This window comes from Coffea arabica, chromosome 10c (assembly GCF_036785885.1).
Source record: "Coffea arabica cultivar ET-39 chromosome 10c, Coffea Arabica ET-39 HiFi, whole genome shotgun sequence".
NCBI classification, from domain to species: domain Eukaryota; kingdom Viridiplantae; phylum Streptophyta; class Magnoliopsida; order Gentianales; family Rubiaceae; genus Coffea; species Coffea arabica.
In genome coordinates this window covers 43,772,746-43,844,834 of record NC_092329.1, presented here as the reverse complement: position 1 = coordinate 43,844,834, position 72,089 = coordinate 43,772,746, and the positions used below count along the sequence as shown (strand labels likewise).

The window sequence follows — 72,089 nt, the reverse complement described above, 5'->3', positions numbered from 1 at the left end:
ATTAAGAGCTATAAATCCAATCTCACGGTTACTAGCAATCAAAGCACTTATCTTAGAAAAGACTCATCTTAGAATCTCCTAATAAAGAGGAGCCATGGCCAGCACTAGAGCCATGATGTGGAGGTTATAGGGATGACAAAAGAACTATGGTTGAAAACCAAGGTGTCCCTAGATGTCAGAATACCAATCCGATACCTCCCCAAGGAAATAACCAGCCAAATAACCTATATGCCAAACATCAGGGTGACCATTGTTGGAGGTGTAGGTAGTCTAGGTATACGTCAAATAATTGTCATAAGCCTTAGAGATAAATTAACTTGGCTAAGCGCACTTGAGATTTATAGGAGCCGTATGATGAAGAGGAATATATTTGTGATCCAGATGGCGAAGATGATGACTATGTTTAGCCTGCCTATGTGGTGCATAAAATGAAGCATGCTAAGGAGATGACAACTCAATGTGATCACTCTTTAGAACCGAATGCACAATTTTCGACTATATTGTTGATTTAATTATTGATAGTAGGAGTTGTCAGAATATTATTTCTAACTCTTTAGTAAAATTGTTGAAACTACATATGGAGATACATCTAGAGCCATATATGGTGGGTTGGATAAAACGTGTAGATCCCATGAAAGTGATTGACAGGTGTGAAGTACCTTTGTCAATAGGCAAATTCTATAAAGATCAGATAGTTTGTGATGTGATTGACATGGAGGCATGCCATGTATTACTTAGGAGGCCTTGGCAGTATTACATGGATGTGAGTCTGAGTGGGAGGGATAATATTAACAGTTTTGTCAAGGATGGTCGAAGATCACATTATTGCCTTTGAAATTTGGATTCCAGCTTAAATCTAACTATTCTATTACTAATAAATTGTTGACTATTGTGTTAGTAGAGCGTGAGTCATTTGCTGATACAAAGAAACATAAAGACATGAAATTTGATGCCATATATATTGACAAAGATGTGGGGATGATATCACCAGTATTGCAGTTAAGTCCCAACAGTGTAGAAATTCGTGTTGTCTGAGAGGTCCACTGCAAGCTCATTTTGACCTTGGTGAATGACACAATTTCTACAATGCTCGGAATCATCCAAACTAAGTTGCAATTGCCTACAAAACTTCAGTTTGTGATGGTGTGGCAACCTTACAAGTTTAATGAGAGGATTGTTGGGGCATTTGTTTCTTATATGTTGCAATTTTTCTTGGAACTCGAGGTCAAGTTCTTCTCATGTGGGAGGGACTCATATGGTATGGGTTCACTGAATCTAGCCAAGTCGGGCACCCAACATAAGATTCATCACAAGGCCTATCATATTCTAGCTTTTGTTAGGTTTGCAAAGGCTTTGCTAATTGGGGTGCCAATCCTTGAGTCCGACATATGACTCGATGTTACATTTTATTTCCACATTTTCTTTTATTTCCTTTCTTTTGTTCATCAATATTGTAGCCTATAAATAACCCAACCCTAGGTCATTCTTAATAGTCATTTATCAGCATTTTATCAAAACTTTTGTTGGATTTTCCAATAAAATTAAGAGATTCCTCGTTCTTTTGAATATTAGAATCAGATTTAGGAAATTGTTCGTGTGGCTTTTCTTTTGGGATTATGCTTCTGTATCATTTGGTTTTGTTAGATTTGAATAACACTTTTACCTCAAATTTGTCTACCAACGCTACAAAAACTAGATTTGCCCAAATTTTTGACACATGCAGCACATCATTATGGGCAAAAGTTTTTCCTAAAGTGAGTTTCAAGAGCACTTTACTCTTACCCAAAACTTTAGCAGTTTGTGAATATCCAAAATAGGCCACATTTTTATCATCCCCTGCTGGAGTATAGGAGGTAAATGTTTCTCACTTTGCATATATGTGTGAGTAGCCTCGGAGTCTACCATTCATTCTTTCATATTAGCTACAATGCTCACTTAAGAGATGACTGCAGTAATTTTTTCATCTCTTTCGGTTAAATTAATCTTAGGATGATTAACATTTGCTTTTTGCTTTGTTACCTTTCTTTATGTACCTACATTGGGTAACATGGTGTCCTGATTTTCCACAAATGAAACAATTGCCTCTTTTTTCTTAAAGTTGGGATTATTGGACTTGTGACTTTGGAACTTGTTATCGTACCTCTAATTGTTGCTTTGGACTAGGTTAGTTTTGAGAGTCATCTCCTTGGTTTTGGCAACTCTTAACTTCTTCCTATTGAAATTTTCAATGAGGATGTGTTTCATCAGTTCCTTAATGGTGTAATTCTTTTGCTCGTACTTTAGGTTATTTTTATAGTCAATCCATGATTTGGGTAGCTTTTCAATTAGCATGCCTGTAGCAAATTTTTCAAACAAACTAATGTCTTCACTTTTCAAATTCTTGAGTAACATTTGGTACTCCATGATTTGAATTTTCATTTCCTTGTCGTCAGTCATTTGCCACTGGTAATACTTTCCTACGACAAATTTTTGTTTGGTTGTGTTTCCAATACTAAACTTTTTTATCAGAGCTTTCCAAATAGTTTTGGTTTCCTTGTAGCTAGAGGATAGATCAAATAACTTATTAGAAAGTGTTTGTAAAATAGTATATCGATATACCTTATTGGCATATTGCCGTGACTCTTGTGTCTTGACATCCGCAGTTGCAGCAAATTGAGCATTAGTTGGTGCATAGGCGATTCCATGGATGTAGCAGAGAGTGTACATGTTCTCGTCACCTTTTGAAGTTTTAGTAGCAAAAACTTCAAATTTGGAGACGTTTAGATAAGGCTTAGCAAATGGCAACTTGACTGCTACTGACGTAGATGATGGCTGTGATGCATTAACATCATCGGATGACATAGTTTCCTAGATTGAATAGAATGAAATGGATAGAATTTAAGTCGTATTCAATAGCACTGACCTAAAAAGCTATTTCAGGTTATTGAAATATTTCCCTAATATTAAACAAACCTTTCTCTTGTTAATAAGAGGGAACAAGAATGACAAATATATTAAACTAGTAGAGGATAGGAAAAGAAAAAGTGGAGAAAAGCAAAAAGAGAGAATTGGGAGAGAGATGAAGGTAGTATGTTTGCCACTAGTGAAGTAGGAAAACTTGCTATTCATAGGCCACAGGAAAGAAAAGTTAGAAAGAAAAGATAAGATGTTAGTAACCAAAAAGAAATGTTGCTTTAGAAAAATCGCTGTTGCAATCTTGATTTTTTGCTAGTTGTTGGTCTAATTTTTTGCTAATGTTCATTGTAGACGAAATTTTATCCATAGGAATAAGAACACTTAGGAAAAATTTGTTGCAGATAATGTTACTTTATCCTTTGTAATAGGTCAAAACCCTATCCATTCAGGTAAGATAAATTTTTAACAAAATGAATTAAGACAAAACTGAACTGCGCTTACCCACACGCAGGGGGGCAAATCCACTAATTTGCACTGAATTGGTCCAACTCACCTTTGTTCTTGTGCACGTAAACCCACATTAGTTCTTAACGCACCACAAGCCCAATAAGAAGTTAAATATTATAAAATGATTGGAAGTCTTTTTGATTTTCTATTGCTGGACAAAAATCTTTTGAAATACATAACTATTTACAACATCATGGTGTTCAAGAAAGAGGGAATCTAGAGAGCTAGTTGAAGCATTATCTAGTCCTCTTGGTAATTTAAGAATTTGTGATTTAAAGTTTTGAACTAGATGTACTATTGAGTAGTATGATCTATTCCTCAAAAATTCATTTAAAGCATTTTATAAACACCAAATAAGAAGAATCTATGAAGTTTTGATCAAGAAACTAAAATTAAGGTTTCACTATTTGCCATAAAAACGGAGAACAGGGAATTGTAACATAAATTGAGAATGGTGGAAAAAGAGATGGAATATTGGAAAAAATCTTGTTGCGAGGCTATCAAGCAACTCGACCAATCCTTGGAAAAAGAGATCAAGGAGTTGAAGGATGAACTAGAAATTGATTTTGCTCAAGACAATTGACTTTGAGCTATTAAGGAAATGTTGCATGTGATCTTGCAATGCATCTTGTGATGCCCCACTTCTCCCTAAGGCGAACCAGAGGGTATCCGCGGGACGCCTGCTCAACTCTCGCCAGGACTCAAGCAGTTTCTGTTCAAGCTTAATGCAAAACTATTCGACAGCACTGGATAAATAAGAAAGTGCGGAAAACTTCCAAACTTAACAATATATATAACGTTTATCCACCCTTACATGAAATTCCCAAAAGTTACATCAATACCCAAAATATACCACATCTGGGTACATCAATTATCCAAATCATACATAAAATTTCCAAGAGTACAACCAATAAGAGATCTAGCGCAAATCACATTAGAGACCCTAAGCCAGAAGTGCATCAAAGGGGTTTCTCCAAGTTCATTCCATGTCCATTCCTGTTAAGGAAAACAAATCTACAGGATGAGCAAAACGCTCGTGAGGCCAAGAACACACATGCAAGCACGTAGATCAGATAACAGTCCCAAATAACAGTTTAAGAGATAATTACAAGTAATTAATAAAGCCAATGAAATTAAACAGAAACAATTCAAGGATATAGTAGCTCTCAGGAGCTAAGTTCCACTTGCTGTGTCGATGACATTCGTATACCTCCTCGCGGTGACACTCCGTCAACCGAGTCAATATTTTCAATCCGTAGAACTCCACTAACTTCCCATCCGTCCACCGTACACCGCTCCGGGTCCGCACGACATTTATAAGGCGATACTCCACGAGTATGCCAAGCAAAATCTCTCAATAGATCAAGCATATCATGTGAATCTCATGGCTCACCGAGGTTCCCGACCAAGCCCATGCCGGCTCGAGTTCCAAGGTCGGCCTATGAGTTTGGGCGTCCCCCATGTACATGTAAATGTCGAGAAAATTCACTCCAACGACGTATGCACTCATAGCATACCAAGTCATGTATACAAGTATTTGACAGGTCCAAGCATGTAATTCAGGATATGTAAGTCTAGCAAGCCAGGCTAAGCATGAATCAATTATTTCAAATGAGTACGAGTGTGATAAAGTACATACTCGACTCCATTTTATCAAAACCAGGTAGATTAAGCAAGACAAGCATGTATCAAGTTCACAGGAGTTCAAGTAAACATGCACTTGACACTCACCAAGTAGTAAGTGGTCTCGACCGAAATTTAAGCGTTCACCGTGGGATCCTCTTGAGGGTCCTCGTGTGCGCCTGAGCAAATAATAGTGAAGTATCACTCATATATCCCAATTATTAAGGAAAATTGTACACTAGTACAATCTAAGGAAATTTCATGAAAATGAACCTTAATTACTCGTAAATCGAGATTTAAATGGAGTTTCTTAAAGTACACGGGTAATCGAGTTTTCATTTTGGGAAATCAGGTATAAAACGTTCAAGAAATATTGAAGGAATAAGGAGTACTTGAAAACTCCCTTCCCTTGGAATTTGGAAAAACATCAGTTTTGATACGATACTTTGAAAAATCGTATCTCACATTCTACATGTCAAAAATTGGAAAACTTGGTGCCATTGGAAACCTCTTTGAAAGTACTAAAAGTTCTTAGAATATACTTTTCTAAGATTCCAATTAGAAAACTTTCAAAAATGAGTTCAAAGTCGCTGTTTTGGTTCATAAGGCAAATTTAAGTTGGTTCTTGGCCAACTTTGAAAATTTGGCAAAATTCACTTGATTGAAACTAGCCTTTGAAATTTGTAACTCTAATAGTGTTGTAATCTAAGTTTACAAAAAAACAAGTGGAACAAGAAATGGAGTTTCGAGCACCGAGATACGACAGCTCAAAATTTGGGAAAATTCGAAACTGCTGAACAAATTTCTGGATTTGAGTTTCCGACTTTGGGACTTTAGTTAGGTATCGAAATGGACTTGGATTGGTACAAAATTTGGCAGTATAATACTCCTATATAAAGGGTATCACTCTATCAAAATTCATGGAAAAATACCTTCGAGAAGGTAGTCAACCAAACAATCAAAGTTTTGAAAAATCCTAAGGCAGAACTGCCTTGAGCTTTTTCGTTCTTCATTTCCAACATTTGGCCCAGAAAATCCTTCAAACTTGGTTTGTTTGTGTAGACAAAGCCTAAGGAATATTCATGGTACATTTGGTAAGTTTTTTAACTCCAAGAAAATCAATTGGCAAGTCTACACCAAATCTAACATCTATTTTGCCCAAATTTTAGGGTTTTCAAGAACAGGGCAAGTTTCGTATTTTGATCACAAATCACTCAATTCAACTCAGAATTAAGCATGGTTGGTGGAGTTGGAAACTACATTCATAAAAATAAAATTTTACAGAAGAAATAATTTTGAAATTCGGCACACAACTAGCTCAAATTCGAGCCTCGAGTTGCAGTCTCTGTACTTCGTTTCAGGAAAACAGAGAAACAAGACAGTCATCTTAAAATGGTTGGTATGGGCTATTCGGGTGGAACTAGGGGTTGAATTGCATACCGTTGGAAAGATGGAAATATCTAGTTTCAAATGCCACTGACGGCACTTGATTTCGACATCGGAGTACAGAGTTATGGATGAAACAAGTAGACTGTCTGAGCATTACGGGAACAGTTTTCCAGATTTACTAGCTTCACGAAATTAATCCATTTGACCAACCAAACCTCAATATTTTTCAATGAAACTTTATACACCATCTATACAACATATAAACATCATATACAAGCCATCAAAACCTCAGAATTTCGCAAAAAGGTGCACGATCAAGCAGGGGCAGAATTGGAAATTTTTCAGCCATGCATTCCTTGAAGTTTATACTAATAATACACCATTAATCTACCATTTTGACCACTAAACCAACGTTAAATCCATCATCAATCATTACATCAGCCATCAACCTAAGAGTGGAAATTCATAGAGCCCACCTTCACAATTTTCCAACAATAACAAGCCACCCACATGAATACAAGAGCTTAAAGGTGTACTTGAACTTCCATAAATCAAAACTAGAAGGTTTGATCATTACTTACTTTGGTTGATGAACCAAACAGAATTTTTGGTCCTCTATCAGCCCAAGAAAACCATGGAAAGCTCCTTGTTTTTGTAGCTAGATGAACTCTCCAAGTGTTAAACTAAGTGTGGGTGAAATTTGAAGTGAATTGGAGGAAGTTTGATGAAGATTTGATGAAGGAATTTGAAGAACTCTTGAGCTGCTTTTCTTCTTCTTGTTCGGCTGTTAGGAGAGAGAAGAGAGAGGGCAAAATCTGATGGAACTTGCTTCTTGAAGGTAGCTTAATGGTTAAGTATTAGGTGCACAAAGTCAACCGCAAATAGTGCGCGTACGCGCGCTTTTAGTGCTCGATTCCTCTCGAGTTTATTTCACTAGTGCACCAAATCTCTAATGCACTTATATTTATATAAATATTATTCACTCTTACTTACCCCTCCAAGAAATTCTTATAACGATGATACTAATAACTATCACTTGAATACTCAAACATAAAATACCTATTTTGAGACTAATGTATAAGTTTCCAATTTTCCAAGCTTATTGTATTCTCGATTCAATTATTTACTCCAATCGCGTATTCACTATTTTCACTTAACGAGCCTTCAGAAATTAAATTTTGAAGCTAGCCACTCTAAAAATATAAGTAAGTCATAGATCAATGTAATTAGGTCTCAAGAGATTAGAAAATAATATTCGGAGTAAATGACCAAATAAATAATTAAATGAGCTAGAATTTGGAGTTAAAATAGATAAATTTGTGAGTCTTTACATGAGTCGAGTATTAATTCCTCAATTAACCTTTCTTAATCTACCATTGATCATTCTTAACTTTCCAATATTAATACACTCCCGATTCAAGTATAGCCTCGAAAGACGTGCACTCATTGTTCCAAATTAAATGAATTTCGAAAAGTGAATTTTCCATCAAAACGCTTTAGAAAATATAAAAGGGGCGTTGTTCCATATAAATGGATTTCAAATGGTCGAAATAAATAATTCGACGAAAATGAGTAAATAAATATTTAAGTAAACTTGTAATATTCAATAAATAAGAAAATTTTCGAGTCCTCACATCCTCCCCTCCTTAAAAGGAATTTCGTCCTCGAAATTCATACTTAGAAAAAAATATCACACCTCTCAATAGTCAGGCTTAGCAGATTAATCACTAACTTACACTTTCCAATTCGTATCTCATACTTTCTATCCACCCAATTAACAATCAAATTTTGATCTCCAATATGCGTTTTAATCTTCCAAGTCATATGGCAGCTTAATTGTTTTCATGTCTACCTTATATAGGAAATGTCTCTACTTCTTTAATGCGAATTTTATAGCCACTAACTCAAAATCATAAGTTGGCTACTTTCTCTCGTGATATTTAACTCTCTAGAGGCATATATAATCACCTTCTCATGTATTATTAATATACATTCTAAATCATACTTTGAAGCATCTATATAAATCATAAAACTACTTCCTCCACTCGGTAAGACTAACACAGGTGCATCGGCTAAACACTTTTCACTTTTTAAAATTCTTTCTCATATTTACAATCCCAAATAACTTGCCAAGTCTTGCACTCTTAAAAAATTCCTTGTTCAAACCAAAGGAAAGGTTCGACTACCTCCAAGGACTCCAAATTTCGGTAGGATCTTCTAGTCGTTTCCTCTTAAACAACTTCCACTGTAGTTGAATCAACAACAATTCCTTCCTTAGATATTGTATAACCTAGAAAGGCTATTTCCTTCCAATAGAACTCATATTTGTCGAACTTAACGAAAGTTGGTGCATTCTTGAATTTTGTAAAACATCACCAAATATCTTTCATGACCTTCTCAAACTTTAAAGTATACCGATATATCATCAATAAATGCCACCACAGATTAATCCAATTACGATTTAAAACTCCAATGCATTTAGGTCATAATTGCTACAAGTGCATTGGTCAACCCAATGACGTAATTGAAAGTTCAAAGTGTCCCTATCTTGAATTAGAAGGGATTTTAAACACATCAGTTTCTAGGATCCTCAACTGATACTAGCTCTACTTTAAATTCAACTTAAATAATATCACGACTCCTTGTCATTGATCAAAATTCTCGCTTATGTGAGGCTACGAAGTATTTGTGCTCAGTAGTCACATCGTTCAAGTCTCGATAAGCTATATATATATAGCCTCCAGTTTCCATTCCAAGTATGATATCCAATTCTTATTTGTTGGGCTTATTGAACCTATCAAATATTTCCCTTCACCAACTCAATCTCCCAATTTTAATATCTCGAATTGGTGCTCAAACATTGGATCCCACTTCAAAATTAAGTTCTCAATTCGGTCCCGATCCCTGGTTATCTCCATGACCTCAAGTTTGCCTATGCTCTCAAGTATAATCTCGACCATGTCTATTATCGTTCATGTCTTATTATCAATCTAGAGGTGTAGGACAAAGTACAACCGCACATATAAGCTATGCAATCGATTAAAAGCAAGATAACTTTTCACATTTTATACAAGATCATAGTAATTACATCAAGTTGGAATATGTTTATCAAATCTTCCCAAGAGGAAAAAGGGAAATAACAAGATTATAACAAAACGTGTCAAATTGTCAAGATACAAACAACAAAAGACTTTCCCCTCCCTTTTTTTTTAAAAGATTAAATTTCCAAAAGTGCTAATCTAGTCCAGGGTAAACTACAATCCCTATCCCTCGAGTGTAGTCAAAAACATCCTCACTCGTAAAACTTTCACTACTAGAACCCCCTTCATAACCATTAGTACTAAATACTTCCATCTAGCACTTGATTGCTTAGTAGCGGACCTAGCTGGCTGCTGAGTATTTCCTCTTTTTGTTAGGGATACCAGGGCAATTTGAAAGCTTATGCTCGGCACTACCGCACTTAAAACATTTTCCTTGCTTTCTCCAGCACCCGGCTTCAGTGTGGTTAATCTTGCCACAGTATCCACAAGTTACATGAGAAGTGACAGCCTGACTAGATTGAGAATTCCCTTGTGTTTCTTCTCCAGTTCTACGTTCTGACATAGCAACTCAGTTTTCTCTGTATATTCTTGTTCCCACCGTCCTTTCCAGTAGTCAGCCAATTTTCTTTGAAATTCTACCTCATTTCGAAGAATATCCATTTCCTTACGCATTTCTTCCAAGGTTGTCATCTTACCAGTTGACTTAAGTCAAATGCTAGTTTGTCAAGTAGATCAAAGGATCAGAATAAGTAGCTATTCATAATGGAAGCCCGAGCCATAGTACTCTTTCATTCTTTTGCTTATAGGTTATATCAAAATACAAACCTTAACCATTCTCTACTTAACACGGGCGAGCTCTTAAGTCTCCATGAGATTACTATCAGTAATTACAATCTCAACAAGGTAAGGGGACTTTATTCCTTAATTTAAAGATTCCATGTGTTAGTTCACTCTTCAATACTTATCTACAAGATCATTCGAGAAGAGATCCTAACCTCTTATTCTCACTAGTGCCTTATTGTATCCTCTCAAATCAATCTCACTATTTCGAGATTAGGTTTTCCATGAGTTTAGATGGATGAACTTCAAGAATTGTTCAATTCCTCACACATTTCTTGGTTCTTAGGTTGGTTGATTGGTTTGGGCCTTTAGTGCTCCACTAATCGTGCTAGGGCATCAATCATCTGGTTAATAGTAATAACTACGCGATTATTTTCCTTCATTTCTAGGGTTTTGGTTCAATCCAGCAGTCGCTCTATAATCGTCCTCTTGAGTTTGGGGTTGCTTAACCCCTCGCCCTCGATCCTTTTTCACTCTTTTGACCACCCATAAATTTAACATGTCTAAAGGCATGACATAAAGTGAGTGCACATAAACGGAGTTTGAAAAGTGATACCTTTATCACGCCAAACAAATACAAGAACAAAAGGGAAGACACCAAAATAATCGTAAATGGGTACAACCCAATCATGAAGCAGTCATGAAGCAGTAAAGCCAAGCATGCCATGAATAACGTTTAATTGTCTCAAAAGATAGAAAACATAGTAAAACAAGATACAAAATGTAATGGCCTTTAAGCGAGCACCACCCCGTCTATTTTTGGCAAAAACTTTTAAAATAGTTTAAATCACTAGCTTAGTGATTGGCGGAATCAAAAGTCTTAATTACCTCCGTAGGATCATTTTCATTTCCAGCACTAGGAGTTTTAATCTAATGTCCCTTATCGAATATCTTGTCATTCTCTACTTGTTCAATCAAGGCAATACACCCAACCATCGACTTATCCATCCTGTCTTTAATTTCAGACACTACCCTAACAAGTCGATTCTTAACTGTTTAAAGCTTCTCACAAGGAGCCATTGTCTTCCTTGCTCCTTAAGCATCTCAATCTCCACTTCAGGAATTTCTAGTAGTCTAGACATCCGCAATTGCCCTCAAATCTCGATTATCCCCTCGAATCACCATATTTTCCTCGAATAGCCACTTCCGATGATCGGCTACTATAAACACTCCATTATTTGGGCACGAGTAAGTCTTTTGGAAATCAAATAAAGTCCTAGTTCGGCGAGTTGGATTATACCTCCAACGAGCCCTCCCTAGACCTTCACGACCATGGTCACCATAATGCGTCCCTAAGACGGTTCAATGCTACCGTTACCTTCCGTAACTTACAATTAAAATTAAAAGTTTAAATGGGACCAAATGTACTAAATATAGTGAATTTGATCATCTCATACTATCTCACATGTCCCTTACAAGATCGAGAACCACAATCGTCCATTAATTCAAACTAGGTTCTAATTTTCATTCCCACTAGTGGTTACTTAACTTTTCAATCAGTTCCACAGTCCAGCATCCTAAACTTCAAGCCTAAGATACACTACAGAAATCTAAAGCCTAAACTCTGATACCAACTGTGACGCCCCACTTCTCCCTAAGGCGAACCAAAGGGTATCCGCCGAATGCCTGCCCAGCCCTCGCCAGGACTCAAGCAGTTTCCATTCAAACTTAATGCAAAAACTATTTGACAGCACTGGATAAATAGGAAAGTGCGGAAAACTTCCAAATTTAACAATATATATAATGTTTATCCACCCTTACATGAAATTCCCAAAAGTTACATCAATACCCAAAATATACCACATCTGGGTACATCAAATATCCAAATCATACATAAAGTTTCCAAGAGTACAACCAATAAGAGATCTAACCCAAATTACATTAGAAACCCTAAGCCAGAAGTGCATCAAAGGGGTTTCTCCAAGTTCATTCCATGTCTATTCCTGTTAAGGAAAATAAATCTATAGGGTGAGCAAAACGCTCGTGAGGTCAAGAATACACATGCAAGCACATAGATCAGATAACAGTCCCAAATAATAGTTTAAGAGATAATTACAAGTAATTAATAAAGCCAGTGAAATTAAACAGAAACAATTCAAGGATATAGTAGCTCTCAGGAGTTAAGTTCCACTTGCTGTGTTGATGACATTCGTATACCTCCCCACGGTGACACTCCGTCAACCGGGTCGGTATTTCCAATCCGTAGAACTCCACTTACTTTCTATCCGTCCACCGTACACCGCTCCGGGCCCGCACGACATTTATAAGGCGATACTCCACGAGTACGCCAAGCAAGATCTTTCAATAGATCAAGGTTATCATGTGAATCTCATGACTCACCGAAGCTCCCGACCAAACCCATGCTGATTTGAGTTCCAAGGTCGGCCTATGAGTTTGGGCGTCCCCCATGTACATGTAAATGTCGAGGAGATTCACTCCAACGACGTATGCATTCATAGCATACCAAGTCATGTATACAAGTATTTGATAGGTCCAAGCATGTAATTCAGGATATGTAAGTCTAGCAAGTCAAGCCAAGCATGAATCAATTATTTCAAATGAGTACGAGTGCGATAAAGTACACACTCGACTCCATTTTATCAAAATCAGGTAGATTAAGCAAGACAAGTATGTATCAAGTTCATAAGAGTTCAAGTAAACATGCACTTGACACTCACCAAGTAGTAAGTAGTTTCAACCGAAATTTAAGCGTTCACCGTGGGATCCTCTTGAGGGTCCTCGTGTGCGCCTGAGCAAATAATAGTGAAGTATCACTCATATATCCCAATTATCAAGGAAGATTGTACACTAGTACAATCTAAGAAAATTTCATGAAAACGAACCTCAATTACTAGTAAATCGAGATTTAAATGGAGTTTCTTAAAGTACACGGGTAATCGAGTTTTCATTTTGGGAAATCAGGTATAAAACGTTCAAGAAATATTGAAGGAATAAGGAGTACTTGAAAACTCCCTTCCCTTGGAATTTGGAAAAACTTCAGGTTTGATACGATACTTTGAAAAATCGTATCTCACATTCTACATGTCAAAAATTGGAAAACTTTGTGCCGTTGAAAACCTCTTTGAAAGTACTAAAAGTTCTTAGAATATACTTTTCTAAGATTCCAAATGGAAAACATTCAAAAATGAGCTCAAAGTCGCTGTTTTGGTTCATAAGGCAGATTTAAGTTGATTCTTAGCCAACTTTGAAAATTCGGCAAAATTTACTTGATTGAAACTAACCTTTGAAATTTGCAACTCTAATAGTGTTGTAATCCAAGTTTACAACAAAACAAGCAGAACAAGAAAAGGAGTTTCGAGCACCGAGATATGACAGCTCAAAATTTGGAAAAATTCGAAACTGCTGAACAAATTTCCAGATTTGAGTTTCCGACTTTGGGACTTTAGTTAGGTATCGAAATGGACTTAGATTGGTACAAAATTTCGCAGCATAATACTCCTATATAAAGGGTATCCCTCTATCAGTATAATACTCCAAATGAAGGAATTTGAAGAACTCTTGAGCTGTTTTTCTTCTTCTTGTTCGGCTGTTAGGAGAGAGAAGAGAGAGGGCAAAATCTGATGGAACTTGCTTCTTGAAGGTAGCTTAATGGTTAAGTATTAGGTGCACAAAATCAACCGTAAATAGTGCGCGTACGCGCGCTTTTTGTGCTCGATTCCTCTCGAGTTTATTTCACTAGTGCACTAAATCTCTAATGCACTTATATTCATATAAATATTATTCACTCTTACTTGCCCCAAAATAAGGGTCTAAAGTCCCTCAATTAAATCACGCGTGTGAGAACGCGTATTTCCAATTTAAGCGCGATAAAGTAAAATCTCCAAGAAATTCTTATAACGATGATTCTAATAACTATCACTTGAATACTCAAACATAAAATACCTATTTTGAGACTAATATATAAGTCTCCAATTTTCCAAACTTATTCTATCCTCGATTCAATTATTTACTCCAATCGCGTATTCACTATTTTCACTTAACGAGTCTTCAGAAATTAAATTTCGAAGCGAACCACTCTAAAAATATAAGTAAGTCATAGATCAATGTAATTAGATCTCAAGAGGTTAGAAAATAATATTCGGAGTAAATGACCAAGTAAATAATTAAATGAGCTAGAATTTAGAGTTAAAATAGATAAATTTGTGAGTCTTTACATGAGTCGAGTATTAATTCCTCAATTAACCTTTCTTAATCTACCATTGATCATTTTTAACTCTCCAATATTAATACACTCCTGATTCAAGTATAGCCTCAAAAGACGTGCACTCATTGTTTCAAATTAAATAAATTTCGAAAAGTGAATTTTCCAACAAAATGCTTTAGAAAATATAAAAGAGGCGTTGTTCCATATAAATGGATTTTAAATGGTTGAAATAAATAATTCAAAGAAAATGAGTAAATAAATATTTAAGTAAACTTGTAATATTCAATAAATAAAAAAATTTTTGAGTCCTCACACATCCTACTTGCTGAAGAAGTTGGGAATCAAGGACATGAGGTTGATAGTAATGACAATGAGTTAGATGAGGACATAAAAGATGAGCCGAACGAATATGTTAAGGAAGTCATAGTAGCGAAAGTCAATGATTATGTCGACTTTGAGTCCAAGTTGTGAGACCCCGAAATTTTACCTGTCTTTGTAGTTCTTATTTGAACTTACTTGCCATAGACTGTTGGTTGTTTTAGTGGTTGAATTTGAGTCAAATGAGTGAATTTTGTTAAGAAAAGTTTCATAATTTCAAGTTGCTAGAAAATCTAGAAATTTTCACAGGAGGCTCTGCGCAGCTTTGGGAAATTGGCTATAACTTCGTATAGGAAAGTCAGAATTGAGTTCGTTTATTGCGTTTGAAACTAGACTCATAGAGCTTCCTACAGTGGAAAATTCAGAGTTTGATTCAATCTCTATAAATTCCAGAAAATTGGCAAAGTTGACTGAAAATTCTGCCCTGCACAAGTAAACATAGGAATGTTGTAGTAGCTTATGGCTCAATTTGGACTAACTTATGAGCTAAATTTCTTTGAGGTGTCTTCTAAAGATCATTAGTGTTTGAAGTCTAGGTTTTAACAGGCCAAGTTGTATGAATGTTTGACATTTATAACTCAAGTTATGATTTTTCTAAAGGAATGACATAAGTTAGGGTTTTTTGTGCATACTAAGGTTTTTGGTGTGTTTTTGGTGCAGTTTGATAGTGTGATCACTTGGTGAGGTATGTGTACTAAATTTGGTGGTTAAGAGTGAGTTTTAGATAAGAGAAAGTGTGTGATTAGGAGTTCTAATAATAAATTAGTGAATCATAAGTAAAAACACTAGTACGCGCGAGTTAAGGAAAATAGGTTTGAACTGACGTGCACCGTTTGGTACCGATTGATTGCACCACTTGAACACCACCTTATTACCTTAATCTCCTTGTTATTAATTGAGCAAAATCAGCCCTAAATATCTCCTTTTACCAGCCAAATTTTTGGACTAAAATATAAGAGAGAAAAGAAAAAAATTGACCTTAAATCAAAGTGTGACACTTGTTGGAAATTTAATAAAATTTGACTAAACAAATTTCATACCTTTTTATCTTTCTTTTTGGCTCAATTCCTTCATTTTTGCTTCATGTTGGCCGAAACTAAGAGAGGGAAAAAGAGAGAAAAACAACTTCAACTCCAACCTTGATTCTTCCTTGTTGAGTTGAAATCTCAAAAACTAAACCGATTAAACTTACCTTTTGATGTTTGGAAAGCTTGGTGTGGTGAAATTTTTGGAAGAGAGCGGTTTGATTTTCACTTGCAAGTAGCTTTTGGAAGGTATAAGGCTTGACTTTCCCTTTCTCTTGCTTAATCTTGTTAAATTTGGGATAAAAGCTTGATATTCTTGGTTTGCTATGGTTACTTGTTTAGTTTTGATGGAGTAGTGGCATGTTTAGCAAGGGTTTGCATCTTTTCAATTTTGATTAGTATTGTTTAACTAGTAAATGATGTTATTTAGGTTGGAAATGAAACTTGTGAAGTGATTTTGGGCTTGAGTATAACTTTGTTAGAGTAAAAGTTGAATTCCAGCATTTGGTAGAGATTCTACCCTGTTTTTGGAACCAATCTGACCTGCATATTCGCCCATGACAAAGGCCAAATCAGTTCTTGCTCAAAACATGAAAGTTGTAGGGAATTGAGTTAACTATCTAGCTACGAAATTGTAGCTCAATCGGAGTACTATATCTTATGAAATGACTAAAATACTCCTGACTGCCCAAAAGCCCTGTTTCACAGGCAGCTTTCTATTTTCTCTAAGATTTCAATTTTTAACCCTAGAAATGCAAGAAATGGATGTTGATGTCTTCATAGGAAATGTAGGTCTATGTCTTAGCTTCGAAACGCCATAAATTTTGCCCCAATCCGATAAGTGTAGCTTTAGTTATAACCAAAATTCCGAAATATGACAAATTTGCCACTTAGACATTCTTCTTTAATACTAGTTTCCAGTTTTGGTCTTGGTGGTTTCATTGCTAGAATTGACTTGTATTTGGATGATATGCCCATTTTTGGTCCCCTTTAAAAACAAACTGTTCTGAACCAAGAAGGGACTTTTGCACACTTTGTTTACAAGATCTCAAGAGATATTTTAGCTAAAAAATAGTCTCCAAAGCTAGATTTGTTCTCCAAGTGGTGTGAATTTCTTGTGAGCATTTCTCTTGTGGTTGAAAGTTTCATTAGTGTAGCTTTGTTGAGGGTTATCTGAGTGATTGTAAAACTTCTTAACTTGACTAAGTGGGGCTTAGGGCAAGGAGGAAGTGCTCTCTCCATTGTACATCTAGTTGATCATCTTTCATCAAAGAGAAGTTGCTCAACCTAGTGATTGGTCTTCAAGTTTGAGGAAAGCTTGGTAGACAATCGGTTTGATATTCTATCTTATTCTTTTTGTTTAATAAAATTCTCATTACTTATCTATACTTATTTTTCTAATCAACATTGCTCTCTTCTTCTAATCTACTTGGTTGATCATTACTAGAAAAGAAGGTAAATGTTTATTAAAGAAAAAGTGCATAAATTTGATTAAGATTTTAATCAACCTAATTCACCCCCCTCTTAGGTTGTCTTTGGGCCTTACAATTGGTATCAGAGCTTGGTCTCCTAGAGATTAAGCTCAAGCGGCTTGGAGTAAAGATGACAACCAGTCATGCTATGTTTGTTGAGGGGCAATCTGTTACTAGGCCTCCCATATTTAGTGGCTCCAATTATGTTAGTTGGAAAGAAAGGATGATTATCTTTTTGCAATCTATTGATATTGAGCTATGGTTTATTGTGAGTGAAGGACCGCATGAAGCTAACTTTCTTGATGCAGATACAGGTTTGCATCGGCCAAAAACGAGAGTTGAAATGAATGCTCAAGATAGGACTAATCTCACATTGAATGCCAAAGCCATGAATGTTCTTTATAGTGTCTTAGATTCAAATGAATCAATTAGAGTAAAAGGCTGTAAATCAGCTAAAGAAATGTGGGATAAGTTAAGAGAAATCCATGAGGGTGGTGACAACGTGAGAGAACAGAAAAAGGCTATCTTGGTCACAAAGTATGAATCATTTAAAATTGAACCTCTTGAGAATATTGACAAAATGTATTGCAGGTTCAATGACTTGATCAAAGATCTCGAGGTGTTGGGCAAAAAGTACACCTTGGGAGAGAAGAACAGGAAAATTCTCAATGCATTGGATAAAGAATGGGAAAATAAAGTGACTGCAATATAGGAGACTAAGGATTTAAATTCTGTGCCTATTGAATCTCTCATTAACTCACTAACCTCTTATGAGTTGAAATTGAAATCTAAAGTGCAGGAGGAAGAGGATGTTAGAGCAAAGAGAAACATTGCTCTAAAGACTACTCAAGGTGAAGATGATCCAGCTCACTTGGATGATGAAGACTCGGATGGTGATGATAATGATCTTGCTCTCATCACAAGAGGTTTCAAGAGAATCTTGAATAAAAGGAAGTTTAGAAGGGGAGGACCTAGCAATCAATTTCAGAATTATTCATCAAATGCAAGGAACAAAGGAAAACAAGAATTCAACAAGAAGCAAGTGGACAAATGCTATGAATGTGGACAGCCTGGACACTATGCAAACGAATGCCCCATGAAGAAAATGAAAGATGGGAAAACTGATCGAAAGTCAAGATTCAACAACTTCCAAATTACTTGGAATGAATGCAACTCCGAAAGGGAAGTTGAAGAAGAGGAAGAATCAGCTCAAATGGCCTTCATGGCTATTGGAGATAATGAGGTAACTTCCATACACTCTCAATCTGAAAGTGATGATGAAGAAGATGATGATCTTGAATCCTTTGTTGAAAAACTGCATAATACCTTGAAGGAATCTTATGATAAAAACAAGCAGCTAAAACAGAAAATTACTTTTCTCATTCATGAAAATGCAAGTTTTCTTCAACAAAATAAACAACTAAAAACTGACAATGAATGTCTTATAAGAGCCGGATTTGATGTTCAAAATGAGCTTGATAGAAAGACAAGTATTTGTGAAATGCTGAAGGAAAGACATGGTGATTTGAAGAAAAGAATGGACAACTTGGATGAGACTTTGAAAGCAAGAAAGCAAGATTTTCTCAAAAAGAACATGTCATCTACCTTTCTTACTGCTCATCAAAGAACATTAGCACACAACAAAAATGCACATGGTTTCACAACATATAGAAGAAGTGGATTGAGATATGTCAAACCATTACATGTTAAGGACTCTTCCATTATGTGTGACTTTTGTTGTCAAAAAGGGCATTTGAAAGGAGATTGCTATGTGAAAAAAAATCTGAACAAATGGATGAGATGCATGTGGTTAGTTAGACACAATGCTAACTATTGTGGACCCAAAAATTAAAAAGGGTACCAAACACTTTCTCTTTTCAGGAAAAAGGCTCAAACAAATCCAAATGGTTTATTGATAGTGGCTGCTCAAGGCATATGACCGGTGATCCCTCTTTGTTCATAAAGCTAAAATCAAAATCAAGTGGAAAGGTGACATTTGGTGATGATGTGAAAGCTAAGACAATTGGAATAGGTGATGTTGGTAAGGATAGTGAAACTTTTGTTCATAATGTGCTCTTAGTTGATAACTTAGGTTATAACTTGTTTAGTATTAGTCAATTGTGTGATAAAGACTTGAATGTGTTATTTAAAAAGCATGAATGCATTATGCTTGATTCCAAATATAATGTTGTGTTCAAAGGTAAGAGGTTTAACGACATATATATTGTGGTTCTTGATAAAATTGATTCATCTACCTTCAAATGTCTTAAAGCTTCAAATGAAGATCCTTGGTTGTGGCATAGGAGACTTTGTCATTTTAACATGGATTTACTAAAGGAAATTTTGAAAAAGGAGCTGGTTAGAGGCTTGCCAAAAATCAGTTTTGAAAAGGATAAAATTTGTGATGCATGTCAATTTGGAAAGCAAACAAAAGTTTCTTTTAAACCAAAGAAGTGTGTATCAACTTCTAAACCTTTAGAACTCTTGCATCTTGACTTATTTTGTCCTACTCAAATCACTAGCTTGGGAGGTAAGAAATACTGCTTTGTGATTGTGGATGATTATTCTAGATATACTTGGGTGATATTTCTTGCTCATAAGGATGATGCCTTCAAGAATTTCACTTCATTGTTTGCTAAAGTGCAAAATCTACTTGGTTTAAAAATTGTTAGGATTAGAAGTGATAATGGAACGGAATTCAAGTATTGTGGTTTTTCAGAATTTTGTGATCATAATGGCATAACACATGAGTTTTCTATTGCAAGAACTCCACAACAAAATGGTGTTGTAGAAAGGAAAAATAGGACACTACAAGAGACTGCTAGAACTATGTTAAGTGAATGTAGTTTGCCAAAATACCTTTGGGTTGAAGCGGTAAACACTGCATGTTATGTGATGAATAGAATCCTTTTGAAACCCATTTTGAATAAAACATCTTATGAACTGATTTTTGATAAGAAACATACGGTTGGATATTTCAAAGTCTTTGGTTGTAAATGTTTTATTTTAAATTTAAAGGAACATTTTGGTAAGTTTGAGAAAAAATCTGATGAAGGAATATTTTTGAGATATTGTGAGAACAAAAGAGGATATAGAGTCTTTAATAGAAGGACTCTTGTGATAGAAGAAGCCATACACATAACATTTGATGAAACTAATGATGATAATTCCAAAAGTTCGTGTGAGGATGATGATGTAGGTGTTCGTGAAGGAATGGAAAAGCTAAAAATTGGAGATGGAGGAAACTCTAAACCGGAAGCAAAGGAAATGGAGAATTAAGCTCATGAAGATCAAGAAAGGGAAGATGAGGACAAAAATGATGATTCATTCAAAGATCTTCCCAAGGCTTAGAAATTTAGTCAAAATCATCCAAAAGAACTTATAATTGGTAATCCATCCGAGAAGGTAAATACTCGTTCCTCATCTAAGAAATTGATAGACAATTTTGCTTTAATTTCTCTTTTTGAACCTAAAAATATCAATGATGCCTTAAAGGATGAAAACTGGATTTTGGCAATGCAAGAGGAACTCAATCAATTTGAAAGAAATGAGGTTTGGACACTAGTTGATAGACCTCAAAATCACCCTATCATTGGCACTAAGTGGGTATTTAGAAATAAGTTGGATGATAAAGGTGTAGTTGTAAGAAATAAATCTAGATTAGTTGCAAAAGGGTATGCTCAAGAAGAGGAATTGATTTTGATGAAACATTTGCTCCCGTAGCTAGATTAGAATCAATTAGAATGCTTCTCGCTTTTGCTTGCTTCAAGGGTTTTAAACTGTTTCAAATGAATGTTAAAAGTGCCTTCTTAAATGGTTTTATTGATCAAGAAGTATATGTGGATCAACCCCCCGATTTTGAAAATTCAAAATTTCCAAATCATGTGTTTAAACTCTCAAAAGCATTGTATGGGCTAAAACAAGCTCCAAGAGCTTGGTATGAAAGATTGAGTGGTTTCTTGATTGAAAATAATTTCAAAAGAGAAGTTGTGGACACCACACTGTTTACTAAACAAGTGCTAAATGAACTCCTTATTGTGCAAATATATGTAGACGATATTATTTTTGGTGCTACTAATAAGCATCTATGCAAGGATTTTTCCACCATTATGCAAAGTGAATTTGAAATGAGTATGATGGGAGAATTAAATTTCTTCCTTGGACTTCAAATACATCAAGCCATAGAGGGCATTTTCATAAATCAAGCAAAATACACTAAGAAATTGCTGAAAAGATTTGGCATGGAGGACTCAAAGCAAGTTGGAACTCCAATGTGCACTTCAACAAAACTTGACAAAGATGAAGAAGGTAAACATGTGGATGAAAAGCACTATAGAGGTATGATTGGAAGCTTACTTTATTTAGCCGCAAGTAGACCCGATATTATGTTTGCTGTTTGCTTGTGTGCTAGATTTCAATCTTGTCCAAAAGAATCACATTTGAATGCTGTTAAAAGGATTTTTAGGTATTTGAAAGGTACATTAGACTATGGTCTTTGGTATGCTAGATCTAGTGAGTTTGCACTATATGGATATTCGGATGCTGATTTTGGAGGTTGTCGTGTGGATAGAAAGAGTACTAGTGGAACTTGTCACTTTCTTGGTAATTGCTTAGTCTCTTGGTTTAGCAAGAAACAAAATGCAATCTTTTTGTCTACAACCGAAGTGGAATATATTGCCGCTAGTGCATGTTGTGCTCAACTTTTATAGATGAAGCATACCTTGAATGATTTTGGATTGTCATATGACTGCATGCCTATATTCTGTGATAATACTAGTGTTATCAATTTGACCAAAAATCCAATTCAACATTCTAGAACAAAGCATATAGATATAAAGTACCACTTTATTCGCGATCTTGTTCAAAAAGGTGAAGTATGTGTAAATTATGTTTGTTCTAAAGATCAATTTGCTGATATTTTTACAAAAGCTTTGCCATTAGATCAGTTCACTCATCTAAGATCAAAATTAGGGATAATCGAAAAATCATCTTAAAATTTTTCAAAGCCTTCGGACGTCCGAAAGAAGATGAACGGACGTTCGATAATGTTCTTCAGCTATTTTCCCAGAAAACATCTGTTCGGACGAAACCGTCGGACGCACGACTGCGTTCGACCGTCCGACAGTGCAACGGTTCACTTTTTAAAGTAATTTTCTTCCTCATTTGCTTCAAACTCTTCTTCTTCTATTTCCTCTCGGACGAAAACTCTCTCGTTTCTCACTCTCAAATTCGTACCGTTCTGAAGCTCTCATTCCCAAATTGACTCAATCAAAACTTTTTCTGATCGATTGCGATTCATTTCTCCTGATCATTTCATCGAATCGCATAACATTTCACAAATTCTCAAATTTCACTCAAAACCCTATTTTCTCATAACCGCTCTGTCCAATCTTCTTCAAGGCCTTTTTGTCCCAAAATTTCTGTGTGATTCACTTCCATACTACTGTGTGCATCATTTGCATCCTTCATTCCACATATTTCACACAATGGTGAATCTAAGAGGAGGGAAGGTCACTGCCGGACACAAGCATCCACTCAGGGATGAGGATGATGATGTTCCTACGGTCAAACGATCATCCAAACACGTCAAGAGGGGAGCTGTAAAGGGTCAAATGTCACAGCCTACATCACAACCCACCCCTCAGCCTGAATCTGGACAGGGAACCTCATCTCAACCGCCTCCAAAATCAACCACAGTCCCTACATTCTTTGATGATGCTGCAAAAGACAAACACTCTTGGATATCCCAGAAAGGTGTCATCCCTCAACGCACCGTAAATTCTTCTAAATTTCGCCAAATAGGTTTAGAATCCATTCTGAGTCTGTTTGCTTTCCAGAAATGGTCACATCTCATTTCTATGCCTAATGTCTATTATCCTGAAATGCTGTTTCAATTCTTTGCCAATCTTAGGAAAGGCACTGACCAAACTGAGATTATGTCCAGGGTTAATGGGATAAACTTAGTCTTTGATTCTGAAATTGTGAATGATATTTTAAAAACTACTATTGAACCTGGATGTAAGAGTAAAATTGTAAATTTCTTTTCCTATGAAGAGCATCCTACTGCTGATAATCATTTTGATGGGGCTAAGATGTTGACTTATTTTAAAAGAAGTTTTTCTGCCCCTGCTGATGCTAAACTGAATGATCTTGCCCCTGTGAATCTAATTGCGTTTTCAATCATTTCAAACCTGCTTGTGCCTACTGATGGCCATAGAACATATGCAAACAAAATGGAGTTGTATCTCTTTTACTGTTTTCGAGAAAAGATTCGTATTGATTTTGGTTTTGTCATGTGCAAGTTTTTACTTCGCTATGTCACTGATTCTCGCAGAAAATTATCTTATGGAAAATTTCTTCGAAAGATTTTTGAGTTTTACAAAGTACCAATTCTAGGTGTTTGTCCCAAAGAAACATCTTCTTATGCCTTTACCAAAGGATATTTTGAAAGGAAAAATCTTGTTTTTAAGGATAATCTATGGGCTTATAAGGGGGCATCATCTAGTGAACCTAGGTCTAAGGCTGCACATGATCCACTACACACTCCTTCATCTGTTGCACTCACTCCCATTCATCCCAGGAAGTCTGCCACTAAGGCATCTTCCTCCTCCAATGATGAAGTGATTGAGCTCCTTCGTGAATTCAAACAACATGTTCTTCTTCTGGAACATGGTCTAATGCTCACCATGTTCTCTGAGCAACAAACAGCCTACCTAGACAAAAAGAACCTTCTTTTTCCCCCACCTGTGGTTGAGGAAGTTTCCCATGGCAAAGAGCCACGCCCCACTGATCCAAGTTCATCAATTCCAGACCCGAGCTCATCAACTCCCGTGACTCCTCATGGCCCTTCCACATCAGATAAAGGCAAGGCACCAGTTGAAGATGTGACAGCCCCGCCTTACCCTAAGGCGAACCAAAGGGTTGGGCGGACCGCCTGTCCAACTCTCGCCAGGACTAACGGAACAGATTAGAGCTATCTGTTTCATTCCAGAACTTATAGACACGCGTAAACAAATCAAAATAGTAAAATAATCCAAAATAAAATAAAATGAAATCCGGAGTCGGCCATGAATAGTAACCGACCCGTCAGAACCCAACCAAATACCATGCAAACATTCACATCTTGAAACTTAGCATTTACAAGCCCAAAGTGGCATACAAAAGTATTCAAAAGTGGATACATGTCTAGTTTGCCAAATCAAAAGGAAACAGTCCCCAAAAGTACATTTAGGATTTTAATACATGAGCTATACAAAAAATATGTTCAACTAGCTCAATTTGGCAGCCATTTGTCAAATCCAGACCAAAAGTGTTTATTTTCCTGTAAGGAAAACAAAAGGAACAGAAAGGGGTGAGCTTGCGCTCAATGAGGTACCAAACAGATAGCAATAAAATCATGGCATTTCACGTTTAGCAACTCAAGTACACATGCCAGATGTAAAGCAAAGGAATCAATGATTCAAATCAGAAGGATATGGGTGGCTCTCAGGAGCCAAATTTCCAGCGCAGTACTTGATCCAAACCGGTTGACTCTCCGTCAACGTATATAGAACCAACGCGTCCGTAGACCCCTCTTTACACCGAATTCCGTCCACCAAACACCCCCTTACCGGGCCCGCTCACTATAACCGAACAGAAATGGTAATACTCGAGTATACCGGAATCAAGGGTCTCAATACCCAGAGATCCCAAAACAGACTACCGTGGTTCGTTATCTACTCGTCCAGACCCTTGCCGGCCCGACTCGAATAACTTAGCCACAGGATTTGAGCTCATAAGTCACAGAAAGGTCGTTGGTTACAAGTTTCCAAACGACGTCCGAACAGATACAGATACAGATACAGATACAGATATCAGATACAGATACAGATTCAGATTGACACCAAAATTGGCATATGAACAGACAAGAGAACGAGTGTGATAAAGTACACCCTCGTCTCAAACAAATTAAACAGATTGCAGAGCAGAAATCAAGTTAAACAGCAATGGAGGGGAGTGGTACACTCACCGGCTCAACTTCAAAAGTTTTTACTTCAGATTGGCCTTAATCGCCAAGAAATCCTAAAATAACCAAAATAAACCAATTGAAGGTTTCACATCCATAATCGAGTAAACAAAATGCACATGAGCCTCGACTACTAGTCGTATGCCTCGCCAAATAATCACTAATGCAAGGGTACAAAACATGATTTTTGGGAACAAAAAGATAGCATAAAGACCTAGGTTCAACAACCCAAAAGCCCTTTTTATTTCTACCAAAAGGCAAATCCAACTTAAAAGAACCAAACGGCCTAGAAAATCGGGCAGCAGTTCCCCTAAATTTCTTACTTTTCCAGCCATTAAGGCCTCATTACTTTCTCGAATCAGTCCCAACATCTCACACAAAATTCACCTCATTTCCAAAAGCCATTCACTAGGCTCAAAGTAAAAGTTAACTAGGAAATGACCGGAATAAAAGTAAGCCTTAAAACATACAAACAAATACAATGAGACTCGATAACTAATCATAAATCAATGCCAAATATGACCCTAATAGGGTTCCATAAGCATATACAATCATTAGAGAAAACCAGAAAATTCGAAAATGCAATTAGTTTTGGCCCTGAAAAAACAGTTTTTGACTTCTTTTTGCGATAATGGCACCAAATGCCCTATGATTATCGGATGAAGGTGTAAGACTCACAATTTCGAAGCTAAAAGACAGGGCTACAACATCACAGAAGGTCACTCAACCCAGTTTTGAGTGTAAACAGGTCAAAAATGCAAGATACTACATCAAAACGTAAAACAGATTCACCAAAACGTATTCTAGCGGAAATATAATAACTCAGGCTCTACAAGTCCAAATCCAGAAATTCTAAAACCAGTTGAAAGCTAAGAAATAGGGCTAAATTTCATCAGAAGGCCTCAACAACTTATTCAGAAGCAATCCAGACCAAAACAACCAATTACAGAAGCAAATCCCAATTTCGGGTAAAACCAGAACAGCAATAGTAACTTCGACTTATCTCATTCTACACTACTCCGATTGACCTGAAATTTTGTAGACACCTATAAAATATCATTCCCTACAACTTTCATGTTTTGAGTTAAGGCCAATTTAGCCTCTATCTATGACCTAAAATTTCGGACAGAATGAAGAACCAAGGAACCCTAATTTTCCAGATTTCTTCCAAAACAGAAATTACTTGCAATCTTCCACTTTTTCCACCTTCTAGAATCATTATATACCATTTTCAATCATCATATATAGCCACACAATCATGTTCATATTAAAACAGAAAAAACCCCAAAAATTACAAAAGTTCATCAATTCAACCAAAAATCACAATATAATCCATAAAGTGGCACCTTATACCACCACTAAGCATCAATTAAGCATCATTAGAGGGAGGAGAGTGGTACTTCATGACTTACCTTTAAAACAAGAGAGAGAGAGCTATGGGTCATCTTAACCTTCCAAATAACTTCACCAATCACCTCAAAATCACTAAGTGGAGAGGTTTTATGGAGTGATTTGAAATTGTATCGGTTTAATTTGAAGATTGGAGCAAGATTATGAGGTAGGAAGTTGAAGGATTTTGTTCTTCTCTTGAGCAAGAGGTTCGGCCACAAGCTTGTAAGAAATGAAAGATATTTGGTCAATTTTTCGTTTTATTTAATAATTGGTAAAAGGTTGAATAATAAGTCAAAACAAGATTTAATCATATGGTGACACATGTCACCTTCATTAATTGTATACCTAACTTTTTGTCTCTCTCACACCTATCCACTTGGCAACCTCTAAATATCTCATAACACCCGATAAATTAAATCCAGTATCCAAAACTCAACCGAACTGGCCGAATTTTTCCGAACTTTTCGTACTAGTGGGTCCCTCGTCCGGTATACGTTCTTAATTTCTCAAAAACTATTCGATACTAGAAAAATCATCTAAAAACTCTATTTACTCATAAAAATTATTTTCACAATTTTTCAAATCAATAAAATGTGGAAAAACGTGTAATTAAAAGAAAAATAAAACTTAGTACTTTAAACAAAATTACGGGCTCTCACAGAAGAAACTGCTGAAGATGCTGAAGAAACTGAAGAGGAGGACCTCTCCCAATATCAGCTTTCTCGAAAGACACCTGGATCCACCTAGTTCACCATTTAGGATCACATAGGGTCATTTGCATTTTGTTTGACTATTTCATGTGTTTCTAGTGTTTGTGGTGTTTAACAATGGATATGTAGATGTAATGCTTATGTTTATGTTGTGTTCGTTTAGTACTTTTTGATGGATGATTATGGCTGTAATGGTTATGGATATGTGGATGGATGTTTACGTATTTTGAATGATGAATGTGTGGATGTGATAAATATTTTTGTTATTAGTTCTCCGTGATATATGTGATTGATTGGCCTTTTGTGATGACAAAAAGGGGGAGAGGACTGGATTGGATTGATTGGTGATTTAATTGAAATTGAATTGGCCTGATGGATTGAATTGGTAAAATATTGGATGTTGGCTGCTTAATTGTTATGTTTTTGGATAATTGATTAATTCGGTAGGGTAGCCAAGTTAGGAGAAGTTTTTCAAATTTTTGCTCTATGATCCACTAAGTAAGGGGGAGTTTTTGTCAATTGAGAAAGGGGGAGCTTATATTGCAATCATCAAATCTCATTTCAAACCATTGTTTTGTTATCATCAAAAAGGGGGAGAATGTTATTCTTGGTTTCGATGATCACAAAGTACTTTGAAATGTTTATCTAACTCTCTTCAAATATAAGTGTTTTTTGCCTATCAAAGAATCATGTACGAATATGTCAAGAAATGAAAATCAATCAAAAGAAAAAGCAAAAATAGGACACTCATGTCAGACGTCCGAAGGAATCTATCGGACGTCCGAAAGGATAAAGAACATCAAGAAAGAAGCTCTGTCGAACGCTCATAAGGAAGCGTCGGATGTCTAGAAGGATCGGACGCACGCCTCGGACGCACATCAACCGCGTCGGACGTCCGAAAAATTCCAAGAAGACTTGCCAACTCTCTGACGACGATCGAACGCTGATGCTGTTGGACGATAAAAACGCATCGGACGTCCGAACTACAACTTGGCTATTTTCGGACGATAGGTTCGGACGATGATTTGGCCGTCGGACATCCGACAGTCCCAACGGCTAGCTGACTCTTCATCTGCCTTCTATCCGTTGGAAGCATTAATGAAGCCCATTTTTTGGTCCCCTTTAAAAACAAACTGTTCTGAACCAAGAAGGGACTTTTGCACACTTTGTTTACAAGATCTCAAGAGATATTTTAGCTAAAAAATAGTCTCCAAAGCTAGATTTGTTCTCCAAGTGGTGTGAATTTCTTGTGAGCATTTCTCTTGTGGTTGAAAGTTTCATTAGTGTAGCTTTGTTGAGGGTTATCTGAGTGATTGTAAAACTTCTTAACTTGACTAAGTGGGGCTTAGGGCAAGGAGGAAGTGCTCCCTCCATTGTACATCTAGTTGATCATCTTTCATCAAAGAGAAGTTGCTCAACCTAGTGATTGGTCTTCAAGTTTGAGGAAAGCTTGGTAGACAATCGGTTTGATATTCTATCTTATTCTTTTTGTTTAATAAAATTCTCATTACTTATCTATACTTATTTTTCTAATCAACATTGCTCTCTTCTTCTAATCTACTTGGTTGATCATTACTAGAAAAGAAGCTAAATTTTTATTAAAAAAAAGTGTGTAAATTTGATTAAAATTTTAATCAACCTAATTTACCCCCCTCTTAGATTGTCTTTGGGCCTTACAGATATTAAGCCTAATTGAAAAACTATTGTGTTAAGATTGTTTATGTGTTGAATTTGGACTGAGTTGAGGAAAATAATGAAGCCATAAATGGCTGAAAAATAACTAAATACAAAGGGCGTGCTGCCCAAAATTTCACTCGAGAGTTAGGCGTATGTACTCGTAGAGCTGTTAATCGAACCGGGTAGCTCGCGAGCCGAGCTCGACCCGGCTCGATAAGGGCTCGACTCGGCTCGTTTATTGAAAGAAACGAGCCGAGCTCGAGTTCAACTTGATGCTCGTTTAATAGACGAGCCGAGCATAACTCGACTCGTTTAAGCTCGACAGGCTCGAATAGTAGGGGTATTAATGTAATTTCATTGTATATTTGATATTCTACAGGCTCGATAGGCTCGAGTTCGAACTTGAAACTGCTCGAATAGTAGGGGTATTAGCGTCATTTTTATTGTGTATTTGATATTCTACAGGCTCGACAAGCTCGAGCTCGAGCTCGATAAGCTCGACTCAATTTTAAACTCGAGTTCGAGCTCGAGCTCGAGTTTTCTAGCGAACATATCGAGTCGATCTCGAATAGTTTGTGAAGCTCGAATTACTAATCGAGCGAGCTCGAGCTGGCTCGATTAGGGGTTCGAGTCGAGCTCGATTATCACATGCTCGAGCTCGACTCGGCTCGTTAACAGCTCTATGTACTCGCGACTTGAGCAATGATTTGAGGTCGAATTGGACTTGGATTGCCTAGGGTATTCGAGTTTTCTTTCATAAAGGTATATAAGCTGAAATTTTGCTGAAACTCGTACCCTTTAACAAGTGAAAGTAGTGACCCTTAAACATACGATTTTCTCGATTTTTCATATCAAGTGTGACTTCCAAAGTATGAATCACTTCTTTATCGAAACTAAAAGAGTGAGCATGAATTTTTGAGAGTTTGAGAGGTCGTATGACTACTACTTAAACAAGTTTCATTTATTTGATTTTCTTGAAGCGAAACTTCTATGTTTCGAACCCTATTGGATTTTAAACTCTTAAATGATATTTTATCGCAGATTTGGACTCCAATCAAGGAGTTGTACCTGAGCGTGTGTTTGACAAGTACTAAAGCTTTGGTGAGTGTTTCCAAGTACATGATTGAACATGATACTTGATTTAAATACTTGATATTTGATTGGTTTGGTCGGACAAGGGTGTACTTTATCGCACTTGCTCTAATGTGATATATACTTGTTTATTGTTGCAATTGACTTGATACACTTGTGTATGATGTGCGCACTCTTTGGAATTCTAGAAACCCTGTGGCTAGTTACTCGAGTCGAGCTAGCAAGGGTTTGGTCGATTGGATAATGAACCCTGAGTCTCTTGTTTTGTCGAGTGGAATGATACCTCCTCGACTAATCTGTATACTCGAGTGTTACCACCCATGTTTATTGAGGATTTTGGGCCGGTAGGGAGTTTGGATGGTGGACGGAGATTATAGCTAAGTGGTGCTCTACTGGACTAGTTACTTTACTTGAAAGTTGACGGAGTGTCAACTACTACTTGATCAAGCTCTGGTGAAGCAACGGGAACTTGACTCTTGAGAGCCATCCGTATCCTTATACTTTGAAATAATTATTACTTATCGGGTTATTGTTTCTTTAAAAAAAAACTTTACACTCGCTCATTTTGATATTTGCTACTTGAAGTGTTATTGCTCACTTTTATGAACTCTTATACTCACTACTTTACTACTTTGATACTTGCACTCTGAAATAATTGTCAACTTGCTATTTGGAACCTCACTGGGATTTTAGCTCATTCCACGCCATTTGTTTTCCTTACAACGATGAGAACATGAGAGGTTGAATTGAGGAAAGGTTCGAATTCTTCTAAGTTTGTGAGTTGCTCGTGTGAGCACTGTATAGGTGTTTAGTTGACTTGTTTGGTTTGATTTTGGCAAGTTCGACTCTTTGACTGTATTATAGACTGGGTGGACATTGGAGGTCCATGGGTGTAATTATAATGATGGTTGTAATTAGTATCAATTTATTTTGAGGTTCTATTTGTAAGTTTTCTTGAATTGTGACTGAGTCCTGATGAGAGTTGGGCAGGCGGTCTGCCAAAACTTGGGGTACGCCCTAGGGGGAGGTAGGGTCGTCACACAAGTGGTCAAGTTTACTAGTATTAGTTGGATAGGGAAAAGTTGCAAGCTTAAACATTTAATAGTTAGTATTATGAATATCATTAATATGTGAACAAGAATATCATTGCTTCCTTTCTTGATTAATTAGTAAGTTGTGTTTGATTTACTAAATGATGAATTAATATTTGTAGTACTAGGCCATCTAAGTTAGTTCAAACCATAACCAATTAGTTACATTGTACAAAATTAAGACAACTTGGAAGCTAACTTGCAAGGAAACCTTAATCAGCAAAGTAATGCCAATGCTTAAGGTTTGATTGTTACTCATGTTTACCAAATGAAAAAGTTTCATACACTAACTTTTGTTGAAGCATAACAAGGTTGAGAAATGGATAGAAGAAGTTGAAAGTAACTTTACTTTGTTGAATGATTAAGCCGTTCTTAGTTAGAGATGTTAGTAAGTGGTGGACTGTAGTGTGGCCAACCGTTACTCTTCCTGTTTCTTGGATACACTTTAAGGATCAATTTATAGCACATTTCTTCCCATCTAGTATTAAGATGCAGTGTATTGGTATGTCTGTTGTGAATTGTACTTATAAGTTCACTATGTTAGGTATAATTTCCCCTACTATTATAGCTAATAAATCATTAAAGATGCTGAGATACAAGAATGGTTGGCAAAGTAAAGTGTAAGCAGAGATAGTGAATATAGCTACACCTAACTATAGTGCTATGTATGAAACTAGTTTAAAGTCTAAGGCTGCAATAGCTCGAGTTAAGAAAGCAGAGAAGGCTAAACATCCTAGACCTTTTGAATTTGGTGGAAGCTCAAGTAACCAAAGCATGAAAGGAATGTTTAGGTTGGTTAATAAACCAGAGTGAATGCTACCAGTATATCTGGTTTGAGTAGGGTTAAAAGGAGCATTGCTAGGGCAAATAACCCTACAATTCTTGAGTGTGCTAATGCTATCATTGACATCTTAGTGAATGTCATTGATGGACTAGGGTTTGTTTTAATTGTGAACAAGTTAGTCATCATGTTAAAGATTTCCCAAAGCCACCTAGAAATGTGCCTAAGAAAGCAAAGGTTGGTGAAGTTAGGCCTAGAACTAATGCAAAGATTCACGCTATGACTAATGTGGACATGGAAGGGATTGAGGATGTGGTTACATGTATGCTCTCTATTAATTTTGTACCCGCCTCTGTGTTATTTGATTGTGATGCATCCTATTTCTTTATTTATAAGAAATTTACCAAGTTATTTGATATGATACTTGAGTGGTTAGATAGCCCTTATTATGTTTTTGCACCTAGTGATTGAATTTTAATCTCTCATTCAAGGTGTAATGGTTACAAGATTGCTATTAATGGCAAGAAATTTAGTACTAATCTAGTACAATTTAGTATGAGTTACTTTGATATGATTTTTGCTATGATTGGTTAGCTAAAAATTTTGCCTAAGATGATTGTAAATACAAAAGAGTGAAATTTGTGAAGCATAGAGAAGAGGAATTTGTAAACCAAGGAAATGTTGAAAGAGATAAGAGTAAGCCAAGAAAGTATGACTTATCTACTATGAAAGCTATTAGAGCTTTAAGGAAAGGAGCTAGTGGATACTTTTGTTAGGTGATTTGATAGTACAAAGGAAGTACCATCATTGGATAAGATTTTCATAATAAAAGAACTTTCCAACATATTTCCTGATGATTTTCCTAGATTACCTCCTGATGGGGGGATTGATTTCAAAATTAATTTAGTGCCTGATGCAATGCAAATTTTGAAGGCCGCTTATAGAATGGCCCTAGTTGAATTAAAGGAACTAAAAGACCAATTACAAGAGTTGTTGGATAAAAAATTTATTCAGACAAGTGTATCACCTTGGATAGCACCTTTATTGTTTATAAAGAAGAAGGATGGCTCACTAAGATTGTGCATTGATCATATGGAATTGAATAAAATCACTATTAAGAATAAGTATCTGCTTCCTAAAATTGATGATCTATTCGATCAGTTAAGAGGTATGAAGGTCTTTTCAAAGATTGACATAAAGTTTAGTTAATATCAGCGTAAGATCAAGGCTGAAAATATACCTAAAGGTGCTTTTAGAATGAGATATGGGCATTATAAGATTTTAATCATGCCTTTTGGATTAATTAATACACCTACTATTTTTTAATCTAATCAATAGAGTTTTTAGACCTCAATTAAATATGTTTATAATAGTATTCATTGATGACATATTAGTTTATTCTCCAAGTAAAAAGGCTGTCAAAGAGCACTTGAAAGAAGCTTTACACATTCTAGGGAAAAAGAAATTGTATGTTAAGTTTGGCAAATATGAATTTTGATTGAAAATTGTGATTTTCTTAGAACATGTAATATCGAAACAAGATATATCCATGGATCCTAAGAAGGTTGAAACTATTATGATATGGCTGAGACCTATAGGTGTGATTGAAGTAAGAAGTTCTTAGGTCTTGTTGGTTACTATAGAAAATTTGTGAAAGGATTTGCTACCATAGCTATTCTGTGACGACCCCACTTCTCCCAAGGGCGAACCCAAGGGTATTGGCGGCCGCCTGCCTAACTCGCGCCAGGACTCAAAATTTAAAACAATAAAAGCCAAAAAATTCAAAAGAGTTCTAGATACAATCCCAAAAGAGTTATAATTATATTCTCCAAAAGTACCTGCTCACACTATTACATCCTTATAATTACCACCAAAACCAAAATGTAGACCCTAAGGAGGGTCCTTATACAAACCACCAAAACTAAAACAAAAACAAACATACTATAAGTCCAACTATTACAATCAAATCTAACTATGCTAGTGTGTGTGCCAAAAGTCCCCGCGTCGGCCCCTGCTAAGGAAAACAAAAGGAATGGGGTAAACTATATGCTTAGTAAGTAAACAGGGGCAAAAGCGTAAATTTCACGTAACAACAGTGACATAGTAAGAGTAAAGCAAAAGCAGAAAAGTAACATCACATAATAAGGATACAGGTGGCTCCAAAGCCAATTCATATGCCATGCGTGATTTCCTGCCGACACTCCGTCGATACACTTAATGGTCCGTAGAACTTCACTTGTACACCCACCGACACCTTATCACCCTCACTGGCCAGTCATCTCACAAACTTGCCCGGGCGAACGAAATCACAAACTTGAGCTTGAGTCACAAGCTCGGGTCACAAACTTGGTCCACATACTCGGTGAACCGGATTCACAAACTTGGTGACCTCTAACCAGGTTGGACTGACTTCGACCAAACCCTAACTGGCTCGAATAGTCCATCTAGGTCAAGAGCTCGCCCCAAACTCACAAACTTCACAAAATTATTCAAAATCACCCCGAGCCACAAGCTCAAGGGGTTTAGTTCAAAAATAATTCACATACATATGTCATGTACAAATATGTGCGTAAATTCGGGTTTAGAGCGAGTGCGATAAAGTACACCCTCGCCTAAATACCCTCTTCATACATGTCGAAACACATAAGCAACTAACACATAAGAGCGGCCTGAATACTTACTCAAAATACAAAAGTGGTACAAGAGCAAAATCACTTCGCGCGTGTTCGCTAGTAGTGGGCCCCACCGGCGCCGCCTAGCTTACCACTGTCTGAAATAGAAGATTGCGTCACATAATATCATAAACGGCTACTAATATATCTAAAACAAGCAAAACGGCAAAAGCCGACACACGCAAGTACGGAAACGGCAAAATTGGCACATGCAAGTGCGCGGAACGGCAAAAGGAAACGGCCAAATCTGCCATCTCAAACCGTTTTGATCAAAGATTAGGCTAGGAAAGTCGGATCAAAGTCACCGAGATACTGTTTTGAAGCTATGAGAAAGAGCTACAAATCTCCTGAAGAAACTTTAATCTAGATCTGAATGGAAGCAGGTCAAAATTGTAGAAAACAATACCAGAAATTTACGTCTTAGGGTGACGAACAGGGTTGTTTGCTGGACCATAACTCCCAGCTCACAAATCCAAATCAGGAAATTCCAAAGGCATTAGAAAGCTGAGACCTAAAACTAAAACTTTGATGTTTTGGCCAAGACCTGAATCCACTCAGAACAGAACAAAAATTGAGTGTCAAAATACCCGTCAGAACTGTCCAGATACAAGGCAGTTCTGACGATCGATCTTGTTTGGGTCATAACAGAAGCTACGGAACTTGGATTTCGACGCACTTTACACCGTTTCGAAGCCAAAACCAAGATCTACATTTCGTATGAAGGATTCACCACCCATATCGTACGGTATCAAAACCGAAAAGTCACGGGCAGAAGCTAAACTAAAAACGCACAGAACCTGATGTTCAAAACAGGCTTGAGTATTTCATCTATAACTCATGATACCCTAATCCGTTTGACCTGAAATTTTACAGGCATATTCAGGACTTAAGGGTCTACAATGTTGAAGAAGGCCACTCAGTCCAATTTCGAGTGTAACTGCGTCAACAATGTCACATACTACACCAGAATCGCAAAACAGGTTCACAAACCGTATTCTAGTACAAACATCATAAAACAGTCTACATAAGTCCAAATCCAGAAATTCCAAAGCCATATGAAAGCTTAGAAACAGGGCTACATTTCATTAGAAGACCAGAACACCCAATTCTGAAGCATTCCAAACCAAAATAACCAATTACAATCGCAGTTCTCAGGTTCGGGTAGAAACAGGACAGCAAGGATAAATCCATCTTTTATCATTCTACGCTACTCCGATTGACCTGAAATTTTGTAGGCACCTCTAAAATGTCATTCCCTACAACTTTCATGTTTTAAGCCAAGACCAATTCGGCCTCTAACTAGGAGATACAAAACCGGACAGAATTGAAGAACAATGAAACCCTAATTCCCAATTTCTCTTCCAAAACAGAAATTTCTTGCAATTAACTACCATTCACACCAACTAGCTTCATTCTCAATCATTTCCAATCATCATACATAGCCACATAATATTAATCATATGCAACCAGTAAAAATCCCAAATAAATAGAATACTTCATCAATCTTAACTAAAATCAAGAAATAGTCCACCAAATCACACTTATAACAACCACAAGTCATTAATTAAGCATCTTTAGATAGAAGAGAGGGGTTCCATAGTCACTCACCTTAGAACCAAAGAAGAGAGACCACTTAGCACCTTAAGCTTCCAAACAACTTCACCACACAACTCACTATCACTCACTTAATGATTTCTTTGGAACAAAAACAAGGTTAAGTGGTTGTATTCTTGGATTTGAGCAAGAGAGAATCAAGAAGTTGAAGAGGTTTTCTTTCTCCTTTCTTGAGAGAGAGGTTTGGCCAAGCTTAGAGAAGAAATGAGGAATTTTTGGTGATTTTTATGATTTATTTAGTCAATGGTAAGACAATGAATAGCAGTCTTACTTAAGGACTAATCCAAGGGTGACACTTGTCACCTCCATTAATGCAAGTTTATCACTTTGTTCCCTCTCACTCTAATCCATAAAGTATCCTCTAATTATCTCTTAGCACCCGATAAATTAAACCCAGTATCCGAAACTTAACCTAATCGGCCGAATTTTTCCGAACTTATCGCACTAGTGGGTCCCACGTCCGATATACGTTCTTAATTTCTCAAAAACTAACCGATACTAGAAAAATCATCTAAAACCCATATTTACTCATAAAAATTATCCTGGGAATTTTTCTAATAAAGAAAATGTGGAAAAAGGCGGGCGATAAATAAAACTCCACTTAAGCTTTCTAATATTGTAACTGTGACGGCCCCACCTTCCCCTAAGGCGAACCAGAGGGTTCGGCGGACCGCCTGCCCAACTCTCGCCGGGACTCAGTCGCACACTACAGTCCTCAACCCAATTACAATATAAATCTCAAAATTACATCAAATTCTCCAATGATTACATATCACAAATGCAGCGGAAACTGATTCCAATCGTGGAACGTATACTTACATCCATATCAATTTCAAATATTTATACAAGACCAACTCGTACATAAAATAGATCCAAACTTAAACTGTACACGATATAAGCCATCCAGTCACGTGAATAAGCACTCCAAGCTTTTCTTCGCCTTGAGCCCTGGGGGGGGAAATAAAATATTTTTTGGGGTGAGTTAGAAGGTCAACGAGTAACCATTAAAATCAGTAATCAAATCGGTTTCACAATAGTTCATTTCAATGATGTCATATAGCAATGATAAATCCGGAAACAACTACAACATTTGCAAAACAGTAAATATGGATTATCAATAATTCAAGAAACATTTACAATGGAAAGCGATAATAACATTCATGAAAGGATACATTCATTCTCCTGACATTTCCTCGCTCATTTGGTCATTCATTTTATTTCATTCACCCCGTCCCTGGCTTTTGGCCAGGCTCCACCAACCTACATAGGTAATACTCGAGTATACCAAACGTTCACCCAAGTTCCTAATCGCCTGACCGAGTCCGCTTCTGGCTCAAGACGACCGGTAACAAGGGGCAATGGCCAGTTCAGCCCAAAAGGCTTACATCATGCGCAACTAGCATTTCAATAATTAAATCCTTGAAAATTGCACAGCTATTTAGGTCGAGTGCGATAAAGTACACACTCGCCTCGAAAACTCGTTTTGGAAATCATTATAAGCGCTTAACACGTTATCAACCAAAATACAAGTCATGAAGTCAAGAAACATAGCAAACAAGGCACACTCAAATGCCAGCACACATGATATGCAAGAAAACATTTCAAAAGTAACTTTGGAAACAGTTCAAAAGTAAATAATGTAAGAAACGGTTCATAAATAACTTTAGAAGTAGTTTGAGGTCACTCACCTCCACGGCTCAGAAACCATCCATCATGTATCATTGCCTTGCTCAAATCCAAGTCTTAGATCACAAACTCAATGCAAACAAGTCCTTTAAAAGTTCGGACAGCATTTCCCCTGAATTTGCTAACTTTTCCAGCCATCATGGCTTCATTATTTCCTCAGCCAGTCCCAAAGGTACACACACAACAACAAGTTCATCCAATAGCCATTCAGCAAGCTCCAAGTAGTACAAAGACAAGTCAAGCTAGGAAAAAGTCTGGAAATGAAAGTTAAGCTCAAAACCAGAAAAAATAGCTTTTGACGTCATTTTGCGGTAATGGTACCAAATATGCTACGATTGTCGGATGAAGGTGCAAGACACACCGTTTCGAAGCTAAGAGACAGGGCTACAATATTGCAGAAGGTCACTCAACCCAGTTTCGAGTGCAAATAGGTCGAAAAGGCAAGATACTATATCAAAAACGTAAAACAGATTCACCAAAACGCATTCTAGCGGAAACATCATAACTCAGGCTCTACAAGTCCAAATCCAGAAATTCCAAAGGCATATGGTAGCTAATACATCAAGCTACATTTCATCAGAAGACCTCAAAGGCCAAATCGTGCATTTTCATGATCGAAAATGGAAGACTACACGAAAACAGAAATCTGGGCGCGAAACAGGTTTCAAAAACAGTCAAGGGTATTTCGGTCATTTCACATGCTACAGTGGTCGGATCAAGCTGAAATTTTACAGGCAACTATTTTATACCATTGATTACAACTTTCATGTTTTGGACCAAATCGAATTCAGTAAGGATCATGGTCAAAAGTCACAGTCAAACTGGGTAAAAAGGCAACCCTGTTCGCAGAACCCTTTCCTGGACCAGTCTAGGTATTTCCGACTTATCGCAGCATATACAACTCCAATTCAAGTGATTCCAAAGCCATTTGAAAGCTAAGATACAAGGCTATAATTCATCAGAAGACCTCAACCACAAATTCGGAAGTATTCCCAGCCAAAATAACCAATTACAAAGGCTGATTAACATGTTCGGGTAGAAACAGGGCAGCAAGGGTAATTCCATCTTTTCTCAGGCTACCGAGCTCAGATTGGGCTGAAAATTTACAGGCAACTAAAAAACATCATTCTCTACAACTTTCATGTTTTATGCCAAGCCAAATTCGGCCTCTAACTAGGTGATACAGAAACGGGCAGAACTGAATTTTCAAGTTCCTGAAATCTGGAAATTCTTGAAATCAAATGCTAATTTCTTTATTTTTGGCTTGCTTCACCATCTTAACTTCCCATATTAAACTTTAAACATCAAAGCCCCAAATTGTAAGCACTAGAAGAATCATAGGGAAACTGTAAAAATTCCAATAAAATGGAAAATCATGATCCAAGCCTCTATTTCACCACATACATCAATAATTCAACCATATGTGACATATTTAGCAACTAATCACGCATTTAATCGAAGAATCAAGGTTCTAGCATGTATACCTTTCCAAGGAAACTAGAAACAAGTGTTCAAGGCCTTTGCTCCTCAAGAAAATTACACCGGTAGGTAGCCTTTGTGCTAGATAACAACTTAATCGGAGTAGATTTGCGCGAATAGAAGAAACTTTTCAAGATTTGGAGAAGAACAAGATGAACTCTCTTTGTCTTTCTCTCTCTCTCTAATTTCGGTTATGGGGCAGAAAAATGAAGAAGAAAGGCTGTTCTTGAGTAGTTAAGAAGACAAGAGATTAGGAGTAATCTAAGCCACAAGTTTGGCCAACACTTGGTTTAATTACAACCACAAGAATTTCTCTTTCTTCTCCTTGCATTTTGGCCACAAATTTTTGGTCAAGAAGTCATCATGAGAGAGGAGATATTTTGCTCAAATATCAATAAACTTATATGGTAAGAAAGTGGTGGTCAATTGGTGCGTTCAATCGGTAATGCGCGGGTCCCGCCGGTTCGCGCCGTTTTTCTTAAAAACACACGTACTAGGATTTTTACTTCCTATTCACTAACCTCATCTCATTGCTCCTAATCACATATTATTTATCACTTACGAGTCACTTTTAATCACCAAATTGATCCTTGGTCAGTACCGAAAATTCATCCGGTGGAAAATCACGAAAACCCTAATTTGCCCAATCTTGAAAACGAAGAGTGAAACCCTACTTTTTAGGCTCATTTGCACTTATTATGGAATAATTGGATAGTAGGGCTTTAATAAATAATAATTTCCAAATAAAAGGAAATTTTTAAGAAAACGTGAGGAATTTTCCAATTCCAGTGATTAAAATTAGGGTTTCAATTAAAATGTGAGAGATTTAAGAAAACCGGTTAATCACAAGTAAACTAGGGTTTTTGACTAAAATATTGGGGTTTCTAGTCTTTTAAAACAAAATAAGGTTTTAAATCAAACCCGAAGAAATATACTTTAATATTTTCTTCACAAACAACCTCCTAATAATCGGGATGTTATAGTAACACTAGAGGTTTGCTAATCCAGAGTTTGCCAACCATTTTCAAACTTGTTAAACCTCTGTAAACTATAACGAATCCTTTTTTTTTCTTGTGCTAAAACAGACACTAGAATACCGCATAAACTAGGGTTTTATCATAAGCACAGTCAGGGTTTTCAATCTTAGCCGAGTTTAGGGTTTCTCCTTAGCCCTAAAACCTTAATATCAACTTACGAACGGGCTGGGGCCTCACATATTCAATTTAATAGGTTAATTGAAAAGAGAATTAAGTTTGAGTAGACACCTGAATGAAAAAAGTTTCCAAGAACCTAAAGAAAGGTTAATATTGGGCCCTGTTTGATATTACCATCTAGTAAAAGTGATTTTGTTATATATAGTGATGCTTTTAAAAATAGATTAGGCTGTGTTTTCATGCAAGGATGAATGATTGGCTATGCATCAGAGCAGTTGAAACTATATAAGCAACTATCCTATCTATGACTTGGAACTAGCTACGGTAGTTTTGGCATTAAAACTTTGGAGGCATTACTTGTACGATGAGCATTATTAGTGTTTATGGATCATAAGAGTTTAAAGTGTTTGTTCACTCAAAAGAAGTTGAACATGCGGCAATGAAGATGGTTACAGTTGATCAAAGACTATGATCTCATAATAAGTTATCATTCAGACAAGACTAACAAGGTAGATGATACATTGAGTGGAAAAATTATGGCTACTACGATCTCTACTTTGAGAAAGAAATTTGATGAATTGAATTTAGAAATAGTAGATACGATAAGGGGGTCTTGTCTGCATTAATAGTGTGACTTGCATTGCTAGACCATATTAATGAACTGCAAAAGGTAATGCTAAGGTTGTGGAGTTAAGAGAAAAGCCACCTTTGGATTTTAAGTGTACATAGTGATGTAAGTCTAAGAATGACGTGAAGGCTTTGCATACCTAGTAATGAGAAATTGAGAAATGAAGTGATGGAAGAGGCACATAATAACAAGTATTCCATCCATTTTGGAAGCAATAAGATGTACAAAGATCTCAAAAGAAATTTTTGGTGGAAAGGTATGAAAATGTTGCTTCTGGATTTATGGCTAAGTGTCCTATTTGTCAAGAAGTAAAAGCTAAATATCACTATCTAGCTAGTTTATTGATCCCATACTAGAAATAGAAGTACATTACTATGGACTTTGTGGTAGGATTACTCAAGACTAAATTTAGGGATGGCACTATATAGGTTATAGTAGATAGATTGACAAAATTCACACTTTTCCACCTATGAAGTACAACATCTCTGGAGAAGTTGGTAGAAATTTTTATGAAAAATGTGACTATCTTCATGAAGTGCTAGTGAGTAGACTATCGGATTGTGATCCCAAGTTTACTTCTAGATTTTAGATTGCTTATCAACAAGCAATGGAAACAGATATATGGGTGAGTACTGCTTTTCATCCACAAACTAATGGACAACTTGAGCATACTATATAAACCGTAGAAGATATGTTGAAAGCTTATGCTTTGGATTTTAAAAGGAATTCGGATAAATTGGCTAAGTTGATAGAGTTTTCCTATAATAAAAATTATCATAATAGTATAGGAGTAGCCTCGTTTGAGGTTTTATATGGAAAGAAGTATAGGTTACCATTGTATTGGGATGAAGTTGGTGAAAAATTATTCATTGGTGCCAAATTGGTACAATAAGCAGCTGAGAAAGTTAAAATTATTTAGGAAAGACTTAAGGTAGGTTAGGATCATAATAAGAGTTACACTAATTCATATAGACAATGAGGTTTCATAAAATATTTGAGAAGAGAGATAAAATATATCTTCATATATCACTATTAAGAGTGTGATGATGTTTCATAAGAGTGGAAAGCTAAATTATGGATTTATTGGACCAAATGCAATATTGGAGAGAGGTAGTGATTTGGTGTATAGATTGGTTTTTCCACCTACGTTGTCTTTTTTTTTGGTCAAAGAAGAAATATTATTGCAATCGAAGAAGCATGTGATAAAGAAATATTTGTTCAAAAAATAAGAACAAGTTCTTCTATTTCAATCATAATACTTTGTATATATATATTTTTTTAAAAAACACTTTTTTTAAAAAAATAAAATTACTTTATTTCATGAAAGGATGGCATACATGTCAAGAAACCGAAAGCGCTTAGTCTACGCAAACTTGGGACACCCATCTAATCAAGAGCAAAGTCACCCCTCCCTCACCAAGCGAGGCAAATCACGCAGAGAGCCATAAGTTAGAATCTTCCCTAAGTCCGCTCCAATGTTTGCAAGGCGGTCAGCCGGTTTATTCACTTCTCGAAAGCAGTGTGACACCTCTCTAATGAAACTGTTGACTTTTAAAAGTTCTTGTAAGTCTCCTTGCAACCGCCATGGGCACCGAGTCTTCCCTTGAAGGATCTGAACCAGAACTAAGGAGTCAGTTTCTAAATGTAACTCAGAGTACCCACGATCAATAGCCAGCCTAACACCAAAAATCAATGCCTTCAATTCGGCCTGTAAACTCATCATCTCCCCAAAGAAACACGAGTACCCCAAGATAAACCTTCCTTCCGAGCACCGAAGCACCCCCCCACCTCCACTCACCCCCGGGTTTCCCCGAGAGCAACCATCCGAGTTCAGTTTGACGACATTGTGAGCTAGGCAGCTCCACCGCACAACCAAGGTCCTGACAACCCTCTACAGGCCAGCCACCGTCCCGTAAAAACCCGACCAATCATGATCAGAGATAACAAGACGTTTAAATTTAAGGAGGAACATATCCCTGAGATCCCCAAAAATTGCCACACACACCTGCGACATAGGCCATAGATGATCATAAAAAACAAACGAATTCCGCATCTTCCACAAATGCCAATAGATCAAAGATGACAATAAACGGAAAAGATACTGGAGGTACGGGTTCCGAGTAGGCTTGAACCACCAGCTAACTAACTTGTGGCGCACCGTACAGGACTCCTAAAACCCTCCAACCACCCCTTCGAAATAGCCCCAAATCGTCTTTGCTGCCTCTCCGGTACAGAAAATATGATCAGAAGACTCTTGACATGGGTGTAGACAACAACCACAACGAGAGGGGCCAAGTATACCAAGTTTATGCAACCTGTCCATCACCGGCAAACGGGACCCTAACAATCTCAACATGAAAAAAGAAATCTTTATCGGCAACTCTTGAAGCCAAAGCTGTGAGTAGAGCCAGGAGTTGTTTCCACCCTCTCGAGCTATCCAATAGGCAGATGCTAAAGAGAAGCCACCAGAGATACTAGGGGCCCACACCATGGTATCCGCCTGGGCCAGCAAAGGAGGCACGACTCCCAAAATCCTCCCTACCCATCCGCTAGGCGCCACCATGCTTTACCATTGTACATTCCAACAACCATGTTCAACAAAATCAGATACCGCGTATTCCTGAAAAGTATCCACTTCCTGGCATAATGTCCCCGTCCCCAACCAATTATCATGCCAGAAGCTCACGCTACCCCTAGCCAAAACCCAGTGGATGTGTTGCCCCGCTACGCCCTGGATAGCCACCATTCTCTTCCAAGTCCAAGAATCTCCGGGAGAAGTATCAGCAAAGCAGGGATGAATATTGGGGCAATATTTACAATGCATGAACTCAGCCCACAACGATTGCCGTAGCCGGAAGTGCAACCACAATCTCATTGAAAAGGCATCAAACACGTGCCCAAGGGATCTCAAGCCAGCACCTCCCCTTGCATACGAGTTGCACAACTGGTCCCACCTAATCTAATGGAAGCGTGGCCCACCCTTTGAGGAGCTCCATAGAAAATCAACAAAAATTCGCTCCATCCCTCTAAGGATCGACTTGGGAGGGGTCGCAGCAGCGAGTGTGTGAAGCGACATAGAAGACAACACGCTCTTGATTAAAGTTAATTTACCACCATGCGAGAGTAGCCTCCCTTTCCATGACAGCACCTTACTCGTGATCGAGGCACAAATCCCTGCAAAATAGCATCTCCTCCTCCGCCCTACATATAGAGGACAACCCAGATATTTGACCGGAAACTCCCTCGCCTGAAACCCAGTCAGCTCCGCAATAGACCGTTTCCTGCTCCCAGGAAAATTGGCATGAGCCAAGACACAGCTCTTCTGCTGGTTCACTTGTTGCCCTGACACTGAAGCATAAGCGTCCAGCGCCTTCATCACCAACCGCACAGATTGCCGCAAACCACTAGAGAAGACAATAATATCATCTGCATATGCAAGATGAGTAACGGACGGGCAACCCCTTGGAACTCTGAAAGGCGTAAAGCCCCGATAGCTACCCAAGGTGTTCAACAGACGAGAAAGAACTTCCGCACCAATCACAAAGTGAGCCGGTGAAATCGGATCCCCTTGCCTTAAACCACGACTAGATTTGAAGAACCCCTGAGGTGTCCCATTAACTATTATTGAAAACCACACATTCGAAATGAGTCTCCAAATCATATCAATCCAGATCTTGCCAAACCCAAACCTCCTCAACACTTGAAGTAAAAACGGCCAAGAGACTCTATCATAGGCTTTGGTCATATCGAGTTTGAAAACAACATTTCCCCCTCTATTCTTTCGGTGAATATCCGACACCAACTCCTGAGCCAATAGAAAATTATCAAAATTTTGCCTGTCCTTAACAAATCCACTCTGCTGAGGAGAGATAATACTTGGTAGCAATTTAGACAAATGAGTTGCCAAGGTTTTTGAAATAACCTTATTCACAAAGTTGCAAAGGCTTATGGGTCGAAACTGACTAATGTCTTGGGGCGAAGACACCTTCGGAAGTTGTACAATCGAAGTCGACGTAACGCTTCTCGGCAACTCGTGACCACAGAAGAAGCTAACGACAGTTTCAAAAACATCATGCCCCACTACGTCCCATGCAAAGGTAAAGAACTTACCTGTGAATCCATCAGGGCCTGCCGCACTCTCCCCATCCATTGCGAACACCACCTCTTTTATCTCCTCCAACGAGGGAAGGCGCTCTAGCTCAGCATTCTATTCCCTTGAAATAATATTGGGAATGACCTCCAAAGTGCTCCATGACCCCGGACAATCTTCGGCCGAAAATAAGGATGTGAAATAATCCATCGCCTCCGTCGAGATGTGAGCTTCATCAGTCAACCACTCCCCCGTTCTACTCCGAACCCGATGTATAACCGATTTAGCATGTTCTCCGCCACCACCGCATGAAAGAACCTTGAGTTCTTATCTCCGTCCTGCAGCCACTTGATTCTTGCTTTCTGCCTCCAATATGCTTCCTCCTTGACCAAAGAATTCTTCAAAACCGCCCTTGCCTCCTGGAGTGCTAACCATTGTTGTTGTGATAGGTCACTATCAAGTGCAGCCTCCGCCGCCATTACTGCCTCTTCAGCCTGCTTCACTGCATCAAATATATTGCCAAAATGCTCCCGCGACCACTGTTGGATTGCATGTTTAGTGAGCCGTAATTTAGCCGCCAACTGCTGCAATGGGCGTCCATGGCAAGCGCTTGCCCAACTCACCCGAATGACATCTAACAACTCTACTTTCAGAGTCCAAACATTTAAGAAACAAAAAGGTCTCGGCTTGTTGTCAAGTCTAGTCAGAGCTGACAACAAGAGGGGGGCATGATCGGAAGGTTCTCTGCCTAGATGCCGAACTTCAAAATTCACCCCCCTCAGAGCCGTAGTCGGGCTACACAGCAGTTTATCTAGCCGCTTCCAAATTCGTGCATGACCACCCCTATTGTTACACCATGTGAAGCATGACCCTGAAAATCCTGCATCAAACACCCCAGCCGTGGACATAAAAGAACTCAGTTCCACACCTTCATCCACCCGAAAAGGCAACCCACCCCTTCTCTTCCGCACTAATAATGGTGTTAAAATCCCCCACCACCAACCATGGCTCATCCCTCGATTTATCCGCTAACAACGCTGACCACAACGAAACTCGCTCCTGCTCAGTACACCTTGCATGGACAAAGGACAAATAAACGGGAACCGACGGCACCTAGGACGAGAGTTTAAGGGATAGGTGTTGTAGAGATTCCCCAACAGGAGAACATTGGAAACTATTTTGATAGAACGCCTAGATAGACCCCTCCCTATTAATCACCCAACTATCCATCTTGAGACGAGCACATATCATTTGGATATCACACGCCGAAACCTTAGGGTCACAGATAGCCACCAATTGAATCGAAAACTCAGAAATTAACCTTTTTAACCTACAAAAATTTGGAGTACGCGAGATACTCCGAATATTCCAGAATAAAAAATTAATCATCAGATAATGCAGAGAAGGAGTTAGAGCACACCTTGGCCTTTGAGCATAGAGAAAGATCAGTAGGAGCCCAAGAGCGAACACCCTTACGCTTTGACTTAACAACTAGCTGAACATTATCCTTATCATTCGCCTTCTCCTGAACCTGTTGAATAAACAGATATATGAAGCTTTCATCACCAAGATTATTAGGTTTCTCTCTCGCTAGGGTCTCATTGTGCTAGGGTTTTGCAGCAAGTGTTGGGTCGCACGGGCGGCCATGGCGGCCCTTCAGCCTCCTGCTGAAGGGCACTCTTCAGCCTTAGTACCTTCGTTCCAAGCAAAGTCCTTTTCCTCACTTTTCTCGTCAAGGGAGCCGACTGCGTTGAACGTGCATGTGGATATGACGACGAAACGAGGTGAACCTGCAATTGTGTTTTCTTCGGCAAATCTGGCAAAGGCGGCGCCGCCTTTTCAATGGGCTTTGGTTGGCAAGTTCTCAAGGGGACGGCTAGCCATGGAAGACATCCGGAAATTTTTCAAGACATTAGACCTAAAGGCTGAGTTCTCTGTGAGGTTGTTAGACCACCGCCATGTTATCATCCGGCTGAATGCAGAACACGATTTCCATAGACTATGGGGGCGACATATCTGGTACGTTTTGGGATTTCCAATGCGGGTCTTTAAGTGGACAACTTTTTTCCATGTCGACAAAGAACCGTCGATTGTTCCAGTGTGGTTTTCCCTGCCAAAACTCCCACTGCATCTTTTCCACAAGGAATGTTTATTCCACGTTGTCTCGCCGTTGGGGCGTCCTCTCTTCATGGATGCAGCAACGAGATCGCTTTCTCGTCCGAGTGTAGCACGCGTCTGCGTGGAGGTCGATCTGGTGAAGCCGCTGTCGAGCCGAGTCTGGGTGGCCGTTGGGTCTGGGGAGGACGATGGGTTTTGGCAGCCACTGGTTCCAGAGAAGCTGCTGCAATACTGCATGTTTTGTTTTCGGCAAGGTCACGAGGAAACGGATTGCCGAGTGAAACACCCTGAACGCCGTGAGACGGAGGTAGGAGATAGGGATATAGTTGCATCTAGCAATGAGCAGGCCGTTAAGCAACCTTGGGAGTTCCGTCCAAAATTGCAACCCGAGGTGGTGGGTGTTAAAGTGTTGAATCCTTCAGCGACGGCGGCACTAGTGGAAGGCGGGAGTGATGCGGAGGGGCGCTTGGGAGCAGCTGACTTCTCCACGGAGGGGACCGGACAGCCACTGCTCCAGGCCAAACCAACGTATCCTGATCATGATTCTACTGCTGCCGAGGGGGTCTTAGAGGGTAGGGAGGGTCAGCCAATAGCAGGGGATTTGGCGATGTCGCAGGCCATGGGCTTGGGAGGAGAGCAGCAGCGGCCGCCTATTGTTACCAGCATGGTGCTTGCAGCAACTGAGGAAGGGACGGCAGCAGGCCATGCTACGTTGGATCCTTTGCGCGAGAGCGGGTTTCCTCTCCAGCAAGTACCATCGGCTGCGGATGGAATGGATGGCGTTGGACCTGGGTCAGCGGTTGAAGGAGAGGAGGAAATGGTTTCCGATGGGCAGTTGGAGGATGAGGCCATTTCCATGGCTGAGCAACGGGCTGGCAGCCTATCGCCACGCGGGCAATGACATTGTGAGGCGAGCTCCTTGGTGATTGATATTTTCAACCTACGTTGTCAAGAGTGCACAATACTTTTCATATGTAACAACTAAGCAAGTATGTGATTGATCAAAGGTGTACTAGAAGATCAACCTTTGGAAGTAATTGATCCTAATTTGACTTAAAAAAATAGTTTATAAGAATACGTTGATCATAAAGAGCAAGTTTTAAGGAACAAGATGATTTCCTTTATAGAAATACAATGGTCAAATCATGATGAAAAAGAAGCTACATGGGAATTTAAAAAAGTAAAGAAGAATTACCCACGTTTATTCAATTAAGATAGGTGGGTTTTGAGGACGAAACATTTTGTAAGGGGCAAGAATATAATGCCCTATACTTTCCTTAGACAATTAGTGGGCATCTTTAATAATGATAGTAATGGTTCTTATGGTTATAATTTCAAGTGATTGCTATAAGAGTGCATTTTTAGTGTAATAAGATAATAAAAGGGTTTTCTTGCAATAAGTCTAGTGATTTTCTTTGAAAATCTTGTGATTTATTTGTTCATTAAAGGAAAATGTATTTAAAAGTAATTTGTTGTTTTATTAAGTAATTGATGAGAAAACCTACGTTTTCATATTATAAATGTTTGAGAAAAATAATCATTGTATTTTGTGATAATAAAATCTAATTTTTACTAGTTAAGATATTTATGTATTTATTCAAAAATAATTTTATCTTATGTGCAATGATTTTCTCCTAACAAAAGAGAATTAGTTTTTGTGTCAAATACTATAGTTAGTACTACAAAATATTTAGGAAATAATGATTCAAGAAGAAAGGAAAATTTAAGTGCAAGTTAGTTTCTTTGTTTTCTTGGACAATTGATCCCTTAAAAAAAAGGAGAAAATTTTTCTGATGAAAAGGAAAAGGAAATGTAGACAAGTAAGGGAAATATGAAGTGAAAAGGGAAAAAAATAGGAAGCAAGAGGATTACGGTCGGTTGGTAAGTAGAAGAAGGGAAGAAATAGGAAATCATCCTCCTAAAGGATTTGATAACTAATGTCTTGCCTTGATATTTATAAATATCACTAAGGTTTAGATCTTTAAATGTTTTACTCTCTTTGAAACTTTGAAAAGTCAAGTGAGGGAAAGAGCAAGGGAGGTTTAGTTGAAGATAAGGAGAAAGAGTTGGAGCAACAAGATGTTCAAGAAGAAGAAAGGAAGGAAAACCAGAAAGCTATTGAGGTATTTTCTAGCCTTTTTAGTAATTCAAGAATTTGTAATTTATATTTGAAATTGGAAGAACCCTTGAGTATTATTATCTTGTTGTAGAAAATTCATTTAAAGAGTTTAATAAACACCAAACAAGAAGAATCTATAGAAATTCATTTAAAGAGTTTAATAAACACCAAAGAACAAGAATCTATGAAGTTTTGATAAAAAAAAAAACTAAAACTAAGGTTTCATTGCATACAGTCATGATTTTCTAGAATTTATTGGAAGCCTTAGAGTTTGTTTTGATTTGCATGAAATTTGCAAAATTATGAGATTTTATGTGTACTATATCTATATAAATTTCAATTGAAAATTCAAAGTCTAGGTTAGGTTTCTATATCTCGTTGTAAATCTGGTCTAGTTTGATAATTTTGAATGTGAGTCATGTTTTGACTGAGGAACTCATTTAAAACCTGGAATTTTTCAAAGAAAACATGAAAAGAATATTTTGCGTATCTCATGTTTTAGTACATCATCATTTTCCAATTTTGGAAACATTTTTAACATGTTTCTTAAAATTAAAAAGATAGTTTCCTAATCTGTCCAAACCTGAAACATATTTGGTAAATTTTTAGTGGTTAAATTAATGTGCTTTTGGAAAGTTTTTGTGAGATATAGACTTTGAAATAAAGTATTATTGATATATTTTGAATTCAGAATTATTTAGTATTTAAAAGTGAATTTAAGGTTTGGTTCTAAATGGTTTTCATTGCAAGTCAAGTTTGGAGATTTGTTTTGACAGTCTGGTTTGATGTTATATTTTGAAAAATCAAAGAACATGATAAATGAAAATTGGGTTGTTTGAAACTAGGTTTTATCTAGTATATACAGATCAATTCTAGAGTTTAAATGTATTTCTATAAATTATGGTAATTTTGTAAACTTGCTATGGAATCAGTCTTGTGTCTAGTTGTTGTCTACGATTGATGGCTATTTTCTAAAAAAGAAACTCATTTATTTTGGAAAAGTTGTCTATTTTGAAATTGATTTGTAAATCTCTATGATCATGTTACCTCGCTTACCCTGTTCTGGCCTTTGATTCTCAAGAGATGCATCTCTTTTCTTTGCATGGGAGATCTTCACCTGTGGTCTTGCCATTTCTGTCCTCTGAGTTTTCTCCGGAACGCCCATAGAAGTAGTGCTTTGTGCCATTGCTAAGGCTTCCTCGAAAACCCCTTCGTATTTCCTTTTTAGCTCTAGGTTCTTGTGCAAGAGCTCAATTTTCTCAGAATACTCGTGCTTCCATCGCTCTTCCCAGTACTCTGCTAGTCTCCTTTGGACCTCTATTTCGTCTCGAAGAACCGCAATTTCCTTATACATATCAACCCAATGTGCCATTTCACGGAGTCGTTGAAACTCGAATTATAGCCTGCCAGGCAAATCAATGGATCATAATAAGTTCCTAAGTACAAGTAACACTCTCGGTCCTTGTCCTTGTTCAGCTGCTGTTTCCCTTTCTCTTGATTCTTGGCCCCACTTAACTCTACGGCCACGACCATGTCCACGACTACGTCTTCCCTCTATATACATATTTTTTCCGCTCTCTTTCTTTTCTTTTCAAAAGGGTACTTTAATGGATGAATGAAGTAAATTGACTAAGATAACCAATTCCAACGTACCAAATACACCAATAGACATATACACACACAGCACACCATATATCAAGAAGACAAATTGTCAAATACGCACATACCTATCAAATTAGACAGATAATCATATACACAAATACTCAAACTAATGTCATGTCATAACAATGTAAGGGCAAATCAAAAGAAAATGAGATATTGTCCTAGTTTCAGTTGAATAACCCCGTCCAGTCTCTCACGTCACTTACTATCCAAACTAGATATCCATTGACCTCTTGTGCTCCTTCTAGCCAGACAAAGCCTGTTCATGTTCCCAAAATGCAATTTTCAAGTACTTAATGCCACCTCAACTTTGGAGTACTCGGGCACAAGAATCCGAAATAAGACAATTCACATCTCGAGCTGGCCAGTCCCAAGAGTAAACTATCTACAATCGAAATTTCTACCCGACGTACCTATCTATAATCCTTAGATACTACGAAAAAGATTTAAGGCCTATAACATTCGCAATTCATAGCTTATGCTCGAACGAGTACTTAATCCTTCATACCTAGTCACCACTCAGTCCAGGCTCACTCCGCGCAGAGACCACGCGAAGCAGGCTCTGATACCAACTGTGACAGCCCCACCTCCCCCTAAGGCGAACCAGAGGGTTCGGCGGATCGCCTGCCCAGCTCTCGCCGGGACTCATTCGTTCACTTCAGTCCTCAATTAAAATCAAAATAAATCACAGGAATAAATATAACGACAATCCATAACTTAACGCAAAACTTATATACATTACTATCTCAAAAGGGAGTACAACCATCGAATATACAAAGGTTCTCAATTCACCATACAACCAGCCCATGCTAAGCACTAGGGCGAGAACCATTACAAAATCAAAGAACTAGACCAAGCTAGTCTATACAGAGCTCTCGTCCTTGCCGCCTTTCCCTGTTAAGGAAAACCACTAAAAGGGTGAGCTAAAAACTCAGTGAGGTTCCGAACACATAATCAAACAATAAAGCTAATGTATTAACCATAAATAGCAAGTAATGCAAGAAACATGACAATATAAAGCAATAATAACATTCATTAAAATGATACGGGCTCACAGGGAGCCATTTATTCGTTCGTTCGTTCGTTCTCCTGTCGTTCCCCTTATTCCTCCAATCATTTGAAAATGAAATTTTTTGTAAGTAAAACCCTCGCTCGTTCGTTCGTTTCATTCACACCCTCCTGGACGTTGGCCAGGCTCCACCAACTTACAAGGTAATACTTGAGTATACCAAATTCACCTAAGGTCACCATATCGCCCGACCGAATCCGCTTCTGGCTCGAGTCGATCGGTAACGAAAGGCAGGGCCCAGTTCAGCTAAAAGGCTTACATCATGCGCAACTAATGTTTCAATCATTAAATCATTGAAAATTTTACATTCATTTAGGTCGAGTGCGATAAAGTACGCGCTCGCCTAGAAAACTCGTTTTGAAAATTCTTGAAAACACTTAACACATTATCAAACAACAACAACAAGTCATGAAGTCAAGGAGAATATAACAAACAAGGAACACTTACCTATGTACGCAAAACAACGTGCAAAATATCCTTCCGGATATTACCTTTAGTCACCAAAAAAATCTAGGATTAAACGAGAAAGAATATGGCACAATCAATTAGGTGAAACCGAAGAAACCCAATAAATGATGAGTAGAACGTATAAAATGACTTTAAAGTGAAACGGGGCATTTGGACCGGTAGACGGAAATAACTAGGGTTTCATAAACCAAGTACAAAACCAAACTCAAAATGGTTATAAAATTTCCGGCGGAAAACACTTGAACCAAGATAAGTCGGAATCTAACTAGATAGGTGAAGAAATATTGTTTTCGGGAGCGTTTAGGTAGTTCAAAATCAACTCATATTCACGTAGGCATTATACGACCAGTGCCTTGATGAAAATCATGTGAAAATGAGGACAAAATACTTTAACTTCCACCCCTAAAACCTCACTTAAAAACAATTCACTTGTGGTCGAAAACCTTAACTCATACCTCTTTATTTTGGGAAGGGCATAAGGAAACCTTTGAAGTTCAAACGGAAGAGGTATCATGTCTTAAAATGGTAAAACGGTCACATTATTTGCCAAACGGATATGTATACAAGTTCAAATACAAACTTAGCCCTCGAACACCTTTTGAAAGAACCGATGCAATTTTCAAGGAAATACATTCAACTTGACACAAAACACATTTTTCCAAACCACTTTAACTCACTCAATTCACAAGAAAAGAAATGGACAGCATTTCCCCTTATTTTCTGTATTTTCCAACCTACAAACAAAACCCATTCGCATAACAATATAACCACAATCATACATACAACTCATAAACAATAAAACACATCCAATTAGGCCACAAAACCCTTCAATCAAAGCTAATTAGGAGTTCAAAAGCCAACCATAAGAAAGACCCCAAAATGAAACCCTAAAATCGGAAATTCACACCACAAGCGGAAATTTTTCGCAATCAAACGAAATTAACGTATAATGGTTCCATTTAACACCATTTAGAGCTATCAAATCAAAGCCAATCCATGACTTTCATATAAAATCAGAACAATACCCAATAAATTAGAAATTGAACCAACTTGACTTAAAACCATGAAATCACCCACAATATAGCATGATTAACCTTTACAAACCAATAATTAACCAATATTGGCACCAAAAGAGAATTTTCTTAACAACTCACCTTATGAGTTCAACAAAGGTAGAAACTTAGGGTTTCTTTTCCAAAAATAACTCTACCAAGACCTCTAGTCCACCCTGGCTAGCACTTGTACGGAGTAAATTAAAATTCTATCGGTGAAATCTCAAGTTATGAGTGAAAATTGAAACTAGAAATTGAAGAGTTTTTCTTTCTTCTCTCAAAGCCTCGGTTGAACATGAAGCAAAATGAAGATATTTTGGTAGCAAAACAGTATAAAAAGAGGAGAAAACAGGCGGTCAAAGTTGGTGGCCGCCTGTGCCACATCAGAATCCGGCCGAATTCAAGGCAGTAGCAAAATCAATATTTTTTTCAAAAACCCTCAACAATCTGGCCATCAATCCGGCCAAGAACTGGTTGGATTCCCGGCCGGATTTGGCCCTTCAGTCTTTTCGCAAAATTTTTCCTCTTTTCCAAGTTCGATTGCCACGCTCAACCATACTTCTAACACATACACATATATACGTATCTCACACACAAATATACATAACAACAAACCTTCCTTTGTTTAAAACGATTAGTAAACAAATTTTAACTTAAGGGGAAAAATGAGAATAAACAATAGACTAAGAAAATCTGAAAATTCTAGGGTTCTCACAGAGTGGAGAAGACACAGACTTTGTTTAGGTTTTGTTAGTTGCTCGCGTGAGTACTTCATAGATGTCTAGCTAGCTTGTGACTGAGTCCTGGCGAGATCTGGGCAGGCGATTTGCCAAACCCTTGGGTACGCTTTAGAGGGAGGTGGGGTTGTCACAAGTACAATTCACAAAAGTCAAAAACTAGACGACGCTAGCCTATACCAGCCCCATGCCCACACTCGTATCCCTTGTAAGAAAACAAAACTAATAGAGTGAACCAAAACTCAGTGAGGTTTCAAAACTCATGCAAACCCAAGTAGCAAACTATCTATTGTAAAAACTTGGAATATCAAAGTAACGTGTATAAGAGTTCATAAAAATAAGCAATAACACTTCAAATAGCAAATCATTAGATATCCAACAATTTCAGGTAAAAGGATACAATAGCTTTTGCAAGTTAACTTCGCCGTAGCGTCACCAAGTAGTAGTTGACACTTCATCAACTTTCAAGTATAGTAACCAGTCCAGTAGATCACTACTTAACTCCAAACTCCATCCATCAATCAACCCCCTACCGGGCTCGAACTTCAAATTAATAGTGATGGTAATACTCGAGTATACCGAATCTAGTAGACCATATCCAAAGGATTACACAATAAACAATAAACGATAAACAATAAATAGTACCTATGGTTCGGCAATCTCCTCGACCAAAACCCTCACTAGCTCGATTCGACTGACTAGCCAATAGGGTTAGGGTCCCAGACAGTATTCAAGTCATGCGCATATATATATATATATATATATATATATATATATATATATATATATATATATATCAAACTATTTGTACAGTAATAAGTCACATTAAGGCAAGCGCGATAAAGTACACCCTTGTCCTATCAAACAAGTTAAGTACCGTCCAATCATGTTAACCAAGCAATTCATTCAAGTAATAAGTTCAAACATGCGTTTGGAAACACTCACCAATGAGTTATTGCTTTCCAAATCCAAGCTTAGGTTCAACTCCCTGGCTGGAGTCCAAATCTGCGATAAAATATAGTATAACAATTTGCAATCAACTAGAGTTTCAAAATATTGGAGTTTCGCTTAAAAAAAATCAAGTAAATGAAACTCGTTTAAGTAGTATTCATTTTACTTATCAAACCCTAGAAAATTCATGCTTGCTCTTTTGGTTTTAATAAAGAAGCGATTAAAACTTATAAGTTCGTAACTTGGTATAAGAAATGAGAAAATCACGTTCAAAGTGGTCGTTACTTTGTCTTTGAAAAATATACACGTTTAAGCAAAATTTTCATTTATAAGTCACCCACAAGGTCACTTAAGTATCCCTACATAACTAAGTCCCAAATCGCTCACAAGTCACATCCCTAATTCCGCTTTCGCTCACTTATCCCTCGAGAGGAAAAACAGGCAGCATTTCTTTTGTTTTCACCTAATTTTTCAGCAATTTTCAAGGCTTCACTTTCTTCTCAAATCAGCCCAACTCAATCACCACAAGTAAGAATATAAAGATAGTTCTTAATCTAGGCTAAAACACATCCAAATCGTAACTCATTTCTAGCAAATAATCATCCAATAGCAAAGCTGGAGAATTCTTAAGAAAGCTGGAATTTCCTCTTTTAAAACTAAAAAGTCACAATAAGGCTACTAATCACCTCACAAGTCCAAATCCAATCTCAAAACCAACATATTATAGTTAAACAACATAAATCAAGGCTGAAAATTGTAAACCCTATCTGAAATTTCACTAATCTGCACCAAACCTAGAGTAGCATCCATAATATTCCAAGATTCAAATCATCTATACCATATTTTGCAAGAATGGGAAAGAGAAAGGAAGTTGTTGAACTTATACCTTCAAAACCTCTTGAGTAGTGAAGAACCAAGCTATTTCTCCAAAGAAACTCTCCACTCCAAGCCTCCTAGGCAAACAAGGCAAGAAATTGAAGAACCAAGTTTCAATTTCCATCTTGATTCTTGCCTTGTTTGAAGAACCAAGTTGTAATTTCAACTCAAACAAGGCAAGAATCAAGATGGAAATTGAAGCTCTCTCTCTATTTTTCTCCTCTCAAGGTTCGCCCACCATGAAGAAAGAAATGAAAAAAATTTGGCCAAGAAGAAGATAAGAAGAAAGAAAATGGTCTTGGTCAAACATGCTTGGATTGCCAACACTTGTCACCACCAATTTTCCTCTTGCTTTTTGTTTCTTTCCTCTTGTTTTTGGGTCAACAATTTCAGCTGGTCTTAGGGTCAAATTAGGGAGAATTAAATGAAATAAAATCAAGGAGATTAAGGTAAGAAAATATTGGTCAAGCAGTGTACTTAACCGGTAACAAACGGCGCACGTCGGTTCAAGCCTATTTCCCTTAACTCCTTCGTACTTTTGTTTTAAATTTATGATTCACTAACTTATTATTAGCACTTCTAATCACATACTTCCTCTTACCTAATACTCACTCTTATCCATCAAATTTAGTACACATACCTCACCAAGTGATCACACGACCAAAGTGCACAAAAACCCTAATTTACTCTAACTATAAAAGTAAAAATAAAACTTTCGATTCTATTATTTATTACAACTAATGAGGGAATAAATTAGTAGTAAAGAAATTATAAATTAACTTATTCAAAATGAAAGAGAATTATAAGAAAAATATAGGTGAATTTTCAAGTCCTCACACATATACACACACACACACACTTGTACATAGAATAAGATTATCTCATGGACCAATTTAAGGCATCACTTGATAAAAAGTTAAATATTTTTAAACACAAATAAATTTTTAAAATTTTAAATTCAAATAAATAAATTCATGTCAATTGTACCTACTAGGAAAAAATTTTAAATCCTACACTAACCACAACCATATTCTGAAATTAAACAAAATCTAATAGAACTACAAAAGAAAACGGTGATTTTTGAGTTTGAGGGTGAGAAATAGAGAGAGTTTCATTACTCTTTTAGAAATTCAACAGATAAGTTTTATATTTAAAACTTTAGATTCATTTCAAAAAAAGATGGGAAAAATGAAAAATCCGCGGTTCACAATTCAAGATGGGTTGAATGGTCCAACCGGTTTTTTGCTGTTTTGACTGGGTTTGATGATAAATCGACACTAATAATGAACCGGATCGGAGACTTGGCTGGTTCACTATCTAACCGATTGAAACCGGCCGGTCCGGTTTGTTTTTCAAAAGCATTGGTAAAATTTCCATGTCCCTATACCACTTTTGCTTTACACAAAGAAATTTTCAGATTGACCAAATTCTAGTAAAATGACCATATCTTATGATTTACAAACTAACTTCAAAAACTAGAGAACGATCAGAAACTAGACTCAAAATCTTACAATTCTTGTAAAGACAACTTTTTCAAATAAATGAGTTTCCTTTTCCAAAAATAGTCATCAATTGCAGACAACAACTAGATATAGGACTTTATTTCATACCATATTTGCAAGATCACCGTGGCTTGTAGAAATACATTTGACATCTAGAATTGATACACATATATATTAGTCAGAACCTATTTTCAAACAAATCAAGTTTCATTCAAACCTGAGTTTCCTATCAAGTTGATTTTTTGAAATATGACATTAAACCAGACTGTCAAAACAGATTTCCAGACATGACTTGCAATGAAAACCATTTAGAAACAGGCCTTAAATTCAATTTTAAATTCTGAATAATTTTGGATTCAAAATATATCTATAATAATTTCAGTTCATGGTCCATATCTCACAAAAATTTTCCAAAAACACGTTAATTTAACCACCAAAACCATAGTTACCAAAATCCGTCACAGGTTTGGATAGAATAGGAAACTATATTTTTAATTTTAGGAAATATGTTAAAGACATTTGAAAAATTGGAAAATGATGATATACTAAAATGTGAACATATCCAAAATATTCTTGTCATGTTCTCTTGAAAAATTGTAGGTTTAGAATGAGTTCCTTAGTCAAAACATGACTCCCATGCAAAACTGTCAAACTAGACCAGATTTACAACGAGATATAAAAATCTGACCCACCAAGACTTCATATTTTTACTTGAAATTTAATATGCATATAGTATATATATATAATCTCATAATTCTAAAAGATTGCATGCAAATCGGATAACTCTAGGGTTTTCAATAAATTCTAGAAATTTGTTACCGCATATAGTGAAACCCTAGTTTTATTTTCTTGATACAAACTTCATAGATTCTTCTTGTTTAGTGTTTATAAAAGTCTTTGAATGAATTTCCTAGGACAAGAGCATAATGATTAAGGGTTATTCTAAATCCAAAACAATAAATTTCAAATTCTTAAATTATAAGAAGACTAGAGAACCCCTCCTTGCGGTTAAGGTAAGGACTTCAGGCATGGCCAACTTTGCCCCCTCTCATAATGCGATGGGCGATGTGTACAAGGCCCGAGAACGGAACCTCAAATAGCTTTCTTGTTTTCCTTCCTTTCTCCTTCTTGAACACCTTATTGCTCTTAACTCTTTCTCCCTAACTTCAGCCAAACCTCCCTCTTTCTCTCATTCACACAAAATTTCTGATTTTCAAAAGAGAATAAAAGTTTTCAAGCTTCAAACCTAAGGGTATTTATAGATATCAAGGCAAGACACAAATTACCAAATCCTTTAAGAAGATAGTTTCCTTTTCCTTCCTTCTACTTACCATCCAACTCTAAGTCTCTTACTTCCTCATTCTTTTCCCTTTTCGCTTTGGATTTCCTTCACTTGTCCAAATTTCCTTCCTTTCATGAGAAAATTATTCTCTTTTCTCTTTTGTTTTTTAAGAAATCAGCTATCAAAGAAAACAAAGAAACCAACTTGCACTTGAATTTTCCTATCTTCTAGAATCAGTCTTACCTAATTGTTTTGTAACACTAACTATAATATTTGACACAAAAACTAACTATTTTCTACTAGGAGAAAATCACTACAGATTAACTAAAATTGTTTTTGGACAAATATATAAATATCTTGACTATTAAAAATTGGATTTCACTATCTCAAAATACAATTATTATTTTTCTCAAAACATTTACATTTTGAAAACATAGTTGTTCTCATTAGTTACTTAATAAAACACATGGTACATTTAAAACATAATTTCCTTTAATAAACAACTAAATCACAAGATTTTCAAAGAAAACCACTATGCTTATTTAAAGAGAACCCTTTTATTATCTTCTTGTGCTAAAAATGCGCTCTTATAGCATTCACTTGAAATTATTGCCATAAGAACCAATACTATCATTATTAAAGATTCCCACTAATTGTCTAAGAAATGTACGGATAATATAATATTAGATATACCAAAGTCACTAAATCTAATTTCTTTTTAGATTTACCAAAGTCAATTGTCTATGAAATCATTATTAGATATACCAAAGTCACTAAATCTAATTTCTTTTTAATATGTTGTAAATGTAATTCATTAGTGTCAAACTAATAAGATTGTGCGCCAAAGTCATTTCAAAGAAACTTATAAGTGATCTAATTTCTCAATCCAAGGTCTCGAGGATTATACTTATTTAAGGGAACTCCTAGGAGGTAATTGTGAAATAGGATAAAGGATTCACCTAAATATCAATTTTCTAATCGATGCCAATTTACGATTTGGATTTGCCAAACAAAATGTGATGGCCATATAGGAAATTTTGACAGTGGACGGTAGAGTATAACTTTTCATAAAAGTTCAAGGACCTTAAACAGCAAATTGTACATTATAGCTTGTGTAAGGTTTATAAGATGCTGGCCTACTTTAATAGTTTGTATTGGGGGGAAAAGCCCGCGTGACTTGCAAGAGTTTAGTGCCTGTAATTAAAACTAGTTAATAATTATTATTTGGTATTTTGTACTATAAGAATTGAAGTATGAAAATTTTATTATGTGATATTAAACAAAAAAATCATAAGTTACATATTGAGTCAAAAATATAATATGCAATGAAACATAATTATAAGATACGATTAACCACTTTGTGTCTAACCTAGTAGAATAAAAGACCTATTTATATCTGCTCATGCACTTTAGGGATATTAAAATATGTTGTTTAGTTTGAATTTGACCTTGATATGAGGGCAATACACCACATTATCTTGTCATATAAGTGAGATTTGAACAATTAGCATACTTGAAAAAATCATCGCTAGTGGAATTTCGGTTCTTGCAAGCCAAATTCTTGAATTTATATTGATTTTAAGGACATATTATCACAAGGCCTACACATTGACCAATCAATCAATTATGATTTATTGTATGATTTAGAATATATAGCAAAGTATCTCCTTCTTGATAGGGGGTTACAATAACAAAATATCAGTTTTTGAGCTAGTTGTAATGACATACAACAACTAACACGCTAATTTAGAGGAATATTGCCTCAAAAAGGTACTAAACCATCTTAATCCATTCAATTCAAGAAAACAATTAAAAGTAATGAAGTACATACTTTAGATTTACAGCCAAATAGTTTTAAGTAAATAATTAAGCATATTGGCAAATCAAATGAAGTGAAAAATTGCCTAAATGGAATCGTCAATAAAGTAGCAAACGATTTGAAAATTACTATAACTAATAGTTAAAACAACAAAAGAAGTAGATGCAATCTGTAAATGGGAAAATTTATGATGATAAACTTATTTTAAACCACAAATAATAATTAACATATGTGATCTCCTCCTTATCAAGCCTATCTAATATGAATAATTGAATTAAAATACTAAAAAAATTATTTCACATGCAACTTGCAAGATTACAAATTTCTTATAGCCAAAAAGTAGATTGGCTAAAGAAAACATACCTATTGAGAAAGGTGTTGCAAAATGAGGAGGAGGTGTAACTAATGTAGCAACATCCGAATTCAATAGGCTGCATGATTGTAGTGGAACAAAGTTGTAAATAAATGAAATGAATTTAAATAGATGGGGGTTACTATGGTAATAGCCAAGAAACCAAACTTCTCTACTAATTAGCATCAATTAATTGTGTCTTAACATTTATATATCATAAGTTTGCAAATAACTGATAAGAAAGACCTAGGAAATTAAGAGATTTGGATGTTAATACAATTAAATAATTAGAAAGGCCTTCATGTAATTCCACTAAAACACAAGCTGAATTTAGTTGTGCCCAATGTTCAATCAGATATCGAACACTATCACATATCAACTTATCCCTAACTTTAAATGTTTGAAAGAATGTCTAAGTAATTAGAACAAAACCAAATTAGTTATAATGACTCGTATTCAATACTCCAATTGCACTTCAAACACTCTCACATTCCCAAAATAGCCCCACCCTTGCCATTAATATCCAAAGACTACCTTTGCCCTAAAGTCATTCTTATATAGTACAAGGATTTCTAATAGATCCCCAAATAAAGCATGTTATTTAAAGTCACAGCCTACGAGGGGTTAATTCCACTCTGTATCCTTAAAAATACCGGGACTTCTTTTTTGGTCTTTAAACTCTAAAATAGAAAATTGTACTTGATCTTACTTTAATCCCTAAAGTATAAAATTGGTTCCACTTTAGTCTCCAAGACAAAAATTTTGTCCCACTTAAGTGTAAAATTGTTCCACTTCCATCAACAATTTTATTTAAGTGTAAAATCTCATTTTAAAATTTAAGGATCAAAGTCAAAATTTGAACATAGTTGAAAAGTACAAAGTAGAATTAACCCACTTACAAGCAAAGGTATTTGTACTACATTACAATTTTAATATCATTCCAAATCACATTAATTTGCATAATCTTATCTCTCCCCAAATCTTCTTATGTTAATAATTACCCTTCCTCCTTGTAATTAAATGGTGATTTATTTCTAAAGAATAAGCTATGGATGGATTCTTTGTGTAGTTAATGAATGTATAGAGTAAAATCTCTATAAATTAATAATCTTGGAACCATACAAATTCTATTAATTTAAAGACATATTAATTAATCGATAAATTAATTAATTAATTAATTTATCGTGGTGTACTTACAATTCAAAAAAAACACTTACTTAATCAACTAAAGTTTTATTTTATTTTATAAAAATATAATTTTTTGCAAGTATAATTTAGTTTTGTTAATGTCTTCAATGTACGTATAGAACTGATGAAGCTAAGGATCATATAGTAGCTCTGGGGTATGCTATGTGGAAGGAAACATTCAAAACATCAATTATTCTTCATAATTTCTTATTGCAATATAAGAATTCAAGTCCAAAACTTTATTGGCTCATATTTTAGGAAAATATGATATGTAATTATAGCAAATTATTAATTTATGATATGAATGGGATCAAAGGGTTATGTAAGATTTTTCAAAAAATTATTACCTTATTATTTTATTAAAGTTATTAATTTAACTCATTAGCTTCGAGTCAGAACCAAGAAAAATTGTTATTTGACAGACGTGATTGATTTATATAGAGGTTTACTATACGTTGCTGTCATGATATAAAAATTGTAATAAAGATGGCCGCCTACAATATTTTAAAGGGTTTGGCTAATCAGCGCCATGTCCTGGAGCACTCATTAAAATAGTTTCAAGTGTTATTTTTCCATAACAGTGAAATTAATTTAGGAAAGTATCTAAATGTGGAAAGTAATAAACATAAGTGCATGCATTTACATAATAAATCACGTATAATTTTGATATCTTAACGAGTCTATGGTACTCATTAGAAAAATCCCCTTTTACAATATTAAAATGTGTTAATGAGTGCAAATTGAAAGGCTTTGTAAAACTTCAAAAGTTCATGAGAGTATAACTAATAAATGTGATGCAATAGTCACGAGCAAATATTAAAAGGGTTAATTACATCTACCTCTCCTAAGGTTTGAGCATATTACCAAACAAACCCCATAGTTTGACCAATTACAGTAACCCTCGTGTTTGTGATAGCATCAAAATTCAACTGACAGAAGTAATGAAATGACAAAATTGCCCTTTTCAAAAAGTACTTCTACCTCTCTTCAAGTTTGTTCAAATTATAGAAAAAACACTATGGTTTGACTATAAAGTAATTTAACCATTTGAATAGCCATTTACTCATTAGAAATTTGCTTAATGTGATCCAAGAAAGATTGAATTCCAAATTAAAATTAAAAAATTTCTAATTACTAAGAAATGAAAAATTAAAGAGAAAATTGAGGAATCCTCTCCACCCCTCCCTCCCACCTCCCTATTGCCCGTGGCTTGTTTCAGCAACTACCACACTCTTTCAATTCACTTTTTCTATAAAACAATCATCTAGTACATTTAGATATGTAATTTGGTGATAATATCACTTAGCTACACTTTTATGATATTTTATCCATAATATATTAAATTTTTATTCTTGATTCTATATTAGTGTGTCTTTGGCTATTCAAGGCATTGGACTAATTTTTGACCAACTATAGGGTTAATTTTAGTATTTGGAGAAACTTTAGGGGAGGTAATATGATTTGAACAAACTTCAACGGAGGTAAATATGATCAACTTAATTTGCAAAGGGTATTTTGGGGCTTTCAAAAAAAAATATATATATATATATTCCTGATGCAAGCATCATTTCTACAAGCAATTAATGTGAGGGGGCATTTGATACATTTTTGTCATTCAAGGTGTTTGACTGTAATTTGACCAAATCACAGGGTGGATTTTGTAATTTGGCCAAACCTTAGAGGAGGTAGATGTAATTAAACCATATGAAAATGAACTCATAGATATAGCTACATATACAAGCTGATGATTACAAAGAGCAGCAATAGATACTCATAACCTCCTTTCGGCCAGAAAAAAAATAACTACTGATGTTTAAATAGAGTGAATTTTCATTTATCCATAATACTTAATTCAATATGACGCGAAATGTAGTACTTTTATGCTAGGAAATAGTAGTGTGCCTCAACTCTGAAAATAAATTTTGCCATGACTCCGAAACAATAAAAGTTATTTACATGCACTGTTTTACTTATGCACATCTTATGTGCAGAGTTCTAAATGAAGAGCCATAATTGTATTCAAAAATAATTACATAATTCTGAATACAAAGATAGCCTGACAGGTAGCCTATCATTTATGTTTCTTAGAAAAATATTCAAATGTTGAGAGATTCCCAATTTCCCATCACATTTATATCAAAGCCAAATTTAGAATTAGAGGCAAATGCATGATAAAAGGGCATCCAATTATTTTGAACTTCATGACATTTTCTTGGAAAGATCAAGGAATATGTTTCACAAAATTAATTGCGAGTTTTTTCAAAAAAAATCTCTCAACACATTTTTCAATTATTATTTTACTTTACATACAGCACATCATTACAATATATATATATATATATATATATATAAACTCTATAAACTTGCAATCCAAATGGGCTCTATGTATTAATTTTATGTGTTAAAAAAAAACCAATTAAATGTAGTTTCCCAAAGTGTGACTAAGTCGGTGAACTAGACATTCCTCCGGCAACATAGAACCATGTTGCCAAACATGATGCTGCATTGCTGCGTGAGAAGAATACACAAGTACATTGCCAGTTCAAAGGCTAGCTGCAGGTGGAGGTAGCCATCATTTTCAATAGACGCTCTACACATAAATGAGGTGCGGCCAAATGTTGGACAAGGTATTGAACATTTCCAACACAAGGCTTGTTAATAGGGGGACAGTGCTGGCCACCTCAATACTTAAATATTCGGTCATATATGGTGCCATAATGGTACATACCAACCTGCTCAAATATTGTAAGGAAAGGTATCGTAATTATGGTGTCCATAAGTATTTCATAATGTTCCCGTCTAACCATATCTTTTTGGTACATTTTGCGATGCATACACCGTTTTCAGACAACTGAAGCCATATGTTTAGTACCCCCTTCGTCTCACTTTGATAGTTCTGTTTCTTTTTTCACACAGTTTAAGAAAAAATAGTTAACTTTGTTGGAAAAATAAATTTAGATTGCTATTTTTCTAAAATACCCTCACATTAAATAAGGTACAATTTTATGGGAATTTGAATTGATGGTAAAAAAAGAATCAACTCTCATTAAATGGGGTAGGTTTATAGTAACAACAACTTACATTGAATAAGGGTATTTTTGGGAAAATTAAAATACAACTACATTTTTCAATTGGAAAGTAGACTACAATTTAGGACAGATGAAAAAGGAATTCAGAACTATCAAAGTGGGACGAAGGGAGTATCTTATAATGTTGGACACCTTTTCTATCACATGTTTCTGTGCTGTACTTGTTGGTTTGTCGCAATGATAATGTTTCATTTACCTAAAAATGTATTTAGATGGCAGAAACAAATTAGCAACATGAATAATTTATTCGTGTACTAATAAGTCTTATAATCCATGTTCAATAATTCTATGGCACTTATATGCTTAATATTTATTTTGATTCTATCGATGAAATTTGTACATTTATCAGATCCCCCACAAGCCGTGCTTGTGCTAATTATTTGTGGTACACAAACTTATTTATGAAATTCGACCCCTACCAGGGTTTGCTTTTGGAGACCAGAAATTTGGTCGGACTTATTAAACTTCATACAGGCATGTTATTCATTCTTTTTCACAATTACTCTTTCAAATGGATTAATCTTTCCTACACTGACAGTGTATATATTGTCAGTCTTGGATGACTGACAATTATACAAAATTTGAATTTGAAATTCAACTTTTGTACATGTGTCATGAATCTAACAGTGATAGTATATACATTATCGGTGTATATAAAATTTATCCATTTCAAATTTCTATGCATAATTCTTCATGCAAATTTTAATCCTAATCGATATATTTGCAAAACATTAAATAAATTAGTTGAAATCTGGATTTACATGTGTTTAGTAGTCAATGATGGGGTGACAAAATACGTGGAAGGGGTCGACCAGTTTCTCTTTCTTTTTTCCCACTCAACCAAGGAGTTTTTCTTGACGCAGATAATCTCTTTCTAATAGTCGAATTCTGAAGTAAATGCATTAATGGAGGGCCATCATCAACATTATCATCAAAAGGAAATACAGTCAAGCACTTGAACCATTTCTTTATGCCAAAGCCTTAAAAGCTATTAGAAATGTCAATGATGGTGTCTATTTCGTTGCCAACCAGTTGCCAACCATAGGACACCAAATTCCAATATTTTTTACTACCTCTCTAGTTGTATTGTATTGTGGATGGTTACTTAATCACATGGAATTCACGGTAGAATCGACATTGAGTATTTATTGTGGGGTAGGCTCAAGTAGACTTCCAACAAGTGCGTACTCTTTTCAACTCATTTTGATTTCCTGCAAAATTTGTGGACGAACACTTAACAGCATTCCTCATATAGCACACGGGTTGGATTCAAATTAGACTAGTAATGGTCAAGATTCAAGAACATCACATCTGGCCAGTTGGGTTTTTTGATATGCATTGAAGATTGCCTCGAGACACGGAAATATTGCTGATAATTAGAGAGAAAAGGATGGATGTATACTTGTTTCACACAAATCAATGAATCACGCTACATGTTCTTTAATGTTTCTAGCTATTATTGTTATGGTTTGATGGTTTTCAATTTTGTTTCATGCTAGCTATCCTAGGGATATAGATTTCGATGAAAAGTATTGAAATGTCCTTGTCTTTTGGATCAGATTTGGGGAAGTGGTAGAATTTAAAATTTGAAATAAAACTCTAGAGAGGAGAATTGCCAGTTTTGGCTCTCAAGCTTTAGGTACCATGCCAAGCATTTCTAATTTGGGTTAGTCACACTTTGGCCCTCTAAACATATGGGGTAGCCATATTGTATGACCCTCAACTTCGAAATTACATCTTTGCCCTCCCTTCCAGTTGACCAATCAGATGTTAACAAAAATAACGCTGTAAAAAAAGTAGTAAATGACTTTGATATCCTTAGAGTTGATCATCATATTCCTCCTTCCCACCCTCCATGGTTTGAAGGTAATCACACTTTACAAAATTAGGTATACAACATCCTCAAAGATTTTAAATATCAAAACTCTTACGTACTTTTAAAATAATTGTAATTCATCATAGAAGATATTATTAGTTGCGCGAAGGCAATTTTTGTTATTTGGTTAAATGTTTTGCTTTAATAAGTACATTTTTTCTTACTTTGCAGTAAATATTCCAAGTATTAAAAGCAAAACCATGTCTTTTAACACAAATAAAACCACATTTTTTGTTTATATCTCATTCGATATTCTCTTTTGGAACATGAATTTTAGCAAAATGTGAAGCCAAATATTTGGTGATAAAACTTTGCCTATAACATTTTGTTGAAACCAAGTTTGTTAATATCCTATACAACTCTATTCTAAGTGTCTGTTTGACAACATAAAAAAGTGCTGAAACTAAATTCATTCAGACATTAAGAGGTTTTGGGTGTTTGATAAATAAAAATTCACCTGCTGAACTTATTAAGTGGTGCTGAATTTGTATGTATTTTTTTCAGCACAAGAATCGTAACTGAATGCTTAATTTGATAAGAATCAAGAGATTTACTTCAACTACTTTATCTTATCTACCAAATCTATCACTGTTTGTTAATTACATTCAAAATCCTTATCTAATTAAATAACCTAATATTCTCTATTCAAAATCCTTATCTAATTAAACAAAACAATATGATATTCTCTATTCAAACAATCATTTCCAAATTTTTTAGGTCGAATTTAGATGTTATATGAATTATTGGATTGTAATGTTTCTTTTAATGTTTTGCATAATATATTTCTTCTTTTATATTAATTTGATTTAAAAATAAATATTGTCTTTTTCATACCTAACAATTTTAAGCTAATTAAATCATAGGTTCTATTTCCTTTTTTGGATTAAAAGATAGAAGGGCAAAATTGTACAATTTAGCTTATTAAGCATTAAGTTATGATTATTTATCAAATAGTATAAATAGATTCAGCATTAAGATTCAGACATTCATATATCTCTTTTCAGTACTTAAATTTCAGCAAATTAATTATTTCAGTATTCAGATTCAGTGTTATCAAACGGAGCCTAAGTTGTTCTTTGAAGGCTAACATTAAAAATTTCAAAAGACATTATGGTAAATGAGGTTATTACAAATTATTGTGAACAAAAGTTAACAAAGGCAACCAGTACTAGTTATATCTAAAAAGTAGAATTATAAAAATAAGATTCATAATTTTTTTTAATAAAATGATGTTGTTGTAGTAGAATTCTATGAAATTTATTTCACACAAATCTATGAGAATTTGTACTATCAAAATGTAAATTGGCTTGAAGCATTATAAATAACATTATAACTGTACAATTGGTTCATATTTATTAAATTGAAATGTTGAAAATGGTAGATTAATTGCACTATACCCCTTATTGTTTCTAGGGATAATTGCAGAAACCTCCCCTAAGGTTTGTGACAGTTGCACTCACCACCTCTGAGGTTTTGAAAAAGCACTATCCTCCCCCAACAAGAATTTGGGGCCTATAACTGACGTAGGATAGGGTGAATTTACTTATATATCCTTAGAGTTTAAGGTTGTTAGTAAACAAGTTTGGGGCAAAAAAAATTAGGGCAATAAACAAGTTCAGGATAACTAATTAAACAAGATTAACAGTTATTTCTTGCCTGATTAGACACTATAAGTGCACTTACAAAACGTCAATTGCCACAAAATGGCACCAATTGATACTCTAATATGACGTTATTTTGTCATTAACAATACTTGAGAGAACAATCCAAGTTGTATATTATTTACATAGAAGAGAAGCAGAAGCAAAAAAAAAAGTAGGGGAAAGAAACCTCCGGACAAAACTCCATATGAGAATAAGTTCTGGTGGTTTTGATTGAACTCACTTTATCTTACGCATTCATGAAACGGAATGAGAAAGAAAGTATTAATCAAGGCAAAGTCTAAGAATTTTTTTTGTTAAAAAATTTGCGGCAATTAGAAAACAATAAGTAAGCAATCCTTTGTCATTTCAACTTATTACAAAATGTTTCTTTAGTAAAGGAGAGTTTTTGGAGCTGATTGTACACTTTATATGCTTTAGAACCTCAGATTTTTGAACGTGTGTTCATTACTTCTTCTAGTTATTGCTACTACACTTGCTCTCTTTGCCATTATATCCTCTTCAGTTTCACTAACTATTTCCATGTTTTACTATCACAACCTCACAAGATACAAAAAGGGTACAAATGGAACAAAATTATTATCTCACTTCTCAAAAGATTTTTGTAATGGTATTTTCTTTGACATAGGCTGAATCTGCTATCAAAACCTTAAATTTAGGGGAGGTTAGTGCTATTTTCAAAACCTCAAAGAGGTGAGTGCAACTATTAGAAGCCTCAAAGGAGGTTTTTGCAATTATCCGTTGTTTCTATGCGGTTAGACTTTATATTATCATAGAAATTTATGTTATGCACTTTACCCTGCAAGGGTATTCCAGCCACATAAAAAGAGGACATCATACCTCTCCATTAAAAATCGCTAACTCTAATAACTTGACGGGGTAAAGAGTATATACCTAAAATTGAGGGTGATATAGTACGGCTAACCCATTTGTTCGGTGGGGGCAAAGTTTGATTAACCATCCTAGTTTTTGAGGTTTTGGTACCCCACTACAATTATTGCTGATGTTTTAGTGAAAAGTGATCTAGTCGACAATGCTTTTCATTTTTTGCCAACAAATGGGCAATTAGTAGAATTTGGTCGGTGATACTTCCAATTTCAAAACGCAATGAACAATTGAAAGACTATGGGTAATTGCTAACGGTGATAGTCATATGAAAGTCTCGTAGACCCCAATCAAAATAATGAATATAATTTGATATCTTCAAGTTCCATTATAAATCAATCTTCAGCTAGTTCTCATTTCCATTCTGATAGAAGTTGAACTTCCAATTTCCAATTTTTTCTTCAAAACTTGAATTTTTTTTTTGACAACAATGAAAAGTGAACCTTGGATGATCCTAAGTCTTTTATTTTATTGTTGCAGCAATTTGCCAAGTTCTTTTAGAATTGTCTTTTTATGTTCAAATTTGAGAAAATTTTATTCCAAATTTATTTCGTTCAAGTTCTGGGGAGCACTATGATAAAAATTGAAAACTTTAGCAATAAAAAATGTCATCGGTAAAACTTTGGGGAATATTTTGGTAAAGTGTCCAAATGGTAAGAATTACAATTGCAATTTTTTTTTTTATACAAGTGAAGTGATGTTTATCTGAGAAACTACGAGGGAGCTCAAGAGTTTTTCACAAAAATATAAGGGATGTCCTATATATATGCCCTAGAAATTGCATGTAAACGGAATCCTTATGATCACATGGATGTGTTGTTCCCTAGCTAAGTGGTGGAGGGTACAGCGGCGGAGCCACTTTGAGGGTGGGCAATTGCCCCTCCTCTCTCAAATTTGATAAAATTATATATTGATCTTAAAACTTTTTAAAATTTTTTAAGTTTGTATTATATTTTCACCCCCTAAATTTTATAAAATTTTCTTCTTTAGTTGCATTACTCCCCCTAGATTTTAAAAAATTTCTTTCTATACATAGATTATCCTCTGAACATCTATATATTTCCTCATTATACATTGGAACCCTAGAAAATAAGATTTTTTTATTGATTTTTATAAATATTTTTTTATTGATTACCTCCTCTAACAAAAATTTTGAACTTATTCTAAATTAAACATTGACGACACATTAATGGGGAAAAAGGATTTGGCCACTCAAATCAAAGTACATAGTGTATTTCTTATATAAATTTAAGAGCATGATTTATACTAAAATTGACCATTGCACCATCTCATCATGATGTCCTAGCTCCACCACTATGAGAGTACATAATGAGGTGGATCGATCCAAACTGAAATCTTGATAATTTTGATAGAATCAAGAAATCATCTATCTATCTAAAGAGGGGTAATTGTAGTATTCCCCCCTCACCGCCAACATTTGGTATCAATTGTAGTTTACTCAATGTTTGGTATCAATTGTAGCACACCACATCTCCGTAGCTTAACTGGCTTCACTAACCGCTTAGTGAAAAGAAAATATTTCATTTAGCAATTAGAAGGCAAATATGGCCAAAACTTGGGTAGAATCAGTTTTCAAACCTAATATCTCAGATTGTGCCATACCACTTGGTGAAATGATGTAGCACAATTTGAGCCATTAGGTCTTTGAAAATGTAGTCTATCCAAGTGTAATACCCTTGGGAAGGAGATTCAATTCTTTTTTTTTTTTGAATATACCCACGAAAGGAGTTGGTGTTAATTGTAATTTGATCCCTTGAATTATCATTGTTGTTGCACTTTACGGCTCCTCTCAAATGAATTTTATAAGTCATTTAAACCCTTTCCAATAAAATTGCCTTTTGATTTTTACACTTTGTACTCATTTTCTTTTTTCTCCCTTCTTCTTCATTTCATTTCCTTTCTCTCTCATTCTTTATTTCTTTTTTTATTGTTGTTCTCTTTCTCTCTTACACAACT

At 36.1% G+C, this 72,089-nt stretch overlaps 1 protein-coding gene across 1 annotated transcript; it reads right to left on the bottom strand.

Annotated features, from left to right (window-relative positions):
- Positions 1 to 45,645: 45,645 nt before the first annotated feature.
- LOC140015938 (uncharacterized) lies at positions 45,646 to 46,419 on the bottom strand. Its single transcript, XM_072068772.1, has one exon. It carries the CDS (start codon positions 46,417 to 46,419, stop codon positions 45,646 to 45,648), a length of 774 nt encoding a protein of 257 aa, XP_071924873.1.
- Between the last annotated feature and the right edge of the window lie 25,670 nt (positions 46,420 to 72,089).

Excerpts from the sequence above, each read along its gene's own strand:
- LOC140015938 (XM_072068772.1), bottom strand. The coding sequence starts at position 46,419 with ATGAGCCATGGTTGGTGGTGGGGGATTTTAACACCATTATTAGTGCGG.